The 64,828-nt window shown below is 41.7% G+C and overlaps 1 protein-coding gene across 1 annotated transcript; it reads right to left on the bottom strand.

Annotated features, from left to right (window-relative positions):
• Positions 1 to 24,921: 24,921 nt before the first annotated feature.
• Positions 24,922 to 49,155, bottom strand: Dsg4 (desmoglein 4). The gene is made up of 15 exons (XM_006970206.3): positions 49,093 to 49,155; positions 47,400 to 47,531; positions 44,439 to 44,594; positions 43,971 to 44,115; positions 41,985 to 42,151; positions 41,599 to 41,733; positions 40,118 to 40,303; positions 37,948 to 38,219; positions 36,543 to 36,682; positions 33,981 to 34,199; positions 32,952 to 33,257; positions 31,013 to 31,152; positions 30,808 to 30,871; positions 29,363 to 29,571; positions 24,922 to 25,692 (listed from the first exon to the last, which is right to left on the bottom strand). The coding sequence occupies exons 1-15, from the start codon at positions 49,153 to 49,155 to the stop codon at positions 24,922 to 24,924; spliced, it is 3,105 nt and encodes a 1,034-aa protein (XP_006970268.2).
• Positions 49,156 to 64,828: the final 15,673 nt, after the last annotated feature.

Below are 64,828 nucleotides of genomic sequence, written 5' to 3'. Positions count from 1 at the left end.
AAATCTGGTAAATGTTTCCCTGAGTTCTGGGAGCTTCCAGAGAAATTAATGAAATCTGAAGGATGATTTTGATTTCTAATGGGTGGGTCAGAAGCAAGGTGATGTAGCCTGGGGTTTGTGACTGACATCCAAAGCATGTGTGGGCAGCCTGGGGACCAAGTTCTCAAGCCCTGAGGTTGACACTGGCTGTAGGTGGGCCGTGTCAGGCTGAATTGGTTTGGAGGGTACCCCGAGTTCCTGCTGTAGATTTGCAGATGGCTTGCTTGCTGCTGGTTAACAATCCCCTGACTCTCACAGTCACAGAAGTGTTCTTTGTTGATGTTTGTATGTGACACGAGAGAGACATGACAGCTTTACTGCCTATTTTGTGTCTAATTTCTTCTTTCCCTCTTTCTGTTCCTCCCCGACTCCTCACCTCTGTGACTCAGGTCTTGCTGTATTGACCAGGCTAGGCAACATTCACTCTAGGGGGGTGTGTTTGAAATGGATGATGTCATGTTTTCATCCTGGGTATTTTCACTACTCTAAAAATGTCTGTGCTCTGCTGATTAATCCTCCTCTCAACCTTTAATAGACACTGATCTTTACTATTTCTATAGTCTTACCTCTTGCATAGTGTCAGATAGTTGGAATCACACACTAGGTAGCTGCATAGCGGTATCTGCAGAGGCCTGGAGATGGTGTAAAATCATCTGGAACTGGAGTTACAGGCACTTCTGAGATGCTACGTGGGTGCTAGGAATGCAGCCTGTGTCCTTTGAAGAAACAGCAAATGCTCTTAACTGAGGAGCGATTGCTAGAGTCTCTTCTTAAGTTTTTGTTATTTGTAGCCTGCATCATCTCTCTATTTTTCTTATCCCAGCTAGAAGGTCATCAATTTTATTAATATTTGTAAAGAGCCAGCTTGCAATTTTATTGGTTATCTTTACTGCTTTCTTGTTGAGACAAGATCTTGCTACATAGCTTAATTTAACCTTGAATTCACAATCTTCTTGCCTCTGCCTTCAGAGTGCTAGGATCATATGTGTATGCCAGCACACCCAGTTCATTTTTACTATTTATGTCAGAAACTAGGATTTCTGACTTTAGATTTTTTCTCCTTATTTAACATATATATTCAGCACTACAAATTCCTCTCTGAAGACTTCTTTCTGTGCACCCTGAAGTGTTTTAAAAGTCATGCTTTCATTTAGTTCAAAATATTTAAATTTGAGATTTCTTAGACTCCTGTATTATTGACTTTTTAATTAATAAATAAAAACACAAATGTTTGTTGAAAATACAAATAAAAAATTGTCACCAAATTCTGAGATTATCTCTGTTCACCCTTCAAAGTATATGTCTTGTCTATAAAATCATGGGCATCTTCTTTGCTGGATGTTTGGGAGAAAGAATAAGATAACTAAATAAGTATCTGAAATAAAAATCTTCACATTTAGTAATTTTTAGGAGTATTGGTCAAATAACAAAATGTGTTAAGAATGATCTAATTTTTAGATTGCCCTCTCTTTTGTTAACATATATATGCATACAACTGTGGGTTTGTAAATATATAGATGTTTCTGGAGGAAAAAGGAAAAGAAAATCCTCCTAGATAAGCATGCAAAGAGCAGAGAGTACACAGTATATCCACTTCCCTTTCTGTATACAATCTCTTCCTGTTGCTTCTGTATCACATTCCTTTTTAAACAAGAGTCTACTGTATGTGCTCTTTTGTCCTTTGTTTTTTTCTGTGAATGATCTTACCTTCTCTATGTTAATGAACATCTTCTGTGACACTCAGATCTTATTTAAATCTCAAATCAACAAAAGCAACCATACCAAAAGAAAAAAAAAAAAAAAAAAGGAAAAGGCTTTTAGAGTTGATTTGTCCAATCCAAGGGTCTGACTCAGCCACAGTTCCACCGTCCATGCTGTTTATTCTGTGATGGTTAGTCTTGGTTACTAACATGAAATACCTGTGAAGAGCGCATCTCAATTGAGAAATTCCTCCTATCAGATTGGCCTGTGAGGCATTTTCTTGATTGCTAATTGATGTAAGTTCCTAGTGATCTGTAGTGGTGTTCTGTTTAGCCCTTCATTTGAATTCCCAAACACTTCACATGTGGTCCAGCCACTGTAGGTGATCGCATCCCTCCCTGGGCAGGTAGGTGGTCCTGAGTTGTAGGAAATCAGACTGAGCAAGCCAGTGGGAGCAAGCCAGTAAGCAGCTCTCCTCCACAGCTTCTGCTTCGGTTCCTGCCTCTAGGTTCCCCTTACCTTGGCTTCCCATCTCCAGGGATGGACTCTAACTTGTAAGTCAAATTAGCCCTTTTCTCCCCAGGTTGCTTTAGGTCAATGTTTTATTACAGCAACCAGAAGCAAACCAGACTCCGCAGTAGTGCCCTTCTATTGTGCTCTTTACAGACCTCAGCTTCCGTGTGTCAGAGCCAGTTACTCCCACAGGCGTCCCATTTTTGTGTTGACCTCGCAGTCAGGTTTACTTGGCGCCCCATCCTTTACTACTTCCAGTCCTCTGCCTTTTTCTTGTTGTCTCCAAGGATTCATTAGAGTCACATCAAATGCTTTGATGAAGGACGCATTCTGTCTGCCTCATTTTGCATCTCATCGGAAGGTGGAGTCTGAGTTGATTGAGTCACTTGCCTCTGTTTCTTTCTCTTCTTCCTTCCTTCCTTCCTTCCTTCCTTCCTTCCTTCCTTCCTTCCTTCCTTCCTTCCTTCCTTCCTCCCTCCCTCCCTCCCTCCCTCCCTCCCTCCCTCCCTCTCTCCCTCTCTTTCTTTCTTTCTTTCTTTCTTTCTTTCTTTCTTTCTTTCTTTCTTTCTTTCTTTCTTTCTTTCTTTCTTTCCTTCCTTCCTTCCTTCCTTCCTTCCTTCCTTCCTTCCTTCCTTCCTTCTTTCTTTCTTTCTTTCTTTCTTTCTTTCTTTCTTTCTTTTCTTTCTTATTTTTTTGGACCTACACTCAAATTAGCTCAGGGTAAAAGAAGAATGGAGACTTTAAAAGTTTCTAGTGACCTGTAGTGGTGTTCTGTGTAGCCCTTGATCTGAATGCCCAAACACTTCACTAGTTGCAGGATAAGATTTCTGAAATATACCAGATATTAAGCTGTTTTATTGCTTCTTCACGGTCTAAAGACAGCTGCCTCCAAAGGCACTGGCATGCCACCGATGGTCACAGGGACAAGCAGGATAAGAGGCACAGAACCGAAAACTTTGTCAACATCATTTCCTGTCCACATCTAACTTTATTCTCCACAAGCTCAACACTGCTGGAAGGACACGTGACACACTCTACCCTCTTTAGAGTAACAGGCCGTTTTCCCTGTTTTGGTCCAGTGGACATTCCCAGCCTCCTTTCCTGGCATTCCCAGCATGCACTTCGTCCTTTGTGGCCTGACCACAGACAGCCACAGACGCACTTCCCATTACTTTGTTAGCTGCTACCCAGACTCAGCTCAAGATGTGTCTTCTTCAGGTATCTACCTGGGATCAGCCATGCAGGTGGAGCTCTGTGTTTGCGTGTCCAGAGGCCCTGGGAAAACTTTCTTCAATGTTATACTGAAATGTTTGCCTAAGAGTTGATCTCTTAAGCCCAGTACTTGGGAGTCAGAGGCAGGGCAAGCTCTATGACTTTGAGGTCAACCCAGTTCTAGGCAGCCGGGACCACATAGTGAGACTATGTCTTAAAAATTGACTTCTCTAATTAGTCTGTGATATTCTCCAACAGTAGGGATCATGCCTTGTTCCTTTGTACCCTGAGTGCCTGCCAATCAATACTTGTTGAACATCAATGAACCTTGCACAAATTTAAGGCTTATGGTTCTGAGGATGACATCAGTTTATAAGGCTGGAGTCTCCAGAGCAAACCTAAGATCAGGGTGAGAGACACCAGTCAGTCAAATGGTAGGATGGGGCGATTCTCAGTGCCTGAGACTGTTTGGTCAGCAATGTTTGGAAACCCAAATGAAGAAGATTCAAGCATGTCTAAGTTAGGACTAGCTAGAGAAAAATAAATGCACAAAACAAAAATAGAAAAGTGGGAGTCAAAATCAGGAACAATCCACCAGGAATCAGAACAGGTAGCCATTTAGTCCTTCTGACTCCTAATCAGGAAGCCACTTTATTTCTCAGAACAGGGACTTCACCTATGCTGAGAACTGGATGTGACTTGTGCTTCCTGGTAAGGCAGGAGAAGGCTGGGCAGACTTGGGTGTGGCTGGATCCCTGGCAGGCGGTGAGCACAACCCGCCACACCCTCAGGGCACACCCTTCCATCTCCGAGGCAGGCGAGTCTCCCTCTTTTTTTGCTGTTTTCGTCTCCCCTAGCCTCTCATCTCTTTTTGTTTTATTAGTCCCTGTTTTCTTTTCCTTCGTGTTAGCTCCCACTGGGAACACGGTAGAACTGAAATCTGCATTCATCTATCGGTCAGAGGGAACTTACCTCTCAAACTTTCACTTGGAAAAATAATTACCCTCAAGTAACATTCTGTTTTCATGTTTGAGAGATCAGTTAGTTACCATCCTCGATACTCATTTAGGAACCATTAAAACTGACCCTGATAAAAAGCCAGCTGCTGAGGGTGGGGATGGGAGCGGGTTGGGATGTTCTGAGCCTGATCTCAATAAAAGTTGAAGCACTAGAGCCCAGGTCCCCTTTGTTAGAATTCTACCCTCACTCCAGCTACATGACTGCACATGCACAGTTTGGGGTCTTGCGTCTTACGTCATAAGTGGGCGCTGGCAACTACGTACACACGGTGTGGTCACACAATCTGTGCCTTAAAAGCCGGATGCAGACCCCACGCTCCCTCTGCTCTCTCTGCTCTGCTCTGCTCCCCTCTCAGCCTCCCCCACCATCTGTCTCTCTCTCCAGGCCTGGCTCTCCTCTCTCCTCTCCCCTCTCTTCCTCCCAATGAAGCTCTCTGCAACTAGGTAGTCATGGCCATGTCTCGTGACTTTTCTGCTGGTAACCAGTGCCACCAGTGCTGCATGCCACACCACCAGCACCGTTTATCAGACCTTTCACCCTCTACTCCCACCCAGAGTGGCAGACAGGGAAAACCATAGGGCACTCACCCACCAGGAATCCCAGTCTTCCAGGAGAGTTACCCTTCAAGGCTCAGCTGCTCCTTGTCTTCCCAGAGTGTCATTCTCTACTTTCTCTTAGCATCCTGGGAAGTTTGCTGCACACAAAGAGTATCCCTCAGAATTGATTTCTTTTTGAACAAAATGCCTGGAATGCCTCAAGTCACTGTTGCATTAAAAAACATCTAGTATCTGCCCAGATATAGCAGAATGGGGGCTGGGAAGAGTAAAATCCTCGCCGTGTTAGCATGAGGACCTGAGTTCAATCCCCTGAAATCACTTTGTGGCGGGGGGCAGGGGGGGATGGGGCACATGAGACAATGTGTGCTTGTGATCCCAATGCTGGGGAGGCAGATATGTGGGGTTTGATGGCCTGATAGTCTAGACAGCCTGGTGAGCTCCAGGTCATAGGGAGACCATGTCTCCAAAAATAAAAAGGGGATGGTACCTATAAAAGACACTGTCAAGGTTGTTCTTCAGTTTATACATGTCCATGCACAAGTGGGCACCCACCCACAAACATGCATGCACGTGCCTGCTCATACACCCCCCACACACAGTTGAGCACTGAATAACTTTGTACCTAGAGACCCTGGTGTTGGAGAAACTCAAATTTTGCTGGTGATGAAACCCAGATAGTAGGTTTCTCTACTGTTGAATTGCTCATCATGGGTAGAACTGGGGCCAGAATCCCATACCTGGTTTTGAGGTTAGGATGACAGAGTGCCAGTGGATAATGGGATCATCTTTACAAAATGTAGTGTGTTTCATGCCCAGGAAGCTGAAGATGAAAGAAGAAGAGTCAAAGTGAATTTGTGTTCATTTCTGCCTGTAATCCCAGTGCTGGGGAGGCTAAGGCAGGAAGATCTCCAGTTCTAAGCTTACCAGAGCTGCGTGCATAATGAAATCCTGTCCCCCTCAAAAAGAGTGTGTGTGTGTGTGTGTGTGTGTGTGTGTGTGTGTGTGTGTGTTTTAATGTAAATGAGTGAAGAAATATGTATCTCCAGTTCATGGCATCTTTTCCATGTAGATGAATAGTCTCCTGCGAACAATTACCATAGGCCCCTGGTGGATGCAGATCCCAGAGGACTCATTTTTATGAATTCTTCTCTTGTATCTCAGGGTTTAGTACTTCCTTATTTCCCCAGCCCTTCCTGGAAAGAGGTATTATCTGTAATAATCTTACCTATCTGAAAACAGTGATTCAGTGCTGTGGGATGTTCTGTATGGCAAATGTGTTGCTCTGATTGGTCAATAAATAAAACACTGATTGGCCCATGGCTAGGCAGGAAGTATAGGTGGGACTAACAGAGAGGAGAAAAAAAAGAACAGGAAGGCAGAAGGAGACACTGCCAGCTGCCACCAGGACAAGCAGCATGTGAACATGCCGGTAAGCCACAAGCTATGTGGCAAGGTATAGATTTATGGAAATGGATTAATTTAAGCTATAAGAACAGATAGTAAGAAGCCTGCCATGGCCATACAGTTTGTAGGCAATATAAGTCTCTGTGTTTACTTGGTTGGGTCTGAGTGGCTGTGGGACTGGCAGGTGACAAAGATTTGTCCTGACTGTGGGCAAGGCAGGAAAACTCTAGCTACAATTTAGTGTAATTCTTTAATTTAATAAACAGGCAGGGGACTTACTAGAGAACAGGACTCAAATGTGGATAGAATTCTCCATTCTATCTCTCAGAGATTCAAGGTGTGTAGGTAGGACTTGAATCTTGGAGTCTGTTTCCCCATCCCTGATAGGGCAATAATGTATTTTTATAGATAAGATTTTGTAATACTACTAAGAATTGATTGCAGAAATCTAATTAAACCATCGAACATACACTCCACAGCACTTTCCAAATATCTTACAAGTGTGGACACAGCCTGTATCTCAAAATCCAAAGACAGAGACAGTGTTATAATCCTGCCTCTGGGTGTGTTGGGTGCACCAAGAAGGAGGAGAACTAATTATGCACTCCACCTCGAAATCACCAGCTCTACCAAGGCTAACTACAAAGTGTTTCCTTATTTTCACTAGATATTTTCCAGTTGGCAAAGTGTTTTCTCTTTCAGCTTTATCTGCACATCAGTGGATCAGTGTGTCTGTCATGAAGCTCAGGAGTGTCCACCTCCAGGTTTCCTTTGTCAGTCTCTTTCCTGTTCAGTCACGTGTTATTCTGTTGTAGATGAGAGGGCTTTGCAAGCACTTTGCCAAGACATGCAGTGAGTTGGACACGCCCTGACCTTCAGAGAAAGAACATCTCTTTTTACCCACAGAAACCGCAGTTCCTAAATCAGCAGGATTTTCTGGTCTTTTTTTTTTTTTTTTTTTTTTTTTTTTTTTTTTTTTTTTTTTTTCCCTATGTACTCTCTCCTTTTGCCTCTTGCAGGAAGGCAGAAGAGTCTGAAGCTGGTTCCTTCTTCACTTCTGGGCCTTATATTTGGAGATAGCCTGCTGGAGCCATCATCATCTTGGAGACATAAGGAGAGGAAGGGTCAGGGAGCCTTGGGCTTTGCTTCCCTCTTGTTCTGCTGGCCAGGGATCCTTGTCCACAGAACCAGTTTGCTGCTGCCTTGTAGAACAGTCTCCTGACTTACGTCAGAAACCATGAAGGTCTGGAGAAGTGGTTCTCAACATGTGGGTCTCAACATGAGACCCCTTTGGTGTGGTGGTCAAATGGCCCTTTCACAGGGGTCACCTAAGACCATCAGGAGGCAAGGATATTTACATTATGATTCATAACAGTAGCAAAATTTCAGTTATGAAGTAGCAACAAAAATAATTTTGTGGCCTGGGGTCACCACAACATGAGGAACTGTATTAAAGGGTCACAGCATTAGGAAAGTTGAGAAGCACTGGTCTAGAGGAAAAGATCTCACACTTGAACCAAACTAGGCTGGATTATGAAATTAACGATTTTCTTCAACCTTTCATCTAGTTTCAAAATCCGGGTGGCTTTTTTTTGTAGTTGCTGTTTTTTTTTTTTTTTTTTTTTTTTTTTTTTTTTTTTTTTTTTAGCACAATTATTTATTGATTCTTTGGGAATTTCACATCATGCACCCCAATCCCGCTTAACTCCCAGTCCCTCTATATTCACCCTTCACCCTTGCAACATGCTCTCCCAAAAGAGCTCTCCCCCCAAAAAAATTAAAAACAAAACAAAGCAAACAAACAAAAAACCTACCTCATTTCTCCATCTTTCAACACCTCTTCATTCATCCCAGTGGCATCAGGAGCTTTGGTGTGTCAAGCAGTGTACCCTTTGGTCCAATCATTTTCCACCCACAAAATGTTCATTTCGATGGGTCATTGGTCTGGCTCAAGGCCTCTGGCACAACATCATCATTAGACCCTCACTGAAACTCCTCTCAGATATCCTGGTGTTGCTTTGCGTCATGGAGATCCTGCGGTTATCGTCCTGCAGGACCAGACCCTTCACACACTCCAACAGATCATAGATGGGGTAGATGCTCAATGGGGTAGGCTAACCCAAGGCCCAGTATGTGGGTCTTTGGGGTGGTAGCTGAGCTGGTCAGTCGTGGCCACTAGGACTGGCCCCCTCAGGCAAGGGGCAGAGCCAGCGCTCCTAGGCCTGTGCCTGCTGTGGGACGGTCTGTATGTCAAATCTGTTGCTCTGATTGGACAATAAATAAAACACTGATTGGCCAGTGGCTAGGCAGGAAGTATAGGTGGGACTAACAGAGAGGAGAAAAGAAAGAACAGGAAGGTGAAAGGGAGACACTGCCAGCCGCCACCATGACAAGCAGCCTGTGAAGACACCGGTAAGCCACGAGCCACGTGGCAAGGTATAGATTTATGGAAATGGATTAATTTAAGCTCTAAGAACAGTTAGCAAGAAGCCTGCCACGGCCATACAGCTTGTAAGCAATATAAGTCTCTGTGTTTACTTGGTTGGGTCTGAGCGGCTGTGGGACTGGCAGGTGACAGAGATTTGTCCTGACTGTGGACAAGGCAGGAAAACTCTAGCCTACACATGTCAATGGGGCCAGCTCTCCCACACCCATGGTGAGGGGTAGGGCCATCTCTCCCAAGTGCATGGGGGGAGCAGGTCTCCTATGGAGGATGGGGACAGTTCTCCTCCTCCAGTGTCTATGGAGGGGCAGGGCCAGCTATCCCAGGGCCAGTGAAGGGTGGGGTCAGATTAGCATGGACCTTGGATTTTCAACACCCCTGATTCCTGTGACCCCACCTGTGGTAACAAGGGCCATGGACATCATCACAGATCCCAGCTGCAGCAGGAAAACAGACCAAGACACGGCCCTCTGCAGCAGCTCTGGCCTGGATGTCACTGTGGCCTTGGTGGCAGCACAGGCCATCCAGATTAATATGGCCCTAGCAGCAGCCAGGACCTCAGACACCAACATGGTCTCAGGTGGCTGTCCAGACTTTGGGCATATGCACAGCCCCTGGGTGGCAATAGGAGCAACAGACATCACCCCAGACCCTGGCTGCTTCTGAGTCATTGACCCAGACGTGGCCTACTGCAGCAGCCTGGGGCCAGAAGACACCATAACCCTGTGTGGCAGCACAAGCCACCCAGATCTACACGGCCCCTATGGTAGCATAGCCCTCAGATTGGGACCCAGACCCTGGACATCCATGTGGCCTTAGATCTGCCTCTTACCATAGCACTCGAACCATTCCACCTCTGTCCTTGCTCATCATAATGGCACCCTGTGGTTGCCTTCAGGACCCAGGCTTGGGAGGAATTTTTGGCAGGGGGATGCATTTTATTAAATTGAGAGAGGTGGAAAAGGATATCTTTCATTCAGGTGACTTTTTAGAGTCTCCTGTATCTGAACCACAGATGGGACTCAGGGGTCAAGTTCTTGCCTAGCATGCCTGGGGCCCTGGATTCCATCTCCTGTAAAGAAAGAGAGAGCTGTGGGACTTGGTTTTCAAGTACAGCTTGATCCTCATAGTCAGTGGTGCCCCGAGTCATTGATGAAGAAAGCTTGATGATTAGACTACAGTGTACAGATAAGAGCCACCAGAGAACATTAATGAATCTTACTAGCTTGCCATATGTGTTTGGGCGAGTAGGCTATGATTGTTATGAAAGTGGTGGGTGTTCTTCCACATGCCCAAGCTGCTGCTGCTGCTTCTGCTTCTGCTTCTTCTTCTCCTTCTCCTCCTCCTCCTCCTCCTCCTCCCCCCTCCTTTTCCTCCTCCTCCTCCTCCTCCTCCTCCTCCTCCTCCTCCTCTCCCTCCTCCTCCTCCTCTCCCTCCTGCTCCTCCTCCTCCTTTTTTGGGTTTTTTTTGAAACAAGGTTTCTCTGTGTAACAGCCCAGGTTACCCTAAAACTTGCACTGTAGACCAGACTGGCCTTGAACTCCCAGAGAGCCACCTGCCTCTGCTTCCTGAGATAAAGGTGTGTTCCCCCCTGCCCATCTTCTTTACTAAGGGGTGAAATTCAGTATTCTATGGTGGTTTTTCAGTATCCCTGTCACAGTTGCTTCCCTCCTGCTGACAATTCAGGGCAGCTGAGACAGAGAAGTTAGGTTTCCTAAGATGGGGAATGGAAATGACAGAAGATAAGTTAGAACATGACACCTACAAGCTGTGAGAGTCTGGTCTCAGTGTCATGCACTCCAGACTGTGTAGAAATCTTCAGGTGATTTAGATTTAGGATGAGGACAAGCAGTAAGTGTTAACATAGAACGAGAGTCATGGGATCATGTCAGATCATGTCCATCATTGCCAAGAATGTATTTCACCACACAAAGCTCACATTTGAATCTCAGACATTTTACCCAAGTTGAGGGTATGTGTCGTGAGGTAGCCCAGGTTAGCCTGTGCCTCATTATTTTACTGTTTCTGCTCCAGCTGTTAGGATTATAAATCTGGACCATTAATGCCTGGCTTAAGAATCTCACTCCATCAGTCAGCCATGGCTGGTATCTGGGAGAGATTGGAGTGGCAATGTAATTTTAGATTTTCTCATGCCATTTTTTCCCCTAGGATCTAAATTGTCAAATGTAGTTTATCGTTTTCTTAGAAAATTGTATCCTGCAATGTTAGTCCTAGGGTTACACAATATACAGGCAGGGGTGGACCCATCTGTAGATAGCAGAGCCTGCATCAACTTCATTCAAAACAGACTGGGCCAGCCTTAGCCATGATGCTGCAGGGCTGTCTGTCTGTTCAATTAGTTCACCACAGTGAGATGTGCTATAAGAAGGTTCCAGAATGATGTGGTGTGTATACTGAACTCATGGATTTGGTCTAGAACTGAGAAGAAAACTGGGATTTCAGAGTTAAGACAATATGTCATTGCTGCCTATTGGTGTAAGCTGCTATCAGCAACATCTGGGACTGTCTTGTTATGTTCATGTTGTGTGGTAGATGTGATATAGATGCTGCATGTACCTCTGTGCATAGTCTTTGGAAATTTAGCTCTGACAGAAATAATGTGAAGTACATAGCAACTGTGTGTATGAGAATGTCAATCATCATTATTATAACATGAAAGAGGGAAACTTCATTACCCACTCCCAGGAGGAAAGAGTCCTTAAGATGCTTTTTACAAAGAAGGCTTAATGTCAGCGGTAAGTGCGAGCTTGTATGCATAGCAATCCCAATTTAAAAGACACAGTGGAGGTGGACATTAAACGTTGTGACAAAGTTGCATTTTATAGGGACAATCTGCCTTCTGAAGGGTGGAGTTGTACCAGTATTGGCTGAGAAAACTGCCTTAAGCACTTAGACATTTCTAGGTGCTGGGATATGAAGTCCACTTTGTCCTTACATGTCTTAGCTTTCTATTATAAACATGTATTATACAAGCAGAATGATCAACAATTACTAGAAAGGAAAATAGCCTCAAGTCTCAACAGTGTTTTCTTTTAGCTTTTGTGGTGGTTTGAATGAGAATGACCCCCTAGGTTCATACTTGGTTCCCAGTTGGTGGAACTGTTTGGGAAGGATTGCAGTGCCAGGTCCAAAAGAAATTCAGGACAAACAGGTAATTGTGGTACCTACCAGCATACTAAAGTGCATGTTGACCTCCAGGCCCTCTCATCAATTGAGTCAAACAAATTTGTTTAGGGGATTGTGGTCGTTTAAATGTAGTTGGCCCCATAAGTCCCTAGGGAGTGTCACTATTAGGTGTGGCTTCGTGGAGTAGGTATTGCTTTGTTGGAGGATGTGTGCCACTGTGAGGGTGGGCTTTGAGGTCTCCTATGCTCAAGCTATGTCTAGTACAGATCAATTCCCATGGCCTGCAAATCAAGATGTAGGACCCTCAGCTCTTTCTCCAATGTCTTCCTGTGTGCCACCATGTTGCATCATGATGATAATAGACTAAACCTCCTAAAATATAAGCCACTTCAATTAAATGCTTTTCCTTTATAAAAGTTTCTGTGGTCATGGTGTCAATAGACACCCTAACTAAGACATAGGAGCAAAAACATGTGGCTCGTTATATCCCATAAACAATAGCTTCCAGCATTTCAGGAAGGATCTGGCCTTGGGCAAGGGGCTTACAAGTTAGCAGCTTCTTTGTTTCATAGATCTCTTAGGCACAGAATTAAAACTTAAAACATAACTTTGCTCTCACACTTACTCCACCATCATGGACTCTAGCCCTTTGAAACCATAAGTTAATTAAATACTTCTTTTATGAGTTGCTGTTGTCATGGTGTCTTGTCAGAGCAGTAGAAAAGTAACTAATACAGAAGTTGGTGCCAGGAAGTGGACTATTGCTGTGACAGGCTTGACTGTGCCATTTTTTTGGAGGAATGTAGAAGATTCTGGGACTTTGGACAAAAAAACTGATTACTGTAAGCCGAGCTTAAGGGGCCACGCAAGTAGGACCTTGGAAGATAGTAGTAGTAAGAGCTGTGCAGACTGTGGTGGCCCAGCTCAAGAGATGTCACAGGGGAACAATATTGGTAACTAAGTTAGAGTCAATGCTTGCTGTATTTTGGCCTTCTGCCCTTACCTTAACAATTTGCCAGTTGGGTGATGGTGGCGCACGCCTTTAATCCCAGTAATCGGGAGCCCAGCAATCGGGAGGCAGAGGCAGGCAGATCTCTGTGAGTTCAAGGCCAGCCTGGTCTATAGAGTGAGATCCAGGACAGGCTCCAAAACCACACAGAGAAACCCTGTCTCAAAAAAACAAACAAACAAACAAACAAATGAAAACCAATTTGCCTGGGAGTGAATTAAAAAGTAATGGGAGAATTTCTTTGGCAGAGGTGATTTAAAGATGATCTGATATTGACCCTGGCACATGATTATTAGTGATCTCTCATATGTAGGTGGACAATTGAAAAGAACAAGTGGAGCAAAAAAAAAAAATACAAAATGTATACTTCGAAGAGGAAAAGGGACCAGGAAACGTAATGTTGGAGGCAAGGCTTGTGTTGAAACTGATGTGGAGACTAAGGAGAGGCCTGATCCACTTTGGAATAAAGGGAGGAGCACCCTCAGGGCAAGACCTCACCCAGCTAATCTTACACCTTGTAAAAGAAAAAGGCCTAAAAGATATTCTACTCCCCCAAAAGCACCAACAGACCAAAGGTGTTGCAAATGTGATTCACGGGGAGCAGGGGCCACCTCAAGTTGGGAGCCAAACTTGGCAGTGCCATCCATGTGGTTTGGGCTTTAGAGTTATGAAGGACATGGGAGTAAAGGGGTTGCAGGGTCTCCGTCCCAGTTAAGGGAGCCATTGAGGCCAGATGTGAAACTGTAAAAGTGAAGCCCGGATTGTGTTGGAGACCCCAAGATGTTAGAGGTGCCAGAGTTGTGGCTATCTACCAAGGAGAGCTGTACATAAGGATTAAAAACAGCCCAAGGATGAGGAGTGTGTTGCAGGGGGTGAAGCCAGAACTGCAGAACCATCTCATCTCACTGATGTCAGACATGGGACTACAGGAACTGGAGTTTGCCTTGCAGGGCAAACTTGTTTTGGTCAATCTTGTTTTGGTCCAAATATTTCCTCACTATGCCAGGCTCCTACTTTTTGGAATGGTAATATATATTTTGTGCCATTGTATGTTGGAAGTATATAATTTGCATTTCATTTTACAGGGGATTATCAAGGGAATTAAGAAATTGCTTTGAGTCTCAGAAGATATGTTGGACTTGGGACTATTAAACAATGTGAGTCTGAAAGACTTATGGGGACTTTTGAAGATGGACTAAATGCATTTTGCATTATCATTATGATAAGGGCACAGGATTATGGGGATTGGAATGTGGTGGTTTGAATGAGAACAACCCCCATAGGCCATCTAAATGCTTGGCTCCAGTTGGTGGAACTGCTTGGAAAGGATTAGAAGGTGTGGCTTTATTGGAGGAAGTATGTCACTAGGAGTGGGCTTTGTTGTGGTGGTATTGTGTTCCCCGAAATATTGTGCACGCTAATAAACTTATCTGGGGTCAGAGAACAGAACAGCCACAATATTAAACATAGAGGTTAGGCAGTGGTAGCACATGCCTTTAATCCTAGCATTCCAGAGGCAGAGATCTACCTGGATCTCTGTGTGTTCAAGGATACAGCCAAGCATGGTGACTCACACCTTTAATCCAGGAAGTGATGGCAGAAAGCAGAAAGCTATATAAGGCATGAGGACCAGAAACTAGAAGCATTTGGCTGGTTAAGCTTTTAGGCTTTTGAGTAGCAGTTCAGCTGAGATTCATTCTGGATGAGGACTCAGAGAATTCCAGTCTGAGAAAACAGGATCAGCTGAGGAATTGGCAAGATGAGGTGGCTGTGGCTTGTTCTGCTTCTCTGATCGTCCAGCATTCATACCTAACTCTGGGTTTGATTTTATTAACAAGACTTTCTAACAGTTTGTGCTACACTTTGTGGTTTTTAAAGACTTGCACCATTTCCAGTGTCTCTGCCTCCTACTTAAGGATCAATATGTGAGCTCTCAGCTATTCCTGCCACCAGGTCTTTGCTCTACCACAATGGACTCTAATCCTCTGAAACTGTAGTCCCAATTAAATGCTTTTTGAAGTTACTTTGGTCACAGTGTTTTGTCACAGCAGTAGAAGAGTAAGACAACTTCTTTTTTATTTCTTCTTCATGCAGAAAACTCATTATTTTTTGAGATAAAATTCTGGGTGTTAGTTTCTCTGTTCTGCTTATTCAGTTCAGCTCACAGACCTGCAGGGAGACTTAAAATGTGAGGGATTCTCTAGGCTCTGGAACTTTAGGCTACAGTGCCATCTTTGGGACACAGCTGTCCTAACTGGATGCCACCATTTTCTGATGAAGTCAAATGCACAGTTGTAAGAAGTACTGTGAGTCAGCGGTAGGTTAGCCAGTTAGTGACCCTGAGGATTGAGAAATAGAACTCAAACCATTCCTTTACTGCTTTGGATTATTGAAATACTTCCTTGGAGGCCTTACCTGCCTCTTATTTGTGCTTTAGCAGACATCATAAGTGATTTCACATTCACTGTTTTCTATCAAGTATTTCAACAATAATCTTATTCATTTTCAATTTTTTTATTCACATGTATTAATTATACCAAATAAATGACTTCATTTTGATGTTTTTATGCTTTGATCATATTTACCTTCTCTATTACCCTCTTTTGTCCCCCCTTCTTTTCTCCTATGGGTCACGTGCTTCTTGCCATGTAGTCATCCCTATTATGGTCCTTATGTGTTAGAAAATGTGCAAATTACTCTAAGTCTGGCTGAATTTTAACATGATGAAAAACAACTGTATCTATTTTTCCAAAAATGACATTACTTAGTTCTTCAATGATAAATAATACCCTCTTGAGTCTAAATGCTACCTTTTCCTTATCTATTCATCTCTTGTTGGGCACACAAGCTGATTCCAAATACTATGACTGCTGTGGATACTGTTATACTAAACATGTTTGTGCAAGATTATCTCTTTTATACTGGCTTTGATTGCTTCAGGTGTGTACCAGGAGTAGTATAGCTGGGTCATATGGTTGGTCTATCCTTAGCTTCTTGGTGAATCTCTACACAGATGTTCATAGTGGCTGCAATAATACAGATTTTTACCAAGGATGTTGAAAGGATTCTTTCTTTCACACTCTCAGCAGTTTTTTTCAGCAGCTAGCTTTCAATTTCAGATTAATATAGGCTTATTAGCATATCAACAAATTCAGGCTTCTGACTCTTTGTCATTTTGTTGTTGTTGTTAAGACAATGTCTCTTTTAGTCCAGGCTAGCCTCAAATTTGCTATATATTCAAGGGTAACCTTGAATTTCTGATCCTCTCGCTTCTATCTTTGGAATAAGAGGGTTCCAGTTGTGTACTAAAGTAATTGGTTTCATGTAGTGCGTATTGAAACTAGGGCTTCCTCTGAGCATGCTAGGCAAGCTCTCCACCAACTGAGCTTTGTCCCAAGCTCTCTTTGTGGTCTAACTAACCCTTATCCTTTACTCATGAGTCTTTCCAACTGCTTCAAGCATTCAGAGGATCTGTCTGATCTATATTCGAACCGTTCCGACTTCTCCATCTTTCTCCTCTTTTGTTTTATTGTACTGAATGCCTTTTCTAGTTGTCCTTTGGCTGTTTCCTGTAGTTCATTCCTATTGCAGTTTGAATCCAAAAGTGGCCCCCCCAAACTGGTGCATTAAGGCTTAGTTTTTAGCTATAGGCTTATGAGAATTGACTGGTCAATGAGGTCCTAATATATCAACGTACTTATCCTTAGTGTAGCTGCATAAACATTTATGGAGCCTATTGGGGTAAGCTTTTCTCTAGATTATGCCTCTGAAGATTACATCTTGTGCATAGACCCGGCTCTGTCTGCTTCCTGACTGCCACTAACTGGGCAGCTCTGTTCAACAATAATGTGGTCTTCACCGTGATCCTCTGCTTTCCCACTGACCCAGACACATGGAGCCATGTGACTACCAGTCGAATCAATCCTCCCTTCTTTTAAGTTGCTTATGACAGGTGTCCGTTGCTATGATGAAACACTGACTAACACACTTCCAACTGGAGCCAAAGGTCATTCTTCAAGCTGTCTTTCTCAGGTGCGCATGGCTGGATATGACTGGATTCTATTTCTTTATTTCCTCCTGCATTTGACTGTGAGGGTCTTGATGTCCACCTCGATTTATTTTTCTGTCTCTAGCAATTGCTTCACAGACAAATAAAGACAATACCAACAAACAAACAAACAAAAAAACAACCTAATAGCGACATAAAACCACATGATTATTGGGACTTCTCATGGTCACAGTGCTTCTCGTAAAATTTTTATCCTTTTTAATCTCCTTCATCCATAAAAGGAAAATTGTAAGAGATTTAATGAGGAAAAATTTAAGAAGCATTTAGCATACCATGAAACACATAATAACAAATGCTTGGTTTTGTTACTCTTTGCTTTTTATAACTTAACTTCCACCTAGTTTCATGTACCTCACACCTGATGGCTCACACCTCACTGATACCAAGGTCTCCACCCAGTCAGTGCCTCCCTCTTAAACTCATAATGAAGTTGTTCTAGTCAATATGTATTTGGTGATCACACGCTTACCCTGTGACCTTTGCCCTAACACTCACCATGACTCATTATAGGTACACACAACCTGTCTGTCAAACACACACTGAGCAGATCTCTCACCTAGAAATCAGTCATCTGGTGCTCACAGGGAAGAACAGTCTATGGATTTCTAACCAAAGTGTAATCTTATTTTTAAAAAAATCTTTTTAATTAAAATATTTATATTTAGTTTTTAAAATGATGTGTATGTATGTGTGTCTGTGTGTGGGCATATGCATATAAGTTCAGTGCCTTTGAAGTCTAGAAGAGAACATCAGATCCCCTGGAGCTGGAGTTATAGGTGGTTGTGTGCTGCCTGAGCGGGGGTTGCAGTGGCCCTGCAAACTGAAATTGCCTTCTCTATAAGGGCAGAAAATGCTCTTAACCACAGTACCATCTTCCCAGCCCACAGCAACCTTTTCAATGCTTTGGGTTGATGTTTTATGGCAAGCTCAGCACACACAGAGAGACTTCAATGTTCTATTTTCATGCAGCCAGCTTTAGTCACATAATTTGTTGGCCTTTCTATGCTACCTGTTATGATTTGGATATAAAATGTCTCCCATGGCCTCATGTGTTTCAATACGTGGTCCCCAGCTAATAGTATTGTTTGGGAGGTTGTGGAACCTTTAGGAGGTAAGGACTAGCTGGAAGTGGACTTCTGGGATGTGGGGCCGAGGGGCTTGAGATGTATAGCCTGGCACTAATTTTTAGAATTAAATTCTTTGGTAAGTTCAAATGTAGATCATATGAATGTAGATCATATAAACTTCCCCTTGTTCCTCCAATTCCTTCCAGTTTCCTCCTGACATTCTCCTCCAAACTTCATGTCTCTTTCTCCTCCGTCTTCTTTCATAATCCATGGAGTACAATTAGTGGTATCCATGTGCACAAGGGTGTAGGGCCAGCCCCCAGATGATGGGCAACCTACCAGGCACCAAACTACTGAAGAAGACTGGCTTTCCCTTGCTCAACAGCCATCGCCTGGCAGAAGCTCATCACTTATGGTAGGGTTTGGTTTACCCTATTCATGGTGGAGTCTTGGCTGCCTAGACCTTGTGCAGATCATTTAATTTTAATGTGTTCAAGGAGTTCTATGTCTCTAAATTTTCTCTGTCATATTGATTTTATTCATCTCTACCTTAAGTTCCATTAAAAAGCATCAGAAGTTAGTTTTCATAGCTTTATCCTTGTGTGTGTGTGTGTGTGTGTGTGTGTGTGTGTGTGTGTGTGTGTGTGTGTGTGTGTGTGTGTGTGTGTGTGAAAAGGTCAACTTCTCCTGAGTTGTAATTGATGTTGTGAACTATGGCTATGCATCTTCTTGCTAAGGGTGACCTTGATGTATTTCCTCTGGGAAGATCATTCCAAAGGGTGCCCTCTAGTGGCAGTACTGGTGAACTGCAGACACTTGCTTTTAGAACTGGACTGTGTTATAAAATTCATGACTGGTGGCGGCGTATAAGACATACAACACTGGAGATACAGAAAACAGGAAGAGAATTGTCTTTATTTTCTATCAGCACACAGGCTAACAGATATAGGAAAGGCACTATGTTCAGTGTTAAAGGGAACAAGGAAAGAGAGCTAGCTAAGCAATCAGATGGGGCAGGGGAAGCAGACAATCCTTTCCTTCTGCTTTCTCCTCCTTTTCTTTTCATCGTGGTTGTCCTTCTTTTCCTTCTCTGCTTCTCCCCCCTCTCTCTCCCTACCCTCTCTTGCTTTTCAAAATAAGGTCTCATGAAGCTTGAAGCTACTGACCTGGAAGTCCATGTAGCTGAGGATGACTTTGAACTACCGACCTTTCTGCCTCCACCTCCCAGGTGCTAGGATTATGGACACATACCACTATGGGTAGCTGGCATCACCGTAGACATCCCAACATGGATCTGCTTGCCTTAGCAGTGATCTAAAGGATCTCTTAAGCTTGGAATGCTGGCTTATCAGGTCCCAGTCACCACAGAAATAATCATCAGCCTGTATGCCTGAGCAATCCAGTCACATGTTTGTCTCTGTGTCAAGGTGGTCAAGGGCACACCAACTATCTCAATGAGTTTAGAAGACTGTCCCAGGGTCATCTCATCCAACAAGACTAGGCCACTGTGTGGCACATGAATGTCATTGGTTGTCTGTGGTGGTATTATGTTCCCCAAAATATTGTGCACCCTAATAAACTTATCTGGGGTCAGAGAACAGAACAGCCACTAGATACAGAGGCTAGAAAATGGTGGCACTCACGCCTTTAATCGTAACATTCCAGAAGCAGAAATCTGTCTGGATCTCTCTGAGTTCAAGGCCACATTGGAAACAGCCAGGCATGGTGACTTACACCTTTAACCCCAGGAAGTGAGCCTTTAATCCCAGGAAGTAATGACAGAAAGCAGAATGGTATATAAGGCGTGAGGACCAGAAACTAGAAGCATTTGGCTGGTTAAGCTTTTAGGCTTTTGAGAAGCAGTTCAGCTGAGATCCATTTGGATGAGGACTCAGAGGCTTCCAGTCTGAGGAAACAGGATCAGGTGAGGAATTGGCAAGGTGAGGTGGCTGTGGTTTGTTCTGCTTTTCTGATCTTCCAAAGGTCACCCCAATACCTGGCTCCGGATTTGTTTTTATTAATAAGACCTTATAATAATTCCTGCTACAGTTGTCCATTTTTTCACTGAATTAAACATAACCCTACACTGAGATACCAGAACCCCTTCAATCTGCCTCTCAAATGGTCTTCCAGAATTAGTGTCACAATGTGATCAAAATAAAGTATCTGGAGAAAAGATGACCTGGGTTTGATTTTAGCTTTGCTATAACTTAAACTCATTCATTAAAAGAACAACTTCTCCTAGTTTTAAGGTACTCATCCATGACATTGGTATAAATCATACCTCATAGTGTTGTTTTGCTATTCAACAAGATAATATATTTTGAGTAATTGGTATAATAATTATAATTAAAAATGGCTGCCTATGTGATAACTTTATAATTCCTGTTTTAATTCAGACTTCAATTTTGTATTTGTCTTTGACTATATTCTGTAGTTCTGGCTCATGTATCTCCTTGATCCTTGTTAGGCAAAATTCTATTTGTCCTTATCAAATTTTATTATGCTTATGGAGCCTTTCTCAATTGTCAATGAAATTATATATTCTTCCCTAGACTATTACAGAAATAATAGTGATAATTTCATTTTATTTTTTAAAAGGGATGTGAAGAGATGGTACTTAACTATAATTTCAATGTCTACAGTAATTTCTCTTACTTATTCAATTGATTTGTTCTTTTGTACTGGCCATTCATAAACAAAACAATGATTCTATTGATGTTAATTATTCAGAATTCCAGTTTACAAATGAAGCCATGTCCTGAATGGAACATGTGATGGCAAAAAGAAGCATTGCCTATTTATTGTCATTACACAATAGTAAAAATTATCAGGATTTGTGTGTCTACATTCATGTATGAAATGCTACCCACACCAATAGTCAAATGAAACACTGTCATTTTCTTAATGCATATGCTTTTATTGAAGAAAAATATAAAACATCAGCATATTTAGTACTATGTTGCAATCAGAAATATCTAGTCCCAAAGAGGGAAAATTTTGAAATAAGTTTTTGAATAAATTTATAAATATTGTCATATTCTAAATGCTTTCCTTTTTCCCAAGACTTTCCCATAAGAGCCTATTTTCTCATTAATAATTCTATCTTCTCAAGGTTAGTCAAGCATATGTTATTATGCTTATTTATCAAATGTATTGCCTAGGTTTTCATGTTTATTTATTAAGCCTTAATGTAAATGTGATAGCAAGTTTACTTCCTTACCAAATACTCCAACTCTTATCTTGCTTTATCCCTTTTATTTGCTTGAGAGGATCTTCAAAAATAAGCCTATTTCAGAAACTTGAGTTGTGCATGATAGGTCTTGACCACCTCAGCGTGGTGGTCTGATTTTTGCTGACTGATAGTGCAGAAAGAGAAAGTGAAATGCTGTTGATCTTGAATCCACAAACAGTGTGGAGTGGAGGAAGGACCCAGCCTGGGGTGAACATCCTCTTTTGGAAGCACACTGGTAAAGCAGCAGAAGAAAATATTCACAGACACCTTTTCCTTCTCTTCTCATGATTGGGTCTATTTTATTTTTATTTCTCAAATTTCATAGTTGAGTAAAAAAAAAGAAATAAAAAGGAGGACATGACTGCTCCTAGGTGTGGTGGAGGAGAAGGTTTATTGTAGATAAAATGGAGAGCATAGCCAGAGGCAGGGACATCTGGAAGAGTGGACATGACCAGGCTGAGCTGGGCTGTGTGTGTGTGTGTGTGTGTGTGTGTGTGTGTGTGTGTGTGTGTGTGTGTGTGTTTGTGCGTGTGTAACCAGGACACCAGAAGACCAAGAGGGCAAATAGGGTAAAAAGGACAAGCATAGCCAAAATGGCTAGATCATAGAGGGAGGAGCAGCTGGGCAAAGGGCATCCCAACCCCTGGCCTGCCGAGTTAATGGTAGAGGTATGTCAGTCATTCCCTGTAACAGGTAGGGACTGAAGGATGCTGGGAGAACCTGGTAGCCAGGTCCACTTTGATTTGTTACATAGGCACCTCAGTTAGACATTTGTCCCAGATTTGTAAAATAGTGTTTTGGGTTTTGACTGACTGGCACTTTGTATTTAGTGACTCACTAGCTGGTTCCTGATTTCTGGAATCTTGGGCTCAGTAGAATGTCAGCATCAAGAAAATAATACCCATGTTGGGATATGTCTCAAAACTGAGAGCATAGAAGCCAGTCTATGGTCAGCTAAGGCCTGGGTATTACCCATAAGATGACTATGGAACCAAAGCTCTTGGACTGCTCCACGGAGCTCACTGAATTATAAAGTAGAGAATGCAGCTGAATCTTTGATGGGACTAACTCAAGATGGCTACCACAGTGTGTGATATTTGAAAACGATTACCAAATAGTTCAGGTACATAATTACCCAGTAATGGTGGAGAGTCTTCTGCCATCATGCTGTCTTAGCTACTCTGTACTGAAGCTTCCTGAACCCCACTTCTTAAAGAGATTTCCTTCCTGTTCTCATTAACAAAGTCCACACAGTAGACAAAACGGGATTTTCTCCATTCTTTTAATTATTATTAAACATTTGCTTTTGTGCTTATGGAGGCCAGAGGACAACTTTCAGGAGTTGGTTCTCTCCTTCGGCCGTGTGGGCTCTGGAGCTCGGACTTAGGTCATCAGTTTTGGTGGCAAACACTTTCACCCACTGATCCCTCTCACCAGCCTGATTTTCCTCTGTTCTGATGTGGTTACAGCATCAGAACACCGGCCAGGGCATCTGAGCAATGGGTTCAAGATTTTGCACCAACACTAACAGGGCATGGTTACTTTACCTCTCTATTTCCTTTCTATACAAAATTAAGTAAAAGCTCATGATAGATACCTCAAATGCAATAGCTTTTAAATAAATGAACAGAAAAAAGCAAGGTCTCCCACTATTTCTTTCAGGAAGGAATAAGTCCTAAAAAGAAGTTTATTTCATGTACATTGTCTTTCCAGTAATATTATAGTTTCTACTGTATAGTTTACATATTTTACAGAATTAAATTAGACGCCATGATGATTTCTTTTTCTTAAGTCCGATTTATGCCTACTGAATACAAGAACTCTGTGTCAAATGTTTCCATTTCATTCACTCAGCATTATGAGCAATATTAGCAAGAGAAACACAGTTTGGTAACAGACTTCAGCTGTTCTCTAATTATTCTCAGAGGCATTAAAAATAATACCTTTCAGTTTCCTTTAAGTCTAGAAACAACTGCAAAGCTTGAGTCAGGCATGTCTGTCCTCTTTACTTCCATATCCATAAAGCCAAGAGAGCCGAGTCCAGTGCTCGAAACCTAGCAGTTCCCAAGTAGATATTGTTAAAATCCTAGTAATTGTATATGTGTGGCTGGAGAACTTCTGGTGGAGAAATGAAATGTCCACGACTTGGGCCAAAGAAGCTGATTAAATAAATAATATGTCATATTTTTGTTGACATTATTAGCAAAAGTAAGGAAACAAATTTCTTGTAAGGAGGAAAATGCTAATATATCCTCCAAGAGCAATTTCTAATAACAGTTGTCATTTTTTGTGTGTGTGATCCTGAATCAATTTACAATTAATATAAATCAATAAAGTACAATAAAATTTATATATAAATATACTTGAATATATGTCTGTAAATATCCTTTTGAGGAATGATTCCATTTAACAAACTCCCTTTCTTCCTTCCTTCTTTCCTTCCTTCTTTCCTTCCTTCCTTCCTTCCTTTTTTCCTTCCTTCCTTCTTTTTCTTTCTCTCTCCTTCCTTCTTTCCTTCCTTCTTTCTTTATTTTTTCTCTTTCTAACTTTCTCCTTCTCTCCTCGTCTCCCCCTCCTCTCTCTCTCTCTCTCTCTCTCTCTCTCTCTCTCTCTCTCTCTCTCTCTCTCTCATAGATTTATTTTCTGAGTGTTTTGGCTGCATGTATGTATGTGTGCCATGTACATTCTTGGTGCCCAATAAGGTCAGAAGAGAGCATCAGATCATCCTGAACTGGAGTTACAGATGGTTGTGGGCCACTGTTTGGATGCTGGGAAACAAGTCTGGATTCTCTGCAAGAGCAATACATGCTCCTAACCCTGAGCCACTCCTCTAGCTCCAAAACTCTCTCCTCATACAAGGAATATTTAATGTTATAATAATGCTTAATATTGCACGTCTTGCAGAATTCTTAGAAGACACAAATTTGTATCTATTGACACTTGCTCCACGTTCCTTTTCATTTTTCCCTTCAGAAATTTACATGTCATTTGTTTCAGTTAATTTTTTCTGGTGTTGGGGATTGAATCTGTGGCTTCTTGCATGCTAGGCAAGCACTCTACCACTGAGCTACATCTGCAGCCTTGAAGTAAATTTTGTGAGATAAGGTCTCACTATGTAGCCCTGGCCTGAATTTTAAACAATAATCAAAATATTTCTCTAAAGAAAAATATGGGTAGAAGATGCAGATAAAAATTCACAACATCTTTCCAAGGTTGTTGATTCAGTCATGGGACTTACAGGATTTGCACCATGAGTTGTGTGCTATTTGTTAGACAGCCCCTAAAGGCTACGTATTTTGGCCTATTATCGACAACCAGAAATAACTAAAAGAGGTTTATCTAAAGTGTGCAGTCATATTTATTCCTCGATGGCTATCATCGAAGAGTCCTGTTGAACCTAGAACGTTTGAATGTTTGCTGAACGTTAAAACATTGACTACAGCACATTAAATATCTTTGACGGATATGTTGGTGGTCATTAAGGCACACAATCTCCATGAAGGACTTACTGTTGGGAGTAATGTATGTTGCTGTATCTCGTTACTCGACGTTGAGACGTCATTGGGGAGTTGGAGCCTATGGTTTGGCTTATGTGAATGTCTGGGCTCACCATTTGTGTCACTTGAATTTCTGGTCCTACCAAAATACCTCCACTCATCATTGGTCCCATACAAGCATCAGCCATGTTACTGGTGCCCATGTCAGGCATACCAGGGCTAGCCACCACTCTCTCCGCGTAGTATACATTGTGTGTGTTGGCTATCTCAGCAGGCACACAAATGTTTCCTTGAACATCATAGACGGGTGCCATTACGGTTTCCGTCACGACTACATTGGATGGAAGCTGAGAATCAAAAACAATCGTTGTGGGTTGTACACATGGGTCAGCAGTGGTGTAAGTCTCCGTCACTATGATGTCCCCGTGAATCATGGGTTCAGAGGCTGCTTCCATTTCTGCTTGGAATTCAGCCTCTGAGAGAGTCATTCCTGAAGATTCATTGACAAAGTAATTAGGCCCAAGCAAGGGGAGATCAGTACTGATGGGTATACAGGCCTGGTGTGAAGGGAATGGCTCAATTTCTGTGTCCAAGCAGATTTCGGCTAGAGTCCTGAATTTTGGATCTAAAGTCTCCATGTAGCTTTCATCCAAGTCATCCACAATCCAACTGCAGCAGCCAATGGAGCCCACGGGAGACCCAACTCCTTCGTGATCATAAATGAGCAGGCAGTCGTTGGCTGGTCGGCCTTCGTCTTCATCTGCATATGCATATGCTTTCTAAGTTGGGAGGAAAGATAGGAAATTCGAGGTTTCTTTTCCTTCACAACAACCAATGAACAATAACAGCAATGCTCCAGAGACTTCTGACTTAAAGACTTTGTGGACTAAATTGAGAAATGAAACAATACTAAATTATTGTGTTTTAAAATGGAGATCATTATGTGTGTTAATGGGGCATAGAATTTGAGGAATATATGTGAATTTCTCTAATTGAAAAACTAATAAATGATGTGCTTTGAGTCAGATAATATATAAATTTGGATTTATAGTTCTTTGTTTCTGAGGTGACAAAGAAATAAAATGTGTTTATGTTCAAAATATTCATTTTTAAATGTTTTTACACTTATACATTTATTTATTTGCATGCATGTGTGTGGGCATGTGAAATTCATATGGAGGTCAGAGGTCAGGGGACAATTTTCAGGTCAGTTCTTTCCTACTGACATGCAGATCCTGGGGATCAAACTTAGGTTGTCAGGCTTGGCATTAAACACCCTTACATGCTGGGTTATTTTGCTGGTCTCCAAATGTTTATATAAAGAGAGACATTAGATGAATTTGGAATAAACCCATATACAAAGATAGAAATCTCTATAAAAGTCAGAGACTTTCCTCAGAATGTTCTGGGAGTTCTATGTGGCTTAAGCCACTCAAAGATGGCATCAAGTCTGAGAGATGACCCCTGTGGCATTTTTCAAATTACTATTATTGAGACGGTTCCACTGTGGAGCTCAGACTGGCTTCAAACCCACCCTTCTTGTGCCTCAGACTCCTGAGGGTGGGATTATAGGAATGTGTCACCATGCCTTACTTCAAATTATCTTTTAAAAAGGACTTTTAAGACTTTCATGTATTAGCAGAAACCTAATGATAAAGGAGACAGGGGATGTGGACCAATTGTTCAGAACAGTGGGGTGGAAGTAGACACCCATCGGCTTCTCCTTCCTGTTTGGGCCCCTGAAGGATTCCATACAATCTTTTTTTTCCCTTCAGTCTCAAACAACATATTTTCTTCTTTAAAATTATTTTTATTGTTTGATAATTTCATACACTCATATAATGTGTTTTGATCAAGCTCCCCTCATTCTCTTCTCTCCAATTCCTCCCCCTCCCTTCTCCATCACTGTTGTCTCTCAACTTCTTGTTTTCTTTGTAAAAACCCAGAGTCCTGGCTGTAGCACCATCTCCTGGGGCAAGGGTAGCCTCTCAGGGGCTACATCCCTGAAGAAAACTGACTCACTTGCTCAGCATCCATCACTTGCCTATAGCTCCTCAGTGAAGGGTGAACTGACTTCATGACACCCTGCCCCATCCATGCTTCTGTTTGGCTCAATGTTTCTTTTGAGGCAGAGCCTTTTAATGTTATCCAGACTGGCTTCCAACTCTTAGATATGTGGAATTACAGATGTGTGCCACCATATGTGGTCTCCCATGGGATCCTAAGGGTCTGCAGGATGTCACTGCACATAGTCTGACCTCCTTTTTATGTTATAAAATAACTAAATATGGGAGGGAGAGCGAGAGGGAGAGAGAGAGAGAGAGAGAGAGAGAGAGAGAGAGAGAGAGAGAGAGAGAGAGAGAGAGAGAAAGAGAGAGAGAGGCAGAGACAGAGAGACAGAGAGACAGAGACAGAGAGACAGAGAGAAAGAGACACACAGAGAGACAGAGAAAGATGAACTGCATGATCAAGTCCCAAATAGCTAAAGAATAAAATCTCAAAGAAAATCACATCTTTCACACTGCACTGCTTTTCATGTGCTTTGTGCTGGACTCTGCATTCTCCACTAGAAATGAGTGATTGCACATCATAACCACTCAGACAGTCCCAACTTGCACGGAACACTAGTTAGTGGCCGGAGTGGAAGGTCTTTAATATATAGTTACGATTTTCTGAATGACTTAAAAATATTTCTGGGATACATGTAATTTGAGCCTACTTATTGACTAAACTGATCAGCAATATTGATCCACTATTTAATAATATTATTCACATACAATATGAGTTTTGCAATAATATTTAACTACTAAATTTTTTGCTTATTTTTTATAATTTTATACATGTGTACAATGTATTATTGTGAATATGCCCTCATTGCTGTCTCTTATCCTTTCCCGCTGCCTCTGAACCTCTTTTTCTTCCTGACTAATCTCCTTGCTGCTTTCATGGCTTTTTATGTTTTTTTCATATACTGAATTGCGGTTGCTTGTATGAGCACAGGTAACAGGAGTATTTGTTGGAGCTCGGACTACTCACTTGTGAGCACATAAGTGAGGAAATGTCCATTTCTCACTTCTGTTAGTAAACCATCAATTGCCAATGGTTCTTCATGTAGGGGTGGGGTCTTGGGTGTACCTCCCTTTCCATGATGGAATGTTGGAGAGCCTGGTCTTGTGCACAGGTGCACAGGTGCACAGGTGCACAGGTGCACAGGTGCACAGGTGCTACATGTAGTTTAAACCACAGCATGCTCAGACTTTTTCTATCAAAGAGCAATGGTGAAATTCATGCATTAGCATTTGAGTAATAAGTTGGTCTAAATGAGATAGATAAAAATGTATTGCCTGTTAAACAAAATAAAGTTTCTCAATATGAAAAATTACTCTTTTAAATTGTTTTCTGATTTCTTTTATATTATGGGCATTTTGTCTGCATGTATATCTGTGTACCATATGTATGCTTGGTGCCAGAAGAGGGTGTTGGATCCTCTGGAACTGGTGTTACAGATGGTTGTGAGCCACCATATGGGTGCTGGGAATTGAACTCAAATTCTCTGGAAGAGCAGCTAATGCTCTTAACTGCTGATCTATATCTCTAGCCCAACCTTACTGACTGTTTATGACAACCTGTTAGAAGAACACAATATCTTGGAGCATTTCTTTGGCATTTTGACAGAACCCTGACACTTTTTCCTTAGGGACACAAATAGGAGTGCCCTAGACTGAGAAGAAGAGCCCTAGGTTCTTATCTGTCACCAAGTTGAGATAATGCATAACCAAGATTTAAATCCCTTTGTTCCCCTTTCTATCATAATAATAATACTAATAATGATCATGCTAATAATAACTATTATTATTATTTTGTATATTCTTCTTATTATTATCGTCATCATTATTCTGAGACAGGTTCTCATCTATCCCAAGCTGACTTGGAACTTCATAGCTGAGAATGACCTCGCACTTTTGATCCTCCTGCCTCTACCTCCTAAATGTTAGGATTACAGGTGTTCTACACAAAGTCTGGTTTGTGTTGGGGACTGAACCCGGGGTCCTGTGTCTGCTAGACAGATACTCTACCAACTAAGCTGCATCACTGCCCTGTCCTGCCTCTTCTCTCTTCTCATTGGATCCACCTGGAGAACAAGAAGGGCATCATGAATGCAGCTTTGATTTTTTTCTATCATCATCCTTTTGCTCTGTTGTTGCTAAGGCAATAAAAGGGAGAAATCAAAAGGAAACAGAAGGGAAGATGTTAAGAAAAAGGAAGCAAGGGATGATGGGGATGCTCGTCTTTTCATAATAGTTAAATATTATACACTGCTGCAGATTGGCTTTATGCTTTAAGAATTGGAAAAAATGTTTTTAATTCAAGATTGGGATAGGGTTAAAAATCAACTGAACATATTTCTACTCCTAGGTGATGCATTTTAGGTCTGTGTGTAAGGCTCACCTCGGAGAAGTAGCTGTCCAGGAAGGCCATGTTCATGCCGGTGTCTTGGTATTCCCGAAGCGTCCCTATGGTTGAGCTTCTCTTCCTCAGGGTCCCTGCTGCTCCTCCAGCCACCAGGCCTGCCGTTGTCCCCGCACCTGTATTGAGCTCCACTCCCGACACACCCCCTTCCACTGTTCCTCCACCAGCGTAAGTATTGGTGTAGATTTCTGAAAAGACAGGGTGTTTCCATGATGATGCCCAAGTGGCCTGGATGGCTTATGCTCACAGAACACTGTTAGCCCCTCCCCCACCACACCACCAACATAGCACAGAAATGATTCTAGAAAGATAGGCAATGCATGATCAGAAATGTCAGACTTGACCAAAGGAGGTGATACTGAAGGAGACAGCTATGGGACATGGCTCATTCTTACACACACAACCTTGGCCTGGATATTTAAAGATACAGAATGTAGAGCCAGGTGCTGGATCTGTACAGGCACAGCAATCCCTATGCCCTTGCCCACTTAAGAGGGTACAACCTATAGTGCTGAAGCAAGGACCAGGCTGCTCCTAGAAGCCAAATCTTCAGTCCTCACTTGCATGTGCACTGGAGAGCTGGCTCACTTGGAACAACGCATAATTCTTTGCATGGAAGTACCAGGTTTTGGGTACTAAGGAATCATTACTGAAAAATCTCATGTCTGCTCTAGAACTGCACAGGCCCTGCTGGGCTCAGTCATTCCCAATTTTGAAGTACTGCTAAGTATTTCATGCTGTGTGGGAATGTATAAGACACTGGTGTGGGCAAAGTACATGTGAATTTAGTGTTCTTCAGCTTATTGTTCAAAGAACACATTGCTGTTTCTCTTTTCTTCCCTTTTCATTAAATAACTTTTATTATAGATAATCATTACAATAACCTATACTGCATTCCAGGCACTATTCCAATTCTAATTATATACATTGTAGCACCAGGAAAATATATACATATGTACATACATCATACCTAACACCTGCATGCTTATATATTTTATATAACATATATATGGTTTTAAAAAGATCTTTAAATCAATGTTTCATAAAGAATCAAAAAAGAATAAAAAATCCTGTTATATATAGAATTACAATTACAACATCAATTGCTATGTCACCTTCATTTCAAGGAGGAGGATGTACGTCCAGAGAGGCTGGGTCTGGATTAGGGACTTCTCACTAGCAAGTGCAGAGCTAGGAACTAAGTTCCAATGATGGTTTCAGACTTTGCCTGTTAAATGGCGGCATTATGTTTTGCTTGACTGTAACTTCAGATAAAAAGATTGAGCGGCCACCTCAGACATGTCACTTACTCTTTGAATGGGACTCACATGCATGCTAATATACAAGGGACTTTCCCTTGAGACTGGTTTGACAGAATAATTTTGTAAATCTTAGAAAGGAAAACAGAATTGGTGGTGACTGACCAGAGGAGTCAATGCGATCTTGGGTATTAGACGCCGTCATGGGTACGCATATATTTGACACATCCTGAAAGAAAAACAGATTCTAAAATAAATATTTCATGTTCTCCACGTGAAAGCTGAGACTTTGCTGTTGCCTGGAGTTGTCCAGGCCGGCTGAAATCCCCCTGACACCCCGCACTTCTGTGGGAAGCGGCAGCCCACTCACCCTGTCTTCGGGATGGGCTCCTTCTATTCTCCAGGGCTGCATCACTCCTTCGCCTCCCTCCGGCACAGGGGCAAATCTTGTCCCCAGGCCTTCTGGCTGTCTTCGCTTGCAGCAGCAAATGAGCAGTAAAAGAGGTGACACTGGCCAAGAAAATGACGAGAGTTAACCTCCACTGCCCTGTCAGGAAGTCGCTTTTTTTGTGGTACCATAACTGGAACCAGGGTAAATTCAAAGGTGACAATGTATCAGATACTTCCTCACCAGAGGATCAAGTATCAGATGTGACTGTCCATGTTTATAAATACAACATTGAATCACTGAATCACACGGGACCTGAGAGCCGGAAGCAGAAAGGGTGTGGGGCTCTGCAATCCAGACTTTACTAAATGATTTGAAAGGAAGGACTGATTCTCCCAGAGTCCAGGATTTCTGAGCAGACTGGTAACATATTCAGGATTCGGACTCAGTTCTCTGACTTCTAGTCTCCCATATACATGCATGAAAATCTGAACATGTCTATGGATACTATGCACCTACTGACTGGGTATACACATGGATGGTCCTCAACTTATGACAGTTTCCCACGTGACATCTCAACTCTAGGAGGTTTCAGGAACAACATATAGCCAATGGAAGCTGCATCTTGAAATTTGAATTTTGACCTTTCCCCAGGATATGTAGCCTGATGAAAATGCTGATAGTGGGTTTTAAAGCCTAGTTCATGAGGGCTTAAGGTGCCAATGCTTAGGTCCCATCTTGGGTTATGAGTCAGACATGAATCCTTGCAAAGACCTTTCAGTAATTGGCGCGCGCCTAAGATGCCTTAGGTCAGGTAAGACACCTTTAGTCAGGTTCTGGGACATTACCAAAGACATTTTGAGAATCATTCATGATTTTTATAAACCTTGCAAATTCATAGACCATTTTAAGAAAATCTATCCAAGCATCAGATATTACTTTCTTATATTTCAAAATGAAAATATTTTAGTTTGTGCTCATTCACAAACATATGTCAACAGCATAGTTTAGTGAGCTTAATCAGTGTTAGATTCCCCATGAAGTCTAAACACTTTAGTAGCAATCTAAAATATATAATTGAACTCTCTTTTGAAGATCTGCATCTTTAAAAACAAGGCACAGGGAAAGGTGAGCCTCCTTCTGAGAGTTTTGCTCAGTGGCTTTGCCGTTCCTCAGACCAGGGTCTTAGGGTAGAGTCTGAGGTTTCTTGAAGCCCCCCTGGACCCTGCTCTATCCGAGGGAGCAGCTTACCCGAGGCACAGTGATCACTGATCCCTCACTGCCCGTGACCAGAGCCTGGAACACTTTATGGTCCAGGCGTATCACACAAGTGCCTCACGTTGGCCCTCGGTCTACTGTTTACCGTTTCTTCTTCTGCTTCCTCCCTGTGCTAAGCCCCTCAATGTTTTCCTGATCTATTGTTTGTTGTTTCCTTGGTGCTGAAGACTGAACGCAGGGTCTCACTTACTAGTGGCTTGCTATATGTATTCTACTGGGCTCCACCCCCAGCCCTTCTGTGTTTACTTGGGATGCTTCTTTGTCCTTGATTGCCTTTTAGATTTACTCACATGCATCACTGTTCTGAGAAATTCCTCAACTTTCGGGGCCCAGCTCAAATCCACTTGTGTAAAAATTTCCATAACTTCTGTCTTTTGAGTTACTTGTTCTTGCCTTTCTGCTTTGAAATATTTTCATGAGGTTTCTGTTATAGGATTTATTTTATATGCTTGCACATTATACTTTATGATTTGCATATGTTTTCAGTATTTAGGAAGATCACTAACCCTGGTCTTTGTAGTTATCATTATCAAACAGGTGCAAGCCCTCGTCAGCCCCAAGATAGCTGCAGATACCAGAGAGAAATGGCCAATGAACTTAGCAGTCCCCACGTGTCTATAAAGAGACTGCTTCCAGTACTTACAGAGAAGTAGTAAGAGGCCCAAAATGATCATGCCAATCCCTGCTGGTCCAAGTCTGACGTTTGACTGTCCGACTCCATCATCAGTGCCAGTCCCGTACGTGTCCTCTGTCACCCAGGTGGGGTCCCCATTGTAGATGCCTGTGGTGCTGGAGTGCACGCACACGTGACGCTCATCACAAAAACAGGCATCTAACAGAACAGTCTGTGGCAGTTCACACGCTCTGTTGTGACTGTCCGTCACGAGGATGGGGATTTGGTGAGTTCCTGGAGACAAAGTCTGTTCAGTCATAAGGATTGCAGAGGTTTCTGAAGAACAAGGAAGACACAGGAAACAGATTAAAGCTCCTTGGGAGTAACCTTTTCTGACGCCCAAGGCAGACTCAGCCCCTCTCTCCAAGTTCTGTGTCTTTAAGTCCAGAGTTGAAGGCTGTCCATATAGGTCAGGACCATGTCCCATAAGTCACTCCTGTCACCAACTGTAGCATGTACCGCCACATCCGAGAGCACATACATTAGTAACATGTCCGGACCATGGTCTGTCTATTCAACTGTTTCTGTAATATTTGGTGATTCAGACTTCACTTTTTAACTTTATAAGTAAAAATGAACTCATAGCTCATTATAGAAACTATTTCATTGGTGAGGAGAAAGTGAGTGATTTTCTATAGGACACAAGGATGTCAGAGACATTTGTGTGTTTGCCTGGAATTATTTAATGTAGGGAATTGTGACCTTTGGTGAGTTAGTCAAATAATCTGTTTATTTCAAGTGATTAAACATTGATTTACTGCCTACTTGATGATGATTAATTAGCTGGCATTTACACACTATAGTTTATAACTGCAGTATTGAAGTATTTTGGCTTTTTTTCTGAGGCTAATTTTCCACAAAATGTGTCGTGTACCTGAGTTTTTCTTTTAATTGACTGTGTTAAGGAAAGAGACAGAACTGTGTTTGACTACCTGACTAGTTATTTGGTTCCTGCTTTGCTCTGGAGCTTCAAGTGTGAGCGGCTTCCTTCCCGCTTACCATTGATTGATCTGATATTCCAGATGCTAGCTGTGTCTGATGTCTCGTCAACCACACAAAAGGTGAAGGGAGACCCGAAAGAATGATCACTGACGTAGATCCTGACAGACGAAGCATCGACACACACACTCCGTCTCTCAGCGTAAATGACTGGACAGTAATCATTGGCATCAGGAACCTCGATGCATATGGTTCCTGTGGCTGTTCTCCCAGAGCCATCTGAAAAGGAGAGCATCATGGGAGTTAGGGTAAGCGATGTCAGGGAGAAGAGTTCGGTTCCTATCCCACAGGAATTATGAACAGTGCGAGTGACGTGTGAGGTGGGACGGTTTATGCCTGCTTGGGTCTCTTCAGTCACTGTGGCTTCTCCAATGTCCTTTCAGCCTTTCATCTCAGTGTACTGTTCACCTCTGTAAAGATGCGTTTTCTCTTCCTCTCACTCCGTTGATCTCAACGGAGATGGAAATGGAAGATGACATGTCCTTCAAAGAGCATCCATCCTTTGCTCTTCTACTTCTGTCCTAATGAGGCGGACCCCACAGCTGTGGTTAGTCTCCCTACTCAGAGCCTGACTGGCTCTGTGCATGGAACAGTATTCAGAACTATCATGGGGGGGGGGTGTAAATAATTGCTTGCATATTTTCTTCTGTTTTCTTTGTTGGTGAGAATTTTAGTTTATTTCTCTCTATAATGACATTTCCAGGAAAAAAATATCCATTTCCCCCCTAGTCTACTTACAAAAAGTATTGCTCAGTATAATTCACTAGAAAAAACACAGAATCAAAATTGGATTCTGAATACAGACCACTTCCTACTTTAAGCTGTGTTATAGTGTATAAAGTATTGCTTTCACACTGCAAGGAGCCTTACTTTTTTATTTGAAAATTTAGATATTATCCTCTAGATATTACCCTCTCTAGGTTAGCCAGATAAATCATTTTATAAAATGTTAATGTACTGATTTTAAAGGTAATATTCTATTACATTTGTTTATTTATTTGTGTGTGAGAGAAGTCAGGTCATCAGGCTTGGTGGCAAGCCCCTTTACTCACCGGGCCCTCTTGCCTGCCCCAAAGATGATTTTGTATACTTAAGTGGTGAGAAACCAGGAGTCTATCTTATCTCATGTGATTCTGTTCATTTACTTTATCCTCATGGGACTTGTTAGTCTCTATTTGCTTACTCTTTTATTAGAGGCTCATTATAGTCTTCCACAGGTGGTTCTATTTGTCATTCTCTGGTCCTCTGTAGCTGACTGGTGGCCTTGTGATTTGTCAACCAGAGTTGAAGATATTGCTCACAAAGCCTGCTCTCCAGCGCCGCTGCCTCCTTGCTTGCTGCCTGTCTACACATCCTGGCTCAAAGACAACCCCCTGGATAACTATGCTCTGTACCTACATGGGTCCTGGGCTTAGGTAAGAAACTCCACTCTTCTGGTGCACTTTGCTATCACCTTTTTTCTTCATTCTTGTGTCATAATTACCTTTTTTTATTCTACTTAATGCAGATTATTTTCATACGTGACCAAGGTATGATCAACATAGTTAGATTCTACAGAATCTTGACCTAAATAAGCAAGACAATGTTAGGTATATAAGTGATCTGACTGTTAAGAGCTATTCTTAGGATGAGACCAGCATGTGTGGCTCATTTCTTGGACTTCCTTATGTCTTTGCTTTTTGAGCCTTTGCCTTGTTCATTCACCTTTCTCTCTGGATACTGTGAAGGCCAGAAACAGCCGTTCACTAACCTCTGACTCCCCTTAGGCCTGTAGTTGGGACATATACCTGTCTTCTTTCCTACTGACCTCACTTTGTTTGTCTCTGTAGTAGTTGGCTTCCTTGGCACTGCTCTGGAGAATCATTGATTATCGACAAATAAACAAATTCCTGTTGCTGGTCACCAAAAGGAATTGGTCATAGGTTTTCCCATGAGAGAAAGGACTGAATCACAAATTAATTCCATGTAATATTGGCATAAAGTTGCTATAATTTAAATTAAATGGAGCTTTCTTGGCCAAGCATTTTACAGTGGACAGCGTGTCTACTTAAGTAACAGGCAGGTTTCTCATCATGACTCAGTTCAGGTGAATCTAAAGTAAGTATACTCTCACGCACACTGCCTCCCACCAAGGTGACCCCGTAATGAACTTCACACACAAGCTTGTACTCCTGACTGTGATGAAAGCATTCCTAGCATACTCCACAAGTGAGATTAGCCATACTCAAGCTCTGTGGTCATAAATAGAAACAAACTTTTATTTATACATATCTAACTTTAATGCTTTATACTATAAATCACACATGATTCTGTTTTGGAACTAAATGAGATAAATTATGGCTTAAATATAAATTATGATTGTGAGTGTAATTGAATTCTCTCCATCTCTTAGGTTTGGTAAGTTTAGCTCCTAATCTAATGTGCTTAAAACTTCCTGTAAGTTTTAAGATACCACAAACTAATAAATTTTGACGGACACAACTATCAACATTAGAATAGTTGTACTCATAATAGTTCATATAATAGTATGAATCATATTAAAATTGAAAAGAAATTTCTTACCATCTATAGCCAGGATTTCTGCTGCATATATCCCGTCAGTAATATATTTTGACTTCGTGTCAAATTCCCTAGAAAACTGTATCTCACCAGTCCTTGAATCAACCTTTAACCAGCTGCCTGCATCATGCCCTATGATATACCTGTTTTTAAATAAACAAGTTCATCATTATGCTTCTGTGAAAGTTAGCACTTTTAAATCACACAAGAACTGCCATGCAATGAACCCACATTGTGTTTGTTTGATTCATCATTGTCTTAATTTATAAAATGTATGTTTGTGTGTGTGTGTGTCTGTTTGAGTGTGTGTCTATGTCAGTGAGAATATAGTATTAAATATATTGTGTTAGATTGATAGCAAAATTTCATCATTTCTCCTTTAGATTTTCAGTTATATAGTAAAATGTATGAATATATCTCAGGCTCATTTATTAATTATTAATTAATTACTGAATTATATCGAATATACTCTATCCAATTTGAACAACAAATACTATTTCTTTTCAGGCATGGCAGACTCCGCTTGCAGGCTGCGGACTTGGGGCAGGCTCGTTTCAGAGTATCTGTCTGCTTAGGGGTGTGTGGTAGTCCTTATCCACCTCTCTATCTGGGTCTTGTGATGAAGATGGATCCAAAGGACTTGAGCTGAGTGGAAGAACATTTGGTTCTCTAGCAGGTGAGATCACACACCCTCACTTCCTTCTGTCATTTCCTTGTGTGAGCAGACTTCAGAAGTTTGCTGCAAAGCCAATTAGATTATTGAATTGGTATGTGCTCTGAAAGTACTGAGGAGGAAGAGGAGGAGATAAAGATGAGAGGGTGAAGAGAAGACCCATTTGAGGTGACTTCTAGACTCTCTTGCACTTGTGTACGGTCTCTGTGTCTAGGGCCCTAATGTGCTCTGTTCTCTTTTCCTATTTTGCCTCTTTATGTTCACCACATTTCTCAAGCACCCGTGTTTCAGTTTCTTTCACTGCTTATTTTTACTTTTTTCTTTTAGATCAAGCAGAGAGTTGAAACTCATCTCAAAGATGGCCACAGGTTTTATGGGAACAGGCAGTGAATGACTCATGCTTTATGGTGTGTTACTGGCTACAATATGACCTAATCAGACTTAGTTCAGGGTAGTACAGCTGAACTCAAGGGATCATAGAGACTCTCATGGCAACATTGGGAGCTCTTTAATGTTGTAGTCGTTCCCTAGACGCACTTACTCTATAACCAGCTAGATTTCCCATTGCCATTAACATGTTCTTCAATTCCAAGAAAATGCCAAATGCTGTCATAGTCCCCTCAAACCAGCAACAAGAGAAAAAACCTCCACCCCCCAAATACTACACAAATTTTATAGCACACACCACATGAATGAACAATGGCCACGCAAGCGTGAGAAGAGCGCTTGTCATACCTGACATTGGTTGCAGGGTTTCCTGTGTCTGTATCGATGGCTGTGTATGTGCCAAGCACATAGTTCATTAAGGAGTCTCCCCTTACTCCTTCTCGTAGACTAAACGTCATGGAATTTGGGCGGAAGGTGGGTCCTTCGCGCACGTTGACAACCTGGATTCTCACAGGGGTGGAGTGCATTTGGAACTGAGACGCCACCGAGTGGTGAAATTCAGCTTGATTCCTAACTCCAATGCTGAGGTGAATGTTGGGTATTTGTTCATAATCCAGCGCCTGAAATGACGAACAGAAACAAACAACTTTGAGCTAGGGTTCTGTCTTTGAGAGGATATATATGTGTTGTACACAGCCGCATTTAAGTGTGTTTTCATGGATGGAGTAGATACACATGTATATGTGCACATGGAGGCCTGAGTTGATGTTGGATGTCTTCCTCCATGGCTATGCACCTTTTATATTGAGGCAGTCTTTCTCTGAACTTGAAACTTTTGGCTAGTCTGGCTAGCCAGATTGCCTTGAGGTCCCTCCAGTCTCTGTTTTCTGTGCTTTTAGATTACAGGAGGGCATCCATGACCAAATGACCTGAGGATTTGAACTCCGAGCCTCTCGTGTGAATGGCAAGTACTTTCCCAGCTGTGCCGTCTCCCTAGCCCAGTGATTCCTTAAGATAGATTAAGAAACATGGTGAAGAGGCTGTACATCAGTCAGTCCTAGAACTATGCAATTCTGACTTTTAAATTGAAATAATTTTAGTTACATAATGTATTTTATACATGTCATCACTCAAACCTTTTGCACGTGTGTAGGTTAGTTAAGTTGATAGGCTCATTTGTTATATGTTTATCTTTGTTTGTTATGGGTTAGGAATAGAACCCAGGGCCTTGAACATGCTAGATGGGTGTGCTACCACTGAGCTATATCTCCATCCCTAAGCCTGTGACTTAAAATTGAGATCATATTTTGGAATTTTAAACTTTTTACATAAAAAAACCTTAAAATGAAAAATGACACTTCTTTTTATAAAAAAATAAAAAGTAAATCTGAATGGATCAAAATTCACCCAGAATTATTGACTGAGTAATTAGGTTTCAAACTTCTTTTGTAGAATTCACATCTGAGACTCTCTGTAAAGTTGTAATAACAGAGTAAAGGAGACAATACGCATGATGTAAGCAAACATATGGTTATTATTTTAGATGATGCAAACAATTCTAAAAAACCATGCTATTACCATCAGCCTGATGCTATAACTTAGTTGTACTGGTCTGGTGGACAAGACGTCTCCTTTATTAGGCACACTCAAATAAGTAATGCCACCACACCCTGAGAAAAGTCACCTTTGAACTGAGTTTTCCGGATGAAAGGTGAATGCGGTCTTTTGATCCAGAGTGATTGATGTGGGAACATGAAAGGTTATAAGTGAAAAGCCGTTGTAGAAACAGGGTGTGCTGGGCAGTGTTTGTGAAGCACTGTTCTGACAGCTAAAATAAGCAATGTTGGCTCTTTCTTGAATCCTAGTTTACCATCTTGGGACTGGGATCCCACAGATCTGGTTGGATTCTGTCTTTGTCATTTGCCACCCAGGTGAACTGTGACACTTCAATCTTTGATTTTTGTTTCGATTTTTATAAAAAGGAATCACAAATTTTCTGTCTAGAGTGGTGTGGGTTAGATTATAGTATAACAGCTGGTGTAGAATATTGTAATGCATAATAAACACTAGTGTTTTCTCTTTTCATTATGGCATCAGCAAGCCCATTGAGAGGGTCACCAGTTCCCTTGTTCGCTGCATGAAAAATTTTCAGACCAACCTGGTTTGGAAGGATCTCACCTTTTCACATCTCATCAGTATTTCGTATTTACCCCATCCCCTAATTGGATTTTACATCCCACGCTGACACCACTATTTGTTGTACTACTGATGGACATGTTATCTACTTTGAGGGGATTCTTATTTTCTCATTGAAATATTGAGTACTATGAGAACGAGGTAGCCTTATTTTTCTTGCTAATAAATATTGTGTTGCTAGCCTGGAAGACTCCTTCATCACAGGCCAGGAAACTCATGGATATGAAGACCATTCGGGTTCTGAACTTTTTGAAGGCATAATCTTGGTCTAAGAATGACTTAGAGTTTCTTTGGAAGGGAACCTTAGGGACCCCATATTTACCTTGACCACTTTCAAAATGCCTTCATTGGTTCGTGGATCTGTATGGATTTCAAACCAGTTCCCATCATTGCCAGAGAGGATTGAATATTTGGCCAACCAGTTATCTGTGCCTTCTTCATCAAGATCGATGGCTTGTAATCGTATCAGTTCTGAGCTCAAACAATTTTCTTCAATACTTGCTGAGTACTAGAATAAAGAGGTCAAGTCTATGGTATGATTTTTTAAAGGAATAAAGAGATTTACTATCATAGAATTATCTTTTAAAATACTATGCCAGTGATTTTTGTATCATTTTTAAGTGGCATCTATTCAATCAAAACTATAAGAACGACATGATTATAAGATAATAAAATTTATTTTCAAATGCTACATGTGAAATCAATATCCTATTGGCATTAATTTTTTCTTATTTACTTTTGAATTACTTCCCTCTTTTAAATAAGTAATTATACATTTTAAAAAATCTGTTAATGGCCAAATAATAAGCACATTGGACTTTGTGGGTCAGAAACTGGTATTCCTTATTCCTTTGCTGTTCCAGCACAGAGTGTTAAGACAGCATGGGAGACAAATGAAGAAGACACAGTTTTATAAAATGGGTTGCAAGTCCCATTCCTGGCCCTGTTATTAGGGTTTTGTAATTTTTGTTTTTAGTCAAAGTCTCACATAGTCTAGGCTAATCTTGAATTTTCTATGTAGCTGAGAATGATCTTGGTCTTGTGGTACTCTAGCTTTTGTCTATGGAGAGCTGGGATTACAGGCCTGCCCCACCACACTCATACTATGTGGTGTTTAGGGGTCAAACCCAGGGCTCCAGGCATGCTAGGCAACCATTCTGTCAATGGACTACATCCTTAGTCCTGATTTTGTGATACTTGAAGATAAACGTGAGAGTGGGAGTGAAGGATATTTGGGACTCATAATTAATTCAGCAAGTTGTAACACCTGTACAAAAATACTGTTCTCGTCTTATCGGGTCAACAAATTCCCCACGTTTCTGTGAATAGAGCATGTGGAGTAGACTGTTTTTACAGAGGAGGTTTACTTGGAAGAGTGAGTCAAAGATAAGTATACAGGGGCAGGAAAGGTGGCTCAATGGGTAGAGCCACTTGCTCTCAAGACTGTCAATCAGAGTTTGAACCTTGGGACCTATGTGGTAGAAGGAGAGAGTCAACTCCTGGAAGCTGTCTCCTCTCCACATGTGCACCATGTTACCTGTGTGCTGGCACATAGCACACACACACACACACACACACACACACACACACACACACACACACAGTAAATAAAATGTAAATAAAAATAAAAGGCTAAATATATAAATAATATATAAATATAATATGCTAATTATAAATCCTAATATAGAGGAACTGTTAAGGTTTATGTAAGAAAACTGAGTCCTTCCGCACTGTAACAGTCAGGCTTCTGAATAAGCATGAAGGCAAACTAATTACTGATAAGTTATTAATTTAATGACTTACTGAAGTTTTCTCTAGGATGGGGAAATTATCATTGACATCCAAAATCTTGATTCTGCAGTCACACTCGGAGGACAGCCCATCTGTGGCTCCATCCCGATCTGAGCCCCTCACAAGTAGATTGTACATACTGTGTTGCTTAGTTAGAATGAAGGAGAATCATGAGGCTTAGGTCCTGTGACTCCAACACAACCCAATGCCATTATTTGTTTTTTTAATTGATGCATAAAATGAAATATTTATCAGTAATCATTTAATTTTTTACTAAAATTGATTCAAGTATTTTTCCATCCCTTTTGTGCATTGGACTAAGGACATGCACAAACCATTTTCTCTTTGTTTTTCCAAAACCAAACCCTCTGTTACCTCTCATTCATAGAAGGCGTTACCTCTCTGTCAAGGAAATTGGACATCGTGCGGACTTCTCCGGTGTACCTGTTCACCATGAACATGGGTGCACCAGCAGGCTCCTGGGAGATGATCTTGTAGGCGATTTTAGAATTTAAGTGATTGTCTTCGTCTGCGTCTGTGGCACTTAACTTTACCACAAGTGCATCTATTGGTAAAGGTGAAGGGAGAGCATGGTTGGAATTCTACTAGAATCAATCCATCAAGTCATTAGGTACAAAGAGGGGCAGGTCTTTCCTCGAGAGTATGTTACTGTAGCTTCTGCCAGGGAGTCCCATCACCTACACCAGTAGTTACAGACACAGCAGTATTTCACACATGAAACTCTTGACTATTATTTCATTCTGTTAATGATAAGTTAGTAGTCTACTAGTAATCTTTAATATATGAAAAAGTTTAGTAGACTATCATAAAGCCTAAGGAAGTGAAATATGAAATTATTTTATATTGCTTAATTAAGAAGTTGATAACTTAGTTAAATTCAATATTGCACCCTTTTATTGTGTGTGTGTGTGTGTGTGTGTGTGTGTGTGTTTTGAGATAGGGTCTCTCTATAGAGACCTGGTTGTCTTGGAACTCACATAGACCAGCCTGACCTTGAACTCACAGATCTGCCTGCCTCTGCTTCTTCAGTGCTGGGATCAAAGGCATGTGCCCCAATACCTGGCAAATATGTATGTTGTTAAATGTCATTCATAACAGAATTATTATGAGTGTTTACACTAGAAGATAACTGTTTACACTAGAAGATAACTTATCAAAATAAAAACTATATAGTTATGAAAATGAATAATTGATCAGAGAAATATAAGGCGTTCATAATTATTCATTCAGAGAAAGAACAGGCCCTGCGGTCGATCTCCACTGGCATCATCCATTTACAGGGTTGATTTTTCCAGGACTGGCAGATATTTCACCTCCCAGACTTCAAAGTGAAGACCCCACTGCAGAGAATCTTGGTGCCCTTGAACAGAAAAGGCAGGGGCACCAGGACTTCAGAGCTTATGAAGGTGTGGCCTGGTCCGGTAGGTTATTATTTAGAAGCTGTGCTTACAGGAGGAGGAGGAGGAGGTGGTAGTTGCACGGGACTAGTTGTGGCTTTCTCCTCTTAGTTCACCAAGGCGGCTTTGAGGAAGTCAGCAAGGAAGCTAAGGCCGGAGTCTCCCCCTCCCTCTGCCTCTTGTGCCCCTTAGACAAAATCTTTCTACCTTTCCATGCTTTCTCAGTCTGCGTGTTCAAAACACCTGTGTTGATCTGCCTTTCTTCTCAGTCTTGCTAAGATAGACTCTGGCATGAATTTTGAGGTGTAATGTGAGGTGCAGAATTGAAAGGCTGAGGAATACTAGAGGGTTGGCCAGAGGTGGAAGTGGGTAACGCGGGAGGAGAGAGAGAAAAGTTACAGCAGCAGAGAAGAGTAAGAAGAAGGAAAAAAGGAAGACAAAGAAAGTTAGGGAGGCACGAGACTTGGAATGACACAGGCTGGGAAAACACTGGAGAAAAGGCAGAAAGTGAGGCAGGGGAGAGGGAGACGGAGAGAACAGAATGCCACTTTCGGCCTGAAGACAGGGATGCTCTCAGCAGTGGCTCTGACGGAGACAATGGCCTTGCACCACAGCTCACTAGTGTGGTTCAGCTGTGACCTTTCCAGGAGTCTGATCAGAATGGAGTCTGTTGTGGTTTCAGGTTTCTTCAGCTCACATTCACATTAAGTCAACCCCACCCATTTCTGAGACCGATGCTGATCACTGGCTCAGCTGCCCGTGTAAGAATCATGTACGAATAAGAAGGTAGCTAGGATTTTAACCGTCTATGCTTGCATTTGAGTTGTGTTAGAATGCTTGGGCCTTATTGAAAATGGAGCTTGGCTTTTTCTGATATTCGAGTAAGCCAGCACTTCCATCTTCCAAAGCTTTGGAGCAGAGGAAGTGACCAGACGTGACGCAGTGAAAGGGCGGTGGTCCACTCACTGGCGTCGCTGTTTTCTTCAATGTTGGCTGTGTACACATTCTGAGTGAAGACCGGGGGGTTATCGTTCACATCCATAACTTTGACTCTCAGCTCCAAAGGCCTCTCCAAGTCTTCCCCTCGTGAGTTCAGAGCACGACAATGGATCTGTGCAAAGTCAGAGAAAAGCTGTCCTTCTCCACCAAGGCAAATCAAGCAATGCGCTTACAAATACATGAAGAAACACACCAAGAAATAATGTTTTCCCCAAATTCAGACTATACTGGAGCCTAGCCATTGAACTATCACTTGTTCCTAAATAGATGTAACACATGGGACACCAGCTTGGCTCTCTCAGGCTTTTCTCTTTCTTTCAAGCCCTTCACTTATTTCATTCTATTTTCTTTCTATCCACAGATTTGATTTACTTTCTTTTTTTTAAAAAGAAGAAAAAAAAACAGCACAAACAAATAAAAGCTGCTGGGACTTACCAGGAACAGCGGGGTTATCTCTCTGTCCACCACTGAGGTGATGTTAATTTCCCCCGTCCGAGGGTTGATGGTGAACACTCCATAAGGTGGCCGATCAATCCCCGCTCCAGAGATTCGGTATGTTATCCTCTGGCTCACTTCACAGTCTGATCTAATCTGTAAGAGAAATGACTATGATTGGGATCTAATTTAGGTGAAGTGTTGTTTGAGATGGAACATCATAACCAACCTTCTCTAAGTTCCATACTATGGAGAACATGATGACCTTAGCTCATAGGTTCATTACAGAATTATACCAGGGTGTGTGTATGTGTGCACAATTCTTACTTGATGAATATGTGCCTGAAGCACACACATAGTTGATGTTTACTGTCAATGATCTGATTTTGTTTGCCTAGAAAGTCTGAGAAAAATAAGCGAATCTCTAGTGGTTTGATTTTTTTTAATTTATGTAATTTTTAAATAAGTGGTGTGTGTGTATGTGTGTGTGTGTGTGTGTGTGTGTGTGTGTGTAATTGGGAAAAGAGGAGGGAGGGGAAACTTTGGAAAATAAATAAGAAAATTAATAAAATAAATAGAAAAAAATTTGGTTTATATTAGTATTACTCTGATTAGATTTTAGTTTGAGACTTAAAATGATATATAAGTGAAGAAAATCAGGAGAAAAAAGTGGTGTTTGGAGATAACAAAAATATCATATATATAAATCTGCTGTGCTACTCTTATACCAATAGATAGTATAGCTATTAATCTGCCATATCTATTTTGCTTTAATAGTTTTTTATTTCCATTGATCATAAACTTAAACTGTTTGCACTTTGGAATCTTACCGCTATACTGCAGATGAGAATATATGTTAAAATCCTAAGATTTATTACCTAAACACCATGATTCAAGTCAGCTGGGAATACATCTTTGGTTCGCTTAGTTCTAAAGATCTTGTCTACATAGAAGGAAACCTAAGAATTCCCCCAAAGCAAAGAAAGTTGAGTTTGTAATACAAGCTACATAACCACTCTGTAACTAGTGATGAGTGAAATGGAAAGAGTATCTGGAAAGGCTTCCTCAGATCTGGACTCCAGGGAGAGAATGTCTCTCTTTGCACAGTGCAATATCCTTGCTGACACTTGTTCAGCCTAGAGCTGTAAAGAAGGGATTTGGTGGACCATCCTCTTTGACGTCGGTGAAGGTCCAGGGTCAAGATGCCCAGAAGGAAGAGGCCTCCAGCTTTCACGGACTGAGAAAGTGCATATTCTTCCTAGAGCCTTTCTTCCGTACTTCCAGCCTGTGCCTGTGGAGGCCTGTTGGGACTCTGGAGTTTCAAGGCTAGTGAGAGGGCTCCCCGTGTAGATGCACTGGCTGCCAAGCCTGATGAGCTGAGTTTGATCCCCAAAATCCACTTGGTGGAAGGAGAGACTCCTCACGTGTCCTTTGGCCTTCTCTCTCTCTCTCTCTCTCTCTCTCTCTCTCTCTCTCTCTCTCTCTCTCTCTCTCTCTCTCTCTCTCTCTCTCTCATGCACACATACAAATGTAATTAAAATTTTGGCGCATGCCTTTAATCCCAGCACTCGGGAGGCAGAGGCAGGCGGATCTCTGTGAGTTCAAGGCCAGCCTGGGCTACCAAGTGAGTTCCAGGAAAGGCGCAAAGCTACACAAGAGAAACCCTGTCTCGGAAAACCAAAAAAAAAAAAAAAAAAAAAAAAAAGACCCTTAGTTTCAGGGTTTAGAGATTTAATTTGCATTTTCAATGACTCCCTTATGTTCTAAAACTAACCAGTATGGAAAGTCCTTGACACTCGGGAGTCATCTCCCACTGTCGTAAACCGGTGACATTTACAGGAAACAGTGGTGAGAATGTAGCCAACAGAGTCTCTCCACTCAGGCTGAAGATACAGCTCCATCTTTCAGACTGGCTTACCATGGACCTTCTGTTGTGAATCAACCCCCAGCTTGGGATATTTAATAGTGTTCTAGGGTTGGGAATATGTCCCAGTTAATAGTGTTTGCCTTGTAAGCATGGGGACCAGTGTTTGATCCCCAGAACCCACATTAAAAAGTGTGGGCATAGTGGCATGTACTTGTAATCCTGGTGCACAGCAAGTGGAGACAGGTAGATCCCTGAGGTTCACTGGCCACCCAGCCTAGCCTAGTTAGTGAGCTCCAGGTCATTGAGAACAAACTGAACATCACCGAGGCACAGCTGAAGTCATCCAATGGCTTCGTAGACACATTCACACATCTGCAAGTCTACCCATACACACGAGTGCATCTGCACACGTACCGCATTACACACACATTAGAAAAATAACGTCTGAGTAATGTAAGCCAATGACAGCCTGCCATTCCTTTACATCTCCTTGGGCGGCAGAGGCTGCAAATCCTTGAAATATTCCAGAGCTTTCCAACTGCAAATGCTTCCTTGTTAGGAGGCCTTGGTGGCTGGTAAGAGGTTGCAGTCTATCATGGCCTGGAAGCTTTTTCCAAAGCCTGGGGACATGGGGACTCTTCCTGCTCTCTACCTGCCCTTATCTGGAGAAGTCCCTGAGCCCAGAGGATTGACCTTATCTGAAAGCTGTCTCTAAGCCTGGATGCCTGGATTATCTCTAGGGTGACCCTTGGCCCAGTTTCCTGCTGGAAGCCTCCCCTGCTGCACATATGGAAACTAAGACTTGTGCTAGGAGCTTTGCTATAGGGCCCCGATGCCTTACGATAGGGGCATGCCACTTAATGCAAATTAGGGTTTGTTCCAAGTATTCCCAATCCCATATTCCTTATACTCTGGAATAGAGGTGAGCAGATTCACCCTAGGAGAGCTGTCTCCATCATACCCACAGCTGTTCAAATCCTGTTCCCCACTTCGGCTCCCTCCACCCTTGTGGACCAACACAGCCAACCATGCCGAGGAAGAAGAGCCGCACTTCCTCCATGAGGCCAGGCTACCCCGCTGGCTCCATCACTCACTCTGGCAATGGGATTCCTCTTGGAGTTGTCCTCTCCTTCCCGACAGGCAGCAGCGAACTTGATCCACTCCCGCTTTTGTCTTCTGACAGTCTGCCAGGTTGTGTTGCCATTTTCAACATCTAGTTCCTTTACCTAAGGCACAGACGGTCGATGTTTCTCATAGTGTTAGGGTACTTTGTACTGACACAATTTATTGACATTGTAAGATGTGTCCAGAGGAAGTGATAAATTGAGAAACAAAGGAATCGTTTCTCTAATTTATCATTCTGGACATACATAACCTTCCCACCCCTGACTGTGTGGGTATGGAACGGTCTCATAACCCTAGACTCTCCTATGGGAACAGGTTTCATTAGCTATACTTGGTGCTCTATAGCTGTACTGTACCACGTGGTGCAGATCTTCTTCAGCACATCTTTCTCCCTAGGTAAAGACCTTGCTTGCCCGCCCTTCCTGATCTCTGACTGGGCTTTCCCGTCCCTGTCAATGCTCTATGTGAACATGTCCCAAACAAAATGAGGGAAGGAATTCTTCTCTCCCACTGATAAGTGGTTTACTGTAGTTGAGATTTATGTGTGTTATTGTAAATTATGATGTTTTCTGCATTCACAGTCCTGGTGACTATTCTGTGGGGAGCTCTGTGATTTCCTGATGTATATTTTATCTGTATCTTCCTGGATGTTTGTCCTTCTGTGGTATTATGTTGCTGTTGTCCATGGATTGACCCAAGAATTTGACACCACTGAAGAGTCCAGCAATTCTGCTTCAATCATGAACACACATGTATGCATGTGTAAAGGAATTAAATGTGTATTTATTTATGGAAGTCTTAATATCCTTATTGTATCATAGATGGCCATGTTTATTTATGGCTTTGAATGCTGCTCTTGGAGAAAGTAGATGCCCCACATGAATGGAGTTAATTATTTCAAGAACCAATGAGTTTATACCTCCCACTTTAATCCCACATTCCGAAATGTCTCATGTATCTATTATTTGTCAATGGAGCTTAGAAACATGACTTTACTTTCTCCAGTGATTTGAGACAATCATGGTGAGGATTTCCTGATGGTGATGAATTCAGGAGGTACAAACCCTTAGACTTAATTCCATCCCACTCTGAGTGGAAGTAGATTCTCTGCTGGTCTGTTTAGTTGTGACTTACGATTTTTTTTTTTTGGTTTTTTTTTTTTTTTTTTGGTTTTTCGAGACAGGGTTTCTTTGCGCCTTTCCTGGAACTCACTTGGTAGCCCAGGCTGGCCTCGAACTCACAGAGATCCGCCTGGCTCTGCCTCCCGAGTGCTGGGATTAAAGGCGTGCGCCATCACCACCCAGCAATGACTTATGATTTTTAACTTTGCAGCTTTCTTTCATTTACAGGGCATCAGTGGTACTTTCTCAGTGACTTTCCTCTTCCATCTAAAGGGCTTCTCGGCTTCACTTGCTTTGCTGTCGTTTAAGCCATCTATAAAGAAGCTGCTAGCACAGTTTGATGAGTGGGGTTGTGAAGACCTCAAGCTCTGGAAACCATGCCTTACAAGCACAGAAATCAGGACCCAGGGACTTCCTATTGCTATTTCAGTTTGACCCAGGTCCTGTCTTTTACTTTTTTTGTCAAAATAGCCACAGTTTCTAATATTTTAACACATGATGCATTTTGACATCCAATTTGCTTTTCATTTAAGTACCTTACCTCAACGATAAATTCGCTGTTTACTCCCAGTACTACCTGTAATAGAAGGCAACATATTAGCATACGTTTGTATAATTTAAAGGAAGCATTAGTATAAAACTCTGATATTCTTTTATCATTTTAAAATATATATACAGTTAATAATGTAAAATAAATTGGTAGTAGAAGACAAGCAATGCAAAGCTGACTTTTTTGTCCTTAAAAGTCTTTTGAACTTCACAAGAGTACAAAAAGATAACTCCTGAGCCGAGGGGATGGCTGAGCAGGTAAAATGCTCTCTGTGCAAGGATGAGGCCCTGAGTTCAGAGTTCCCACACTTCCTGTGAAAGCTAGGTGCGGTGGGAAAGATCTGTAACACCGGCCCTAGGGAGGTAGAAGTAGATTCCTGGGCTTGTTGGCCAACCAATCTAGCCAAAAGGGAGAGCTCCAGGTTCCACGAGAGACTCTGTTTTGAAAAATAAGAATGTTGATGTTTGATCTCAACACACACACACACACACACACACACACACACACACACACACACACACGTCTCCAATATGATGAGTTTGGACACTAGCTCCAACAGAGGCTCAGCAGGTTCAGTGGAAGGCTGAGGAGGGCTACTCAGGTTATCAAAATGGATTGTAAGGAGGTCTCATAGAGGGGTATGATTTGAATTACTCTGTAGGAGGAAGCCATTTTTTTTTACCAGAGAGATTGATGAGGGAGACCATTTTCAGCCAGAAGACAACAAGAACAAAGCTGCTAAGTCACTGAGTTTCAGAGGAGAGGGTGATGGTAACTATTATTGTCAGGAAGTTAGAAACACCATGGAGATAAGGTCTGGAATGGCAATTGGGGGCAGGTCATGAGGTACCTTTTATAACATATTTGGAGTTAAGGAATGTCATGGGATGACAAAAGCATTGTCTTTAAATACACCATTACTGTGAAAGGAAGTTGCAAGAGAAGTGCTCAATGTTGTGGTACTTGAGAGTTAGCAGTTGCTTAAGAAGGGCAGGGAACATGAACACTGTGCTGAGATAGTGCTAAGCATGGAGGATGGAGATACTAGCAAAGAGCTGATGAGACTCATACGCAGAGGGAAGAGTTGGTAGATGGTGTGATATGAGCTTGCCTTTATGTATTGGTGGAGATGCAGAAGCAGGGGATTGTTCCTCAGAAAATGATGGGATTAGAGAAACAAAATTCAGCAGGAGAATACTATTGTAAAATGTTGAGCCAAGTCTCTTCTTTTCATTCATACTTCTAATGTTTTCAACAAATACTGCAGTGGTTTGAAAGAAAATGGCCCCCAAAGGGAGCGTCACTATTAGGAGATGTGGCTTTGTTGGAGTAGGTGTGGCCTTGTTAGAGGAAGTGTGTCACTGTGGGGGTGGGCTTTGACACCTCCTTTGTTCAAGCTACACTCAGTGTGGGATATATAGTTCCCTTCCTCTGTCTGTGGATCAAGACATAGAAGAAGTCTCAGTTCCTTCTCCAGCACCGTGTCTTCCTGCATGTCACCTTGTCCAGCCATGAAGATAATGGACTAAACCTCTGACACTAAGCTCCCTAATTAAAGGATACTCGTTTGCTGTGGTCATGGGGTCTCTTCACAGCCATAGCAATAGAAACCCTAAGTAAGACAAATATAAAATATAAAACTGTGATTTCTACACAGAGTATTGTTATTCAGAGCTGAAGGAAATGTGAACACCAAATGAAACAGTTTTAAAAAACAAAAGTCTCCCTTTTCCCGAGCCAGAGTTCCAGGAACACTGTGGACATCTTTGTTTGCAAAGGATCAAGTTGCCCCCAGTCTGTTCCATCTCAGTTTGCAAAAAGCACTGACAGGTGTCTCTTCTCGATTGTAAGCTTTCCATTTCGTTTGCTTCCGGTGATTAAATCTAAGTCATTTGAGGGAAAAAAAAAGAGCACAGTAGTCGTGGCACATACTTTTTGCTCCAGATCTTGGGAGGCAGAGGCAGGAGAGTCAGGGGTTCAAGGCTCTAGTCAGCAGCATAGCAAGTAGGAAGCTGACTTGGGCTATGTGAAGTCGTGTGTCAGAAAGGAGACGATAATAGAAGCAAGGCAGCGAGCAGAACCTGGGCTGAGTGTACGGTTTTGGTTTTGGTTTTTGTGCATGGAAGACAAAGGCAGAGAGGGCTGCGACACAAGAGCAGCGGCAGGAAGGGGCAGGAACAGAAAGGACGCAGAGTGAGGAGAAGCCAGGCAAAGCAGCAGTAGTTAATGACCTTGGGTTGGAAGGAAGTCAGGGAGAATGGGGACTGGGAGGATCTTGGGATCTTGAGGCAGGGGTCCTTGTTAACTTTGTACATGGTGTGTGTCAGGTTGTAAGAGTCAGCGAAGATGTTACTGAGGAGGGGAACATTGCAATGGTGGATTCGATTTTCAATAACTTGTCAGAGGCCTGGTGCAGTTCGAGGGTTAACTACACGGGAGTTTTTTTTTTAAAACCAAGACTAAACATACAATCAACAAGGATAGGAGAAGGGTATTGTGGAGAAAGAATGACAGGAAAAGAAGGAGGGGGTGGGGGGGAATAAATGATTAGAAGTTCAGGGCAGGTCTGGGGATGTAGCTCAATAGTACAGCACTTACTTTGTGTATTTTGACACCCTGGTTTCCATCTGTGACAGCATAAAGAAAACCAAAACCCGAGGAAAATGTGCAGATAAAAGAGATACTTGATCATGAGAACAAATATCTTTCTGGAATGGAAAAATCAATACATATGCTGTATATATAATATAATGTGTTATAATGATGCACACATACATCACATATAAAAATATGTTATTGTACTGGGGATGTAATTCAATCAATAGAGTGCCCTGGCTTGATTCCTAGCACCATATAAAACTGGGTGTGGTGATCACACTTGTCATTGGAATGCTCAGGAGATAGAGACAGGAAGATTGGAAGTTCAATTTCACCCATGCCTACATGGTGAGTTTGAGGCCAGCTTATGATACAAGTATATAAGAACTTGTGTTGCTGTGGATAGTGCTCTGTATAAATAAAATGCTGATTTGCCAGTAGCCAGGCAGGAAGTATAGGTAGGACAAGCAGAGAAGAGAATTGTGAGAACAGGAAGGCTGAGAGGAGATGCCATCCTGCCATCCGGGGAGTAGCATGTAAAGGCAACAGATAAAGCCACAGAACATGTGGCGACATATAAATTAACAGAAATGGGCTGAGTTTAAGTGTAAGAGCTAGTCGGTGGTAGGCCTGAGCTATTGGCCGAGCAGTTTAATTAATATAAGCTTTTGAGTGATTATTTTATAAGCGGTTGCAGGGTCTGTGGGACTGGCAGGACTAGAGAAAACTTCAGCTACATTTTGTCAACAAATACATTTATAAAACAATGAAGAAATACAGTAAAAACAGAAAAACATTACAGAGAATAATTGGTTTCATTTCACACACCACTATGCCACATCTTTGTGGTGAGCGGGGATGTGAGAGTTCTAATGAGACTGTAGCAGCCTCTGGAGGTCTATGCTAGAGAAGGAAACACAGAACTAAGAAAAAGAGGTAGGACTTTTGGTGTTCTTGAATTGGGAAACCTTTGAGTTCAGAAACTTAGAAATAAGACTGAGGCTGTAATCCAGTGTTAGAGCTTTTGACTAACATTTTTAGGGCCCCAGGTTCAATTTCTAGTAAAATACACACACACACACACACACACACACACACACACACACACACACACATACACACACACACACACACACACACACACGGATGCACACGGATGCACACATGTACACATACATGCATAAGAAAATAAAACCACTATTCCATAGCTGGTGAAGAGTCTATAGACATGTTGGGACAAGGAAGAACAGAATGAACAGGATGAGGAGTTTCAAATCAAACAGAATCTTACTGTCCAGAGTGACAATTTCCATTTGTTTTTTTTTCAAACATGTAATTATACAATTGAAGTTGATCAGAAGAAAGTATACATACACATTTACAATTAGCTTTTTGTGCTCAGTGATTACTGTGGTAAGGGTCTGTGTAGTGAAGACTGTAGATAACTGCTTGGTGGCTGCCATGTATATTGCAGTAGCTATTTGTTCATTTTGGTAAGAACCACACACACTCCACTGTGAGGACTGAAGAGGAAAGCTCACATCCAATTCCCACCTTAGTAACATTAGGTCAGTGACCTCTGCATGTGAGATCATTACCTAGAAAATTTGTGGGAGATGACTCTGTGGCTAAGTCTCTTGCCTCCCAAGTTTGAGAACCTGTGTTCAATTCCATGTCAAGACCCATGTTACAAGCTAGGTATGGTGATGTAGGCTTGTAATCCTGTGGGTGGTTACATGGGTGCCAGAGACAGGTGGGCCCTAGAAGCTTGCTGGTCAGCGAGTCTAGCTACCTGGTGAGTTCCAGACCAGTGGAAGATCCCGTCTCTTAAAAAGTGGCAGGCATCAAAGGAACAACACTTGGCGTTTTCCTCTGACTTCCATGTTCACACACACACACACACACACACACACACACACACACACACACGCACATTGTAACCTCTCACACAAACACACACCTGTGCACACATGTAGCCCTGCACACAAACACACATGTAGCCCTCACACGCATATACAAACACACACCTAACCACACTTGTGATCCCCCTCCACACTTGAAAACTTTGGTCCTCATCTTCAGGACCCAACTGTCTCTCTGCTCCACCTTCTTCCGTTCTCCCTTGGCTCTTTTCTTGTTCGTTTCCCTCCTCTCTTCCTGACTCCATCTCGGCTCTGACAGAGCCACAGGAGCATCATTACCGTGTATCCCCACCCACCTTTGGTGAAGACGAGCAGGGCTGGGTGCATCAGAGCTATAATCAACCGATAGTCTAATTTAACTTGAAAGCAGTGAGAGTGAGTCTTCGCTGGGTCCTGCTTATAAATCAAGTAGAGATTTGCCGGGTAATTTTCACTTTGCAATGGAAAAAATCTCCCCCTGGTTTCTCCCTGCCTCCAAGCCTGCCTACGAGGTTAACATTGCATTACCTACCTATGCAGTGTTAGGACAGCAGATGAATATGGCCCCATCCTGCTGCTGCTGATTTCTATTCAACACCTAAAGATGCATTTGAATCATCTAGTAGCATTTTATCAAGTTGCTTTATTTTTTCCGAGTTTTGGTACCATCTATTTGTGCCCCAGGCTCTCTATTAGTATATGTATTGACTGCTTGCATTATCTTGCAGCTTTTATTCATGAAATCCTAACAATATTTGAAATGAAAGATGTGCTTCCTCAGTTCTTTCTACCGTGGCTGACAGCTGAAATCTTTTCTTGTAAGGCCACTTAGTTGCAAAGGATAAATAAACTCTCACGTATTATAAATATTGAAAGCTTAAAATAATATTTGTATCATTTTAAGGGTGGGCAACTGGAATCTAAATGTTGCTGTTACTTGAAGCTCACATCATCCATTAGAAAAACAATAGATGACTAAATGCTTTAAGAGTTGGGATTTGTTTACTTCCTGTCTTTCCCTGAAGTCCAGTATCTTGTTTCTATTGATGAAGTAATTGATTGGGTTAGCTTTACAATTAGAAAGGGCAGCATAATTCACAGACAATGTCTAAATGTGGAGATTTTAATGTGAGAGAAGAAAATGGTAGAAAGTAAAAGTTGATCAGAAATGTGTGGTTAAAGATGGATGGCGTTTTCCAAAACTCATTTGGATAAGCCTATTATTAGAATTAAACAAGCTTCACATCATGCTTCATTTGACTTCATCCTTTAATTGTATGTGCAGTTCTAGGGAATTTGTTCACATTAGTGTGTAGACAGCATCACTGGATCTTTCCCTTGCCAGGATCATTAGATTCTCTTCTCATCACTGAAGACAGACAGACACCCAGGCCTTGGGCCTGCTAGGCAAGTGTTCAACCCAGAGCTGTAGCTCCAGGTCTGTTGTACTTTTTAGTATGAGACAGGATCTCACTAAGTTGCTTAGGTGGTCCTCTGCTTATGCTCCTCAAGCCTCAGTTTTCTGAGTATCTAGGAGTACAGGCCTGTGCCACCATGCCTAGATAATTCTTCAAATGTATTCTGATTTGTATGACCTAAATCTATAAAGCAATCTGAGTCTTACAGAGTGGATGCCTAGTTTTGCCGACCTTTTCAAAACCACTTTACTTCCAAAGGGTTCTTCAAGAGCTGTTGGGTCAATGCCGCCATCACATCTGGGATTATCTCCCAGTCTATTTTCTCAGACAATTTTAAAGTGCATTGTAATGCATCTTAGTTCTGTTTGTCAAGGGTGAATGGTTACTGTGAATCGTGTGGTTAGTGTGAATTACTTTAAAGGGAAATTTGGGGGAGAAGAACTATCTTGATAGCTCAAGTTCAAAGGTATGCTCAGGTATGTTGACTTGAGGAAAGAATGTTCTCCTAATATATGGGTCTACCTACACATGTATGAAAGCTGAGGATCTAGAAAACAATTTCTTTAAAAATAATTTTGCACTTAGACCACTAACGCGATTGTGAACTTCATCAAAACACCTTCTTGAACTGATGACTGTTATTATGAATGTTGTATTTTTAAAACGTCCTGTGGCAGTCACAGAGGTGGAAGCCATGGTGAGATATATACTCTGTAGACCACACTCATATGGAGAGTTTTATTGGGGGGAAGGGAGAGAAGGGAGCTGAGGAGAGAAGAGGAAGAAGAAGAGAAGAGAAAAAGAGATGGGAAATGGGAAGAGAGAGGAAATGCAGATGTGACCTCATGTGGGGGAGGGGAGAGAGAGAGAGAGAGAGAGAGAGAGAGAGAGAGAGAGAGAGAGAGAGAGAGAGAGAGAGAGAGCTGTCCCTGTCCCCGTTTATGAGGGGACATGGCACATGTGCAGAAAGACTCCATAGCAATGAGCACATGACTTTGTCAGGGTCCGGAGCAGTCCAAGATTTCCTGCATATTGGCTAGGTCGCAAGGGGGCAAGTTGGAATGCTAAGGATGACTGTAACCAAGCCACTACCCAGTCTCTTAAATCAGCATAGATTTAGAGTTAAAAAGTTGATATACCACAGCAGGTGATGTACCTTAAACTGCAGTCTGATCTGACACAAAGCACTGTCATTTGAGACAAATTCCTGGGTCTTAGACACAGGAGAACAGAATCTGAGTCTTGGTTTTGTCCTCTGCTAGGAGGTGGCTTCAGACAGTCCCCAAGCTTGTCTTGCTTCAGGCCCTCATCTAAATAGTCAAGATGTGGAAAGCACAGATGCCCTGATGCTAGGCATGTCTGGGAAGAGGAAGGGAGAGTGGAAGAGGCCTTCTGCTTTGGAGAGTGTGGTGCTGGTGTTCCTTGATATGCAAAAGTGCTAGTTAATCATTCCTAAAGAGCTGAAATTTCCCACATTAGTTAGATATTGAATTTAGTTCAAAGAGGTTTCAAAGTGCCTCTTGTCCTCTTCACAGATCCCAGCTCAACTGAAGAATGTTCCACATCCAGGGCAGCCCAAGGATCTTTGCCCATAACCCTCACATCCCTCTTCTCTCACTGACCTTTGCATTGTAAAGGCAGGGCATCTACAATGCCGGATCTCTGGGTAGATACTCACGAAATGCCTGATGGAGGCCTCTGTGGCAGCTTCTGGCGCTCTGTCCAGTTAGCTTTATTGATGATAATCACGGTGGTCAATCTCTCCCTCGGGATCTCATCATTGAGATTCAGGCCTCCGTGAAAGATCTCAGCATGTGTGACTGTGAGCCTAAGCCTCTCACCTTACTGTCCAGGGAAGCACCTATGAACGGGCACTTTGGAAGAAGCCCTAAATGAAGCAGCGTGTCAAGTTCTACCAAGTAGCAGAGCAGCATGGACTTCAAGGTCTGAAGAAGAGCTCTGGGCTCCCAGAGAGCTGGAGAAATCCCTTGCCTGGGAAAGTCACCTTTTCAGAGTCTATGTGGGCCAGGCATTCTCTTCTGATGTGGCTTGGCTGGAAGGTTTGCCTAAAAGCCTCCCACATACAAGCAAACTGGATGAACCAGTTGTCAGGACTACAGTAGAACACTAGAAAAGGGAATTAGAGGCACCTGCTGTTGAGGGAGCAAAATAACCCAGGGACATGTGAATTTTCTGAGTTTCTGTGGGCCCCAGCCATGAGACCACTTTTCATCTGCTCTTCTCTTGTGGGTGTCATTTTATACTAAATTGAGTCTATGAAAGGAAACATTTCAGGCAATGTGATGGTGTCTCCCATATATTTGAGCTAACTTATGAGAATGTAGTGAAAAATAAGTCTGAGAGGGGCAATAAAGACAGAACAGATACTGGAATGTATTAAACATCACACACACACACAGAAGGTTGTCCAGGGTTGGAAATATACCCAAGGTGTGGAGAAGGTGGATTTTAGTACAATTGAAAGAATTTTAGTCTTGAAGTATTGGATTTAACCTTAGACAGTCTGAATTATAAGTTCTAGCTTATTTTTTCTTGTCCTGAGCCTTTAAAAAATTTCCAATATAGAAAAACATGCATTCACTTTTCAGACTATCTTAAAATAACTATGTAACTGTAAACTGTTTTGTCGCTGTGAAGTGACAGAATGGCAACGCCATGGCAGACCTCACCTCAGTAAAGACATTCAGGCTCACTTGTGAAACCCACAACCTGTATAAGAGCTGCCTGTCAGTGAGTGGGTGGGAGATGAGCTAGGATGCATACTAGAAACCGAATCTAGTTATTCACTGAACACGTTTTGTTGACAAAAGTAAATGGCAGGGCAATGTCTTTGGTATGCAAGACAAGTTCTAATGTTAAACTCCAAAGGAATAGTAAAATATACAATAGTTCATTGCTATCTAGTTTTAGCAAATACCAGAAAATCTTCTTGGCCTGATGTTTTCTTCTCATTCTTGTTCCCAGGCTATCTGGTGATTTTTGCATCAACATTATTACCTGGGCTCATTGCAATATTAAAATACATTATTCCCTTATAGTCTGCATTTTGTTTTTTATTGAAAGTATTAGCTACTGAATACGGCTTGTCTTTTTGAAGTCAGTTTTGGAGTCATTTGTACATCCAGAACCAACTTATTAATGAGCAGTTCTTCCTCAAATAATGCTCATAAAAATTATTGAGTAAAGCAGTTACCATCTTCCTAGGCATATGGTAGAGATGCCAAGTTCAAGCCTAATTATACTACTTTTGTTTGTAATTGAAGGTATATCAAGTACTGGCCTTTTCGTTTGTAAGCCATGTAATTTTCTATGTAGAAAGGAAGAGCAAACATTTCTCATGCAAGTAATGTTCCAGGGCTTTATGCTGGTCACTCCTGTCTCACAGCCTATCATCAGAACTGGTCTGCGTCAGTGGGGAATTCCAGCTGCAATAGCACCTGGGAACAGGAAGGACACATGACCACAGCCCAGTCAACGGTTTGGTTGCACCACAAAGAACTTTTCCCTGGTTTATCTAGGCTTTAGGAAGGAACCATAAAACTAGGTATTTAGGATGCAGGATGTTCTTAGGAAGAAGAGTATCTTTTAAAAGTAAAAAGCATCTTAGTCTAAAAAGCCATGACATATTTTTGAGCTTCTCTCTCTCTCTTTCTCTCTCTCTCTTTCTCTCTCTCTCTCTCTCTCTCTCTCTCTCTCTCTCTGTCTCTCTCTCTCCTTTGTGTGTGTGTGTGTGTGTGTGTGTGTGTGTGTGTGTGTGTGTGTGTGTGTGTGTACACATAATATATTTATGTGGGTATGGGTGCATGTGCACAGAGGTTAGAGGTCAACTCTGGGTTTTCTTCCTCACATGCTCCATTCCCCTTCTTTTCCGAGTCTTTTAGGTGGCCTGGAACTCATTCATTCAGATAGGCTGACTGGCCAGTGTGCTCAAGGGATTAGGGGAGGATTTTTATCCTGCAACTCTCTCTCTAGGTAGATACTATTGAGGAAACTGTGCTAAAGTTAGAGATTATAGTATGGTAGTAATACTAAGTATCTTTTAGGATATAAAAATTATTCTAATGTAGAATTCCTGCCACAAAGTATGCAATCATCTGAAGGTGAAAATATAAAAGTGTCCAGTTGGCTTATAGAATGTATGCACTATACACAAGTCTTTAACCACTTACACCAGCATCACCATCACCACTACCAAAATAAGAGATCAGATTTCGTTCCAACAGTCTGTGGTGTGATGAGGATGTTAACAGCCTCTGTAATAGTTAGTACTGAAGCCAATCATCTAGTGCTTTCTAGGGTTGGCTATCTAGTACAAAGGAAAATTCAGACAATGGGTTTTTCTCACCTGCCATTGTACTTCTGAAAGTTTGTATGCCAATTTTGAAAAGATAAGTTGGGTTCTATGTACCAAAATAATGTTGTTTACTGTGAGGACTAAATTAATGAGGCTAGGTTAGTTCTAAGTATGCTTTTAAATTTTAATGCCTGTTTTCAGCTTAGGGTAAGATAACATCACCTGCATCATCATCTGCATATTTTACTTTCCAAGAAGCAGGGTATTTGATTGGAATGTTTACATCTCATTTGTAGAATGATTGGTCACCATATGTGGATAAAAACTCATATCTGATCAATGGCTACTTTTTATTATCTTACTAACTCTATAAAATACAGGCCTCATTTGGTTAATAACTGCCCAGTCTCTGGTGATTCCTGCCTAATAAAATGTATACAGTGTATAGCATTGCCCACCTCTTTCGATTCTCCAGGAAATTTGTGAAAACTGAATTCCATAGAAAGACATGAACTTCTACTGGATAAGTCACCAGTAGCAGTAATTAGAGAATTTCAGAGTTTCTATTGTGGAAGCAACCTGGTGACATCATGTCTAAGTGCACAGTCTCCATGGGGCACAATGAGGCCCTGGAAGAGCAGATTGCTTTCCCAAAGCTACACAGCCTCTTTGAAGGGAACTGTGACTCAAACCTCAGACAGCCGAGTCTCTGACATTGTCAATTGTTTCTCACCTCCCCATCTGGTTTATGGAAGAAGACCATGATGAATATCCTTAGGAGAAAAATAGCAAAGCACCCTTGTGATGAAGTGAAACATCCCACTGAAACCTCCTGAGTACTTTTAATTGGCTATCTATCAAAACCTTGTCATAAGTACTTCTTGTGGTTGAGAGGTAGCTGACACAAAGTACCAGTAACCCTGAGAGGTTGCCACACCCTCATAGGTGTAAGCTACAATGATGCCCTAGACAGTCTTTGATTTAGTTGATGAGAAAAGGGACAGAGTTCAAGAGCAAGAAACTAAAGACAACTAGGAAGATGCCCATTTTCATATAATATCATATAGATTCTCACCAGTCATTTGCATTTGTCTGTCTTGATACATGCTAGACATTTCTCCTCCCCAGTTGTAGACATTAGCAATTGATATCTTAAGGGAGATGTTGCAAATGCCTAAGAGCTTACATCCTCCACAGTTGCCATGAAAGCCAAACACAAAAATACTTCAGTCTTCATGACAATTGAAGAAGAATTCAGCATCAATGACCATTAAGATCACCAGGGAGAAATAAATTAGCACTACCCAAGTGAGATCCTGAGAGCCTGAATTATGATACTCATTCTAGATCAAAGAAATGAATGAACTCTTCAATTAAACAATTTTTATCATTAAACATGCCTGTGCAGTAAGCAATAAGCTGGATTGAATGCTTATTCATTGCTTCTAAAATCTTGACAGGTGTAGTTTCCCATGACAAAAAAAAAGTTATACTACAATGAAAGCATGAAAATAGCCCATAAAATTATAGCAAGAGGGACATTCTGACACTTGACTCTAGCTTTGAAGTGCCCAGTAGCTTCTGGAATCTTCTTTCAGTCCCCTTTTCATTTATTATTATTATTATTATTATTATTATTATTATTATTATTACATTGCAACAGGTCATTGCACTGATACCTGGCATTTTCTAGACTAATTTTTTAAAAGAAATCTTTTAATAATTTGTCTCCTTCTCCTAAATGGAGGATGGAGTGTTCTACCACTGTTCTCATGTTCCAGTCAAGCTTGGGCTGTGTGCCCTTGGGCAGAGCTGGTACCTGTGCCACATTTGCAGTCCACTGTAATGCAGACTCCAGAATGACTTACTGTGACAACTGGTCAGGGATGCATTCCTACCTCTCCCAGCCCTGCCTGGATGCCCTGACTGATAAAAACAATGTTCTGATGAGCCTGGATAATTCCACTGTTTGAGAACAGCATGGCTGACACTTTCCAAGCTTCTGTCAGAGTACACATGTGGACATTTCTGAGAGACTGTAGACAGCCAGGTATTTGATTCTCTTTGAAAAAAATACGCTTTTTCCCCTTCTCTCTATCTTATTTTTAAGATACACTTTGACTGACCAGCTCCGTCACTTGATCATCAGTTGACTTAAATCTGATTCTTTCTTAATTGTCTTAATCGATTCTTCAAACAAAATTTTCTAAATGACAACAGTTTGATAGCTTGTCCACTTCAACCTTGGCTTTTCTACAGACATGGAATTAGAGGTAGCTGTCACTCTTCTTTCCAGGGTCAGATAGATGCTGGCTGGCTAGGTTTGCATGTGGGAAGTCTTCCACACCTGAGCCACCACAGAGTAGGATGGAAGCAGTTCTATATTCAAGGCACAGTGTCGCCTTTAAATAAATAGATCATTTAGATGTTTCCTTCCTAGCCTGTAGGGATGTTTTTATAATCGGACTTAAATATTTCATAAGTAGTTGCAACATAATTTTGACAGAGTTGACAATCCTCTACTTTGCAAGAAACTCACAGGTAAATATTTGGGTTTGATAAACTTTAGCTCCCTTCAAATTTCAAGCCCTTGGAATTTTCATAGCAATCTGTCTAATTTAAGTATAAATAAAAGAGAATGTAAAATTTTTTATGTCCAATTATGAACTTTAGAAATTCCCTAGTGTTAACTCTGATTTGATGTCCTGATGAGTTAATCTAATTCAGCTCCATACTCACCCTGTTTCTCATCCCATTCAGCCCCCCATGCTACAGAGAGGTCTTGGGAGAACCAACAGAGACTGAGCTCCTTGTTCTGTCTGTGCAGAAAGCAGATTAAAAATAAGAAAGTCCATGTAGAAAGTTGGAGGTGGACAGAAAAGGCAGGAGCTGGACCTTTTCTTCCAGGACCTCAATTTTCACTTACCATGAGCAGAATCAGGAGGCAAATATTTCTGAAGAGAAACCAATCCATTTCCTTGAGTCTTCCTTGCCCTTGAGCCCAGCGAGAGTCAGTTTTAGTCCTGATCTTGCAGATCCCAAATTAGGCTCTGCAGCAGGATGTGCGTGGAGATGCCCTGTCAGGAGGGCATGGGTGATAACTGTGGTGCTCTCTAGGCAGAGGGATGAAGATATTCTCTAATGACTCTGTTTCTCCACCCCAAACTCCTGGGCTGGTCTGGAAGGCTGGCATTGTTTGGGTTCTGGGTAAGAACTTAGACACACCTTGATTCTTATTGCAATGAAACCCTTTGTTGGACACCAAAGAAAAATCCTACAGAGTGAGGGCAAGATTTACAGGGAAGATACCCAATGAATAATAAATTACTCACAACATGAAAAATAATTAAAATGCTAGGGCCTATCATCATGGCGAATAAAATTAGAAGGCTCCTTCTGACTGCCAACATTGTAAAAGCAAAATTACATAGACCAACAACACACACACACACACACACACACACACACACACACACACACACACACACACGGCATGGCCACTACACAATCAGCTTCAACCGATAGAACCTTTAGCAGAGGACATTGTAAGAAGGAACCAGGCAGGAGACACTGAAGGGGAGACAGAGTCATGAAATTCTTTTCATTCTGGTGCTTTCTGCTTTCCTCTTAAGAAGTTTCGTGGTTGAAAGACAATCTCAACTTTAAAGATTTTCTGGAATAGGCAGTTAAGTTGAAGAGACTCCAACTTAACTGGTACCAGTGTGTTTCTTTCCAGAGATGGACCTCCATGATACAATGCTTATGAAACTTGGTTTTCTTACTGCTCATGGAATTTGTGCGAGAAATTGGTGCCAATTTCAACCAACTAAGTAAAAGTAAATAGCACAAATGAGGAATGTGTTTTAAATCACCACACATTTTGTTAAGAAGCTGAACTTAGGATATAGATGACTTAGGAGAAAACAAACACCAAAGTAGTATCCAGATCATTTGGATGTCATTTTTCTCTTTAATTCCTCTCTTCCTGTTTGTGAGGATACACCTTGAATGGAGTGAGAGTCTCTAATGAGTAAAAAGGAAATGCAGTTTGGCAGCTACTCTGACAAACATGAAAAGAAAATTGCAGTTAAATGGTCTCTAATTGCTAATCCACACTGGCTGGAGAGTTTCAAAGGGAAATTGTGTCTTAGGTCCCCGGCACTGTAACTCACAGACTACACTACAGGAGTATCTCTAAAAGTCCTTGGTCTCTTGAGAAACTTAGCTTAACATTTTAAAATTGGAGGCATAGGACAGAGAGCAGGCAATATGAAGATTGGTGTGGTGTGCCCAAATGAAGAGAAATGAATTATATATTTGAAATTCTTGTGAGAAAGACAGAAGGAAGTTTTAGTTTTTTCACATAGTGGGGAAAAATGAATTGTTACAGAGTCAGTATTTGAAGATCCCTATCAAATGAAGCTTCAATTTTTAGAGGATCTACCTAATTCAACGTTATGTAAAGTGAATAAATAAAGCTCATATCAGTCTTAAAATGCTTCTTCAGATAGCCCCAGGGTTATTCCATGGTAGGTGCTATGGAGAATAAAACCTTAAAAAGTGATTTCTAATCAGAGTACAAACTGTACTGTCTCAACAAATAGTTGAAAGAGCAAAAAATGTTGGCTTGAAATCAGCACTAAATTATAATTCATTTCAGTGTGTTTCAATAGCAGAGCATGCACTTGGATTGGCATGGTGTTTGGAGTAATCTTTAGAATATTTGCCAGTGATTTATTAACCCACGGTTTCATGTTTTAATAGGTCCTTAAAGCAAACCATGGAGAAATAAGATATACTCAAGTAACCGTTTAAAGAGATTCTTTTATAATTTATTTATGTAGAAATGGGTTTTCATTGTTCTATCCAGACTAGAGTAGTGGCCACATTCCACTAACAATATGTATGGCCTGTTACTGATGGCAATAAACTGTGGACGCTTGGGTACAGGGGAAGCGCCTCTTGATTCTCAGTGCGTGGGAAGTTCACACGATGCCGCAGATTGGAGACCATTTGCAAGCAACAGTGGAAATGATTCTTTCTAACACACTATGTCAACTTTTTAATTGGCTATACCTTCATTGTGGTCTTTTGAAAATAGTTAGTTCACAAAGCATTTGGTTTAGTTTGAAATAAGAAAGACAGTGAGAATTTGTGTTAGTGCATGTGGGATAGCCCTTGGCTAATAATCAGATATGTGTTTCTAGCCTTAAAGACATATTGTCAACACACCTACAAATGTTTTGTAGCTCAGAAATTTAAGATGCAAAGCTGCCTACAATTTGAATCATAGAAGCATAGGAGAATATCAAGTGTTTCAGGTTAATGGACTTCTAGATTAAATATGGCAGGCACCTTTCTTTTATTTTCCGGCTACTCCGCCATGGCTCCTGAATAGAAAGTCTTTTTTGGTCTTCATCAGAAAGGGAATATCAGAGGCTGTTGGAGCATATGTAGAAATTTCAGTATTCAAGTACTGTGCTCTGGGGATAGCA

Source organism: Peromyscus maniculatus, chromosome 19, assembly GCF_049852395.1.
Source record: "Peromyscus maniculatus bairdii isolate BWxNUB_F1_BW_parent chromosome 19, HU_Pman_BW_mat_3.1, whole genome shotgun sequence".
Lineage (NCBI taxonomy): Eukaryota > Metazoa > Chordata > Mammalia > Rodentia > Cricetidae > Peromyscus > Peromyscus maniculatus.
The sequence above is the reverse complement of the archived record's forward strand: the minus strand, read 5'-3'. Positions and strand labels throughout refer to the sequence as shown.

What these genes read in the sequence shown, in the direction of transcription:
- Dsg4 (XM_006970206.3), bottom strand. Translation starts at nt 49,155, where the DNA reads ATGCTAATATGTTGCCTTCTATTACAGGTAGTACTGGGAGTAAACAGC. An exon ending in AGAGGAATCCCATTGCCAGA is followed by an intron (nt 44,595 to 47,399) that starts GTGAGTGATGGA and finishes TTTCTCTTACAG; the next exon opens with ATTAGATCAGACTGTGAAGT. An exon ending in TGAAGAAAACAGCGACGCCA is followed by an intron (nt 42,152 to 43,970) that starts GTGAGTGGACCA and finishes CTTTACCAATAG; the next exon opens with ATGCACTTGTGGTAAAGTTA.